The following is a 67,701-nucleotide window of genomic DNA, read 5'->3' as shown; positions in this document are numbered from 1 at the left end:
TCAGAAGAGGGTGTTCATGGCCCCACATTTCGCTGTAATGGTCTCACACGCTCAACCCACTGATTCAGCAGAGAGTGAGGCTGAGATCAGTAACAGAACAAGGATGGAGCCCGGGACACCTTTTGTTCGTTGGGCATCGACCCCTCCACTGGACAAACGTCACTAAACATCTGGAGGGCGAGGGTGGCGGGAAGGGGGGAGAGGAGAGGTGTTGAACCCCAGTGTCAACCAAAATCTGACAAATATCCACAATCTCACAGAGAGAGAGAGAGAGAGAAACGTCTCAATATATTTACACCATTTCCAATACACAATCACACCACCACATGGCAATTATCTGGCTCCAACGTGTTAATTAAACACCCATTAATTAGGCACCTCTCTCTCTCTCTCTCTCTCTCGCTGATCAGCCTCAGTTTGTGGATTCCCCTTTCCTCTGGCTGATGGGAAGCTTTGTGGCGTTGATTGCAAAATTAATGACCGGCTTCACACAAACTTGTGTATCAAACGGCGTCAGAGATAAGCTCCGAGTCCTTTGCCGCGTGGTAATGGGATCACAGAGCCTCACAATCTGACTGCACAGAAGGGGGCCATTCGGCCCATTGTGTCTGCGACGGATATCTGTGTAAAGAGGTCTCCACTGAGCCCCCACTCCCCGTCCCCCCACACAGACACACAGTATCGTGGATTCTGCTCAAACCAGACCTGTCCTGACCTCTCCCAAATCCACTCTCCCAAATCCCCTCCCTTGTTTCTGTTGATAGTAATAACTTGATACAGTGCAAATCACGTCTGAGTGTCTCAAAGCGCTTCACAGGACATACTGTCAAGTGGAGTGACTGTGTATTTTGTGGGCGAAACGCGGCAGCCAATTGCGCACGGCAGCGTAACCCACAAACAATCGCGGATTGAGTGACTAAATTTTTTTCTAACACAGTACAGCCTGCTGAGCGGAGAGAGAGAGAGCGGACACCGCAATGTGGTGTGAGCTGGTCACAGAGGTAGGAAGGAGCAAAGCCGTGGAGGGCTTTGAAGGCGAGGACGAGGATTTGGAACTCAAGTTTAATTGAATCGAGTTTAATCTGAACATTTCAGATGTTTGGATCAGAAAGTCACACTCTGCATTCGATGACTCAATACACGACTGTTTGTGGGGACACTGCTGTGCGCAATCGGCTGCCACAAAATATACGGTCGATTCACTTTGCAGTCTACTCTGTGAAGCGCTTTGGGATATCTCGACGACGTGATAACACAAATAATATAAGGCACTATAACAAATGCAAGGCTTATTATTATTATTATTATAAGGAACAGCGCGATGCGGTGAGGGGAGTACGGTCGAGTGGAGAATCTGTCAAAGTTGGGATCCGATGGGCCGAAGGGTTTCCTTCACCTCGAACGAACCTCTAGTGTCAGCGAAAAGCTGGTAAAACAAACACTCCCCAGAATAGCTTATAAAGTGACGGTGCTAAATTTTTCGCAGGTAAATAAATGATTTGCTGAATCGGACACTGTTTGCGTTGTGGAAGGTCCCATTCGAACCCCATTGTGTTTGTGGGCATTGTTTGAAAGAATAGGGCCGTCTTTACTTTTTAACCCAGAACAATTCTCAAACCATTAACATTTAACTTCGGGGCATGACACAATAACATAGGGACAAGGAGGAGGCCATTCAGCCCCTCGAGCCTGTTCCGCCATTCTATGAGCTCAAGGTTGACCTGTACCTCATCTCCAATTACCCGCCTTTGCCCCCATAATCCCTTGATCCCCTGACCAAACAAACATGTGTCCACCTCAGTCTGGACTATGCGAATACCTGTATTAACTGTGAAGAGAAACCTCTCCAAAGAGACCACACGACACGTTTGCTCTTATTATAATAATAATAATAATCCTTGCGGTTGACTCAGCGCCTGATCACGTCTTCGAGACGTCTCAAAGCGCTTCACAGGATACGCTGTAAAGTGAATTAACTGTGTATCTTGTTGGACGAAATCACGGCAGCCAATTGCGCACAGCGACGTCCACACAAACAGCCGTGGATTGAAGCGACCAAATGATTCATTTATGTTCTTTTGAAGGGATTATTACTCCCAGAAACGTGACTTTTCCAACAGTGTCACAGAACAATCACCTGATCAGTCAGACAGACAGACAGACAGACAGATAGACAGACAGGACATCTGTGTGACTTCAACGCATCCCTTTCCCACCCACCCGCCCCCCCACCCCACCCCATAACCCCCAGCGTCAGCCCGGACTAACCCTAAGCTTATAAAATCCCCAGAAAAGTGAGGGCTTGAGCCCATGACTTTCTGACCTGGGGGTGAGGACACTTTCTTTTGTCGACCTGATCAATCTGTCGCCAACGACAGGAAATCCTGAGAGTGCAGAAGCCCAAAGCCCAGCCAAGGACCCTCAGCCAACAGGGACCAGCCCCGGGTCAAGGTATCGGCCCAAACCCCACGGAAGCCAACGATGGAATGAATCCGGATGGTTTGTCTGACGCCTGACTGACCTGAAACCCAACCCACTCACACCGGTCACTGGCTCTGAAATCACACTGACGCCTGCTTCAAGATAATAATAATAATAATAATATTATAATAATCCTTACGTTTGATACAGGGCCTCGAGACGTCTCAAAGCGCTTCGCAGGATACACTGTAAAGTGGAGTGACTGTGTGATGGGTGGGCAAAAAGCCACCTTCCTACCCCTACCCTTACATCCACCCCCACCGCCCTCCCTGCCATCCACCCCCTCCTGATCACAACCCCCAGTTCGGGGCCAAACCGCTGACTGTCCAGCCCAGTGCCTTGGGCGCTGCGTAAATGTCAATTGTTGTTGTTGTTGTTGTTGCTGTTGCTGTTGCTGTTGGTGATGACAGTCGTGGCCAACACACCCCCCCCTTCCCCCTCCCCCCCGCCCACCACCAACTCCTCTCAGTCCACCTGTGCCGTGAGCGCCCCCTGTCGGCCGGCCGTTAGGACTCGCTCTGGTAGAGAGCTTCCACCGCCCGGCTCGGACCCTGTGCCACTCCGCCCAGGACCACCAGCCGGTTGGCGAAGACGAGGCTGGAGCAGGTGCAGCGGGCGGTGGGCATCGCAGGGAGCGACTCCCACTTCTTCTTCACCGGGTGAAAGGCCTCGACCGAGCCCAGCACTGCCGGCTGGTTCCCTACCAACGAGGAGACATCGGCAGCATTAGTGTTGGTGTCAGTGTTACAGTCAGTGTTAGTGTTACTGTCAGTGTTAGTGTTAGTGATAGTGTTACAGTTAGTGTTAGTGTTACAGTCAGTGTTAGTGTTAGTGTTACAGTTAATGTTAGTGATAGTGTTACAGTTAGTGTTAGTGTTACAGTCAGTGTTAGTGTTACAGATAGAGTTAGTGTTAGTGTTACAGTCAGTGTTAGTGTTAGTGATAGTGTTACAGTTAGTTAGTGTTACAGTCAGTGTTAGTGTTACAGTTAGTGTTAATGTTAGTGTTACAGTTAATGTTAGTGATAGTGTTACAGTTAGTGTTAGAGTCAGTGTTAGTGTTACAGTTAGTGTTAGTGTTACAGTTAGTGTTACAGTTAATGTTAGTGTTAGTGTTAGAGTTAGTGTTAGTGTTAGAGGCCATGAGCTTTAACACAGGTTTACAGTACACACAGCGCCTTTAATACAGTAAAGTTCTGGGTTTCATTCTTCTGAAGGTCAGTTAAGTGAGCGCCGTTTCTGAGACAATCCCATAATAACCAAAGTAATAATTCTCGCACTTGACACAGCGCCTCATCCCGTCTTCGAGACGTCTCAAAGCGCTTCACAGGATACGCTGTAAAGTGAATCGACTGAGTATTTTGTGGGCCAAACGCGGCGGCCAATTGCGCACAGCGGCGCCCCCACAAACAGCCGTGGGGGTTGAGCGACCGAAGTTATCATTATTTATTTTTTGAGCTGATTGTTATAACACCCCCGGAAAAACGATCCGTCAATTGACTCATTTGCTGCGAGGTAAGCAGAGGCGTGTGGAGTGCGGAAACTTGGCCAATGTTTCAGGAATCGAACCCGGGTCCTCTCGCTTGCGAGGCGAGTGCTCTAACCACTGAGCTACCGGACTGGACTGAGTGTCTCACTCACAGACTGAGGGTGGGGGGTGGGTGGGGGCGGTGGGGGTCGAGACATTGAGAGTCACTGACCTAAGCCTCCAGCCACGATCACTCGCCCCCTCAGATTCGCGGCCACAAAATCAGCTCTTCTCTTCCTCATGTTTAAGCAGCGTTCGTTTTTCATCCAACCTCCTGGTCAGCGCAGGACAGCGAGAGAGAGAAAGGGCGAGAGACAGAGAGAGTGAGGGAGTGAGGGAGTGAGTGGGTGAGGGAGGGAGGGAGTGAGGGAGTGGGTGAGGGAGCAAAAGCGAGAGAGTGAGTGAGAGAAAGAGAGAGAGAGAGAGAGAGAGAGAAACACCATGAGAAAATGTGAGACAAACAGATAACAATAATAATTTGGGGTAAAAATAAATAAATAATCAATCCACCACCGGTTTAATCCAACTCCATATATCGTTCCCCCCCACAAGGACCACTCTGTCGCTGTCCAATTCTCTACAGTACATCACCACAGGGCAGGAGCCCTCTGTCTCCCTCTCTCTCTCTCTCTGTGTCCCTCTCCCATTCTATCTCGCTGCGTCTCACTCTCTCCATGTCTCACATGCTCTCTCTCTCTCTCTCTCTCCATCTCATCCTCTCACACAATTTCTCTTGAAATATTACTCTCTCCGTCCGTCCGTCCATCCGTCCGTCTCTCTCACACACAGTCTCTCTCACACAGTCTCTCTGTACCCAGTGCCCAAGCCCCCCAGGTGTAACCTCCGGCTGAAGTGCTCTGAGCGGTTACCCCTGCGCGAGGGGTGCAATATAAAGGCAAAGTGTGGCTGTGGCTGTGGTGGTTGCCCGCCTACCCTGCTCAATGTCAAACACCTCCACGGTCCTGACAAACTTTGGCCGTCTGTAGGCGTGGGTTTGCTGCAGGCCGCCCAGGCTGAGGAAACTCGTGTCTGTCATCACGTAGCTGGAGAAGGTGCGCTTGCCGGGGATGCTGGGGAACTTAGTCCAAGATCTCGTCTCCGTGTCGTAGACCTCGTAGGCAGCGACCGGGCATTTTGCCTGCCTCCCCCCTGCCGAGGGCGAAGGATAGCACAAAGCCATTTCCCAATCATCATCATCATCATCATCATAATAATCCTTGCATTTGATACAGCGCCTTATCACCTCATTGAGACGCCTCAAAGCGCTCGCCGGGTTAGCGTGTATAAAGTGTAGTGACTGCGTATTTTATAGGGGAGAAACGCGGCAGCCAATTGCGCCCGGCGACGACCCCACGAACAGCCGCGGCCACGTTACTCTTTTATGTACACAGACGTGTCCGCGGATGTGGTTGGGCTTCACTGCGTTGAGAGGTGTTTTGCGAGGTTTGGCCCTGGGTTGAGAAGGTGGGAGGTGGGCAAGTACCGTCCGCTGGTCAGTAGGGGGCCGCCTCGGTCTGCTCAGGGCACGTCAGCGGAGGAGAAGGAAATCCTAAACCACTGATCCCGTCTGACATTGTGTCATCGCGTCGCCAAACCCCCCCCCCCCCCCCAAAAAAAACATAGGGGTTCACCCCCAGAAAAGCCATCCGCCAATCGACCAACAAGCGGGTTCCTAATTACTGCTGGTAAACAGCGGGCATGTGCGCGCGCGTGCGCGTGTGTTTGTGTATGTGTGAGTGTTTGTGTGCGTGTACGTGTGTGTGTGTGTGTGTGTGTGTGTGTACGTGTGTGTGCGTGTTTGTGTACGTGTGCTTGTGTGTGTGTGTTTGTGAAAGTGTGTGTGTGATTGTGTACGTGTGCGTACGTGTGGAGTAAGGAAACTTGCCTCGGATTTTGTCCCGCCCGCCGGGAATGGCAGCCCCCGGGCGCTCTGGCGCGCGAGGCGAGGGCTCTAACCACTCGAGCTACAAAATAAACACGGACTCACCAAACACGTGGATCTTGGAGCCTCGGAGGAAGGTGCTGGCGCCGTACCTCGGGGTGGGCATCGCGGGCAACGGCAACCACACGTCCTTCAGCGTGTCGTACTGCTGCAGGAGGCCTTGGGGGAACATGGTGGTGCCCATCCCCCCCGCAGCATACACCCGGCAGTCTGCAACACCACAGTCACACAGTCACTTCATCATCATCATCATCATCATCATCATCATCGTCGTCGTCAGCCTCGCATTTGACACAGCGCCTTATCACGTCTTTAGAGACGTCTCAAAGCGCTTCCCGGGTTATGCTGTACAGTGGAGTGACTGTGTACTTTGTGGGCAAAATGCAACTGCGTTCGAAGCAATTGAGTGGCTGTATTTCCCGCTCCGGAGCTCAGCTGTTAACCTCCCAATATGTTTCACCCACAAAAACATAGAGTCGATACACTTCACAATATATATATATATATATATATAGATATATCAAATCTGTGTAGTGACTGTATGTATGTTGTGTGGAGGGAAACGCGGCAGCCAATTGCTCGCAGCGACGTCCCAGGAACGGTGCGGGATTGAGTGACCGACTTTATTGGGGTGTGGGGGGGGTTTGGGGTGGGATTGTCGGCCAGGACACCGAGACCGAGAGAGAGAGAGAGAGAGACAGTGAGGATAGATAGGGCTGTGGCCAAGTTGCACGCTGGCTGCCAGCGTTCTGAAAAGGACACAGTCACTACACTTTACAGCGTGTTCTGCGAAGCGCTTTGCGACGCCTCGAAGACGTGACGAGTCGCTGGGTCAGACGCCAGGATTATTATTATTATTATTATTATTATTACGTCGTGATTTACCTTTGACGGTGATGGACACCCCCATGGCTGCCTCTCGGAGCGAGGGTCTTCTCTCCCACCTGCCCTCCTCCACGCTGTACATCTCCACGGTGGACAGGGGTCTCTGGTGGAGCCCGACCCCCCCGATCACCAGCAGCCGCTTGCCGAGGGCGGCTACGGCCACCCCAGCCCGGGCCGTGGGCATCGGGGGCAGCGAGGTCCACTGGTCAGCCTCGGGGCAGTAAACCTCGCAGGAGCTCGTGGGGGTCCCGGTCTGGTCGCAGCCCCCGATCAGGTACAGCTGCCCTCCGCTCTCCACCGGGGCACAGTACACCCGGCCCGTCGGCAAGGGAGCCAGAGACTGCCATTGGAAGGTCTTGGCGCTGGCCACGGCCATGGTGATGGCACTGCCCGCACCCTTGCTCTCTCCCGTTCTCTCTCTCTCTCTCCCTCTCTCTCTCACCACCGCCCCCGACAGCCCTCGTCCATCACAGCAACGGCTCTTCACACTCCTTTTCTCGCGTTCCTTTTCGCCCTTTCTTTCTCTCCTCGAGTTCTCTTTCTTTCCCGCTTTCTCTTCTCGAGCTCTCGCTCTCCTCCTCTGCTCTGCTGTGGGCTCACGTCAGGCGAGGAGTCGGGTGGAGGTGCGGAGTCTGGGAGGAGGGACAGGTAACGCAGGAGACAAAACGAAACGCGGAGGTCAGTGGATTTCGCGGGAGTGATTTCGTGCTTCTTAACGACTGTAATTTTAATCGCATTTTTGAATTACTGCACCCACGGGTGGGGGGGGGGTGGGGGGGGGCGCGTGTGCGGGGGTTGGGGAAGTGGGGGGGGGGGGGGGGGAGGCGGGGGAGTGGGGGGAGGGGAGGAGCTCTTTCCCCTTGGGAAACTGGGAAACAACACTTGAAAGAACCACGGAGATCCGAATTATTCCCCGGGGGGGGGGGGGAGGGAGGAGGGAACCCTGGCCTGAGGGGGGGGTTTATCAACTTAGTCATGAAAGCATCTCGAGGTCACTTTAACTGTGTGTGTCTGTGTCTCTCCACCGTCTTTCTCTCGTCTGTCTGTCTGTCTGTCTGTCTGTCTCTCTCTCCCCGTCTCTCCCTCCTCTCTCTGTCTCGTGTTATCCTCAGACTGAGGTGAACGTCAGTCTCCGTCTCCTCCTGTTTAGTTATTCCAGTATCTTGGCAACAGCTGATATCTCCTCACCACCGTCAGTCACTAGGTAACGGGCTCTGTATCCCTGCCGACATGACACATCCCCCCCCCCCCACCCACGTGTGTCGGAGCGTGTTCTCCATGTGGCAGAGCGCGTCCTACGTGTCGACCACACGTCCTACTGCCCGGCACAACCACAGAGACAGCGGCGACAATAACAACGAGACGACAGCAACAATGACAGCAACAGCGACAACAACAGCAGCAACGACGACGACAACAGCAACAACGGCGACAACAACGACAATAACAGCGACAGCAACAACGACAATAACAGCAACAACGACAGTAGCAGCATCAGCGGCGACGACAACAATGACAACAACGACGACGACAACGGGCAATTGCCTTTATACAGCGCTCTGAGTGCTCAGCGCTGGACGGGTTTCTCAACCCGGTGAAGGCTTCATCTCCACAGCGTTGACACAGGGTCAGTCTGTCACAGTCTCCACATTGACAAACCACCAACCCAACCCAGTCACCGCTTTGGGAGAGACCAACAAGGGTTGCACGAGGCTCGGACGACACACGTTGAGACGTCCTCTCGGGGCGCGAGAGGCGCTACAACAACAACAACAACAACAAGATTCCATTTATAGAGTGCCTTTCACGTCAGGAGGACGTCCCAAGGCGCTGCACAGTTGGGTCATGACCCGAGCAGGGGGGAAATGGTCAGGGTGAGGGGGGAAGGGAGGGAGCGAGGAGGGGGGAAATGGTCAGGGTGAGGGGAGGGAAGGGAGGGAGAGAGGAGGGGGGAAATGGTCAAACGCAAGTTGATGCTGTTGTTGTTTGTTGTTGTTGTTGTTGGGAGAGGATTATCATCCCTGGCTCTAAAGAGGCTCCTTCCCTCAAGGGGTTGGCTAATCTCTCCCGTCAAGATTGACCTGCTCGCTGAAGGCGATCCGAGCGCCCTCTCCGCGGGGAACGCAGCACAAAGAATGTCCCGGGATTCCGCAGGAGACAAAGACGCGCTCTGATCAGCCCCCGACGGCCTCACAGACCAACTCCTCAGCCAAACCAAACCTGCTTCCTGTCTTGGCTTGCTCTCAGCAATTCTGCACTGAAACATCAAGCCCAGCTTGTGGGGAATGCGATTAACAAGCAGAGGGCAGAGAGAGAGAGCGAGAGAGCGAGAGAGAAAACACTGTAGTGGCTTCCTGTCATTGCTCTCATATTAATTATATTTTGCCGAGGTGCTCTCTCTCTCTCTCAGTCCATCTCCTCAGCCCTCCAAAGCCAATGGCCCACAGGAGACCTTTATCCAGGATTGAGAGAGTAAACCAGAGACCATTCTTTCTGAGACCCCCCAAGGCAGCAGGACAAGAGAACCCGGGTACAGAGTAGGGAAGGGCAGCTTTAGGACAGACATTGCAGAGGGAGCTTTACTGTGTCTCTAACCCCGACCTGGGAGTGTGGACGCACAGTGTAGACGGAGCTTTACTGTGTCTCTAACCCCGACCTGGGAGTGTGGACGGACGCAGAGTGGAGAGGGAGCTTTACTGTGTCTTTGTCTCTAACTCGTGCTGCCGTTGCTCTGGGAGTGTGGACATGAAAGGCACTGTGTAAATGTAAATGTGCAATGAATTATACTGTATCTCAAAGGAGCTGACAGTTAGTGTATCAGGGCTGGGGCTGAGCAGATGTGGCTGTGTATCAGCCTGGCGTCAGTCAGCACACTTAATTACTTGCTGAGGTTCCGGTGCTGTTGCTAACATAAATCTAGCTCCGTCCTTCAACAGTAAAACAGGGACGGATAAATTATAATAATAATAATCCTTGCATTTGATATAGAGCCTTATCGCGTCTTCGAGACGTCTCAAAGCGCTTCACAGGATACACTGCAGGAGAGGGGACTTGTTCGGGGATTGCTGCGCACGTGTTGGCTGTGGCGATCGGCGATAGAAAACACGCAGTCACTACACTTCACAGTTAAAAACAACCCTGCAAAGCGCTTTGAGACAATAACGTGCGTTTATATGGAACCTTTCAGGAGGAAGGGCGGCATCTCGGAGACCTTAAAGTCCTCCCGACATGAAAGGCGCAATAATAGTGTAAGAAGAATATAATAATACTTGCATTTGACATAGCGCCTTATCGCCCACAAAATAAACAGTCAATCCACTTTGCAGTATATCCTGCGAAGCGCTTTGAGACGTCTCGATGCTGTGACAGGACATTTGTTATATCAAATGCAAGGATTATTATTGATAATAAAGGAAAGGCTAAAGCTAGACATGAGGTACTGGCAGTCAGTCAGTCAGTCAGTCAGTAATAATTGCTCAGAGACCTCACAACCAATACACTGTGGAACAAGTTGTTTACTCAAGGATCAAGGGTGAGGTGATGGTATTGACTTACCCACATTTTGAGGCGAGCTGTTTAATGGGTGGTGATCGACACACACGGTTTAGTTGCCCCAAATCGTTGACACCCTTGTGTTCTTTTCCTTTCGAAGGATAATCCATTCGTCCATTCGCAATGAAGCCCCTTTCTCTCCTCTCTTCTCTCTCCCTCTCCCTCTCTGACTGTGTGTCTGTGAGAGATGTTAGAAATAAACTGCCTGACACACAGATGTACACAAACCGTCTCCCCGTCTAAACAATCTGGAGTCTGTTTCAATCCGAGGAGAGGAGAGGAGTTTCCCTGGCTGTCCTAAACCGACACGGCAAAAAAAAACATAAAGGCAGCAAAATTTGCCATTTGCAACTTCAATTCCAAGCAATTTAATAATCCTGGGATTCAGGGTTATTTATAGAGCGAGCACATTTCTTTTGCTGTTCTTCCCTTTCATGTGTGTGACTCCGAGAGAGAGGGGGACAGACAGAGAGAGAGAGAGAGATGTATGTGCATCAAATTCACTACAAAAATACAGAAACGTCTTTAATGCTTTATGAAGGAACTCTCTCTGACGCTGTCACACACACCCACTCTCCCTCTCTCTCTCTCTCTCTCTCTCTGTGAGCGTCTCTATCCACGCTCCTGAGGGATCTTAGAGTCTGGGCTTCCCACGCTGCGAGCAGAAGTGACGGACAGGAGAGGGAACAAATCATAACATATTCTTTTTATATCGGGAAAATCATTGCAAGGCAAAACCACAGAGGCACCCAGAATTCAAGGAGAATTCAAGGAGACAACAACAATAAATGACATTTACACCGCGTCTTTCACGTCGGGAGGATTTTGGTGGGGGGGTGGGGGGGCAGCCAGTGGGGAAGCAATAATTTGTATTGCTATTGCAGTCACCGCTGGCTTTTAGGTTATGTCAATCTGAATGAGCACAGGGCTTGTGAAGTCTGGCGTTTGTGACCCTGAGAGGGGGAGAACAGCGGCAGCCCAGTGCTTGCTCATCGCTCGACTCCAAACCACTAACCACATCAATAATAATACTTACATTTGATACGGTGCCTGATCACGTCTTCGAGCGCTTCACAGGATACGCTGTAAAGTGAATTCGGTATATTTTGTGGACAAAATTTTTGGAAGGATTATTACCCACGGAAAGCAATCCGCCAATCGACTAAACAACTGGGTTCCTACTTACTGCTGGATAAACAGAGTCCCGTGTGTGTGCGTGCGTGTGCGTGGAGTAAGGAAACTTGTCTACGGTTTCGCCCCAGCCCGGGAATCGAAGGCAGGTCCTCTCGCTTGTGAGGCGAGGGCTCTAACCACTGAGCTACAGGGCTCTGCGTACTCTAGTACAGGAGCGTGAAAGGCCAAACGCCAGAAACAGAATAACTGACTCGCTCTTCGATCTTCCATCGTTCCTTTATGTTCAATGACACAGCTGACACCGTGGCTTCCTATTGCCACAGCTCAGTGCTGTGATCACAGCCACTCTATCCAGCCAGCAAAACATTTGGAGATAGAGACATAAAAGCTAACGAATAGCTATAATCTACTTTTGTCCCCACTCCACCACCCTCCCCCCCCCCCAGCCCCCCACTCCACCCCACCCCAATTTGGCCCCCCTCTCTGGTCTTTAGCCAATTCCCTCTGAATTCATTGAATACTTTCCGTTCTAGCATATTTGTGTTATGATATCACTGTTTTAGGAGCACATTTCTCTTCCCTAATTTGGAGATAGCCACTGTGGGTCTGAGCACACAGCCAACCCAACCCCAACCCCTCGTCTCTGTGACATGCCAGTCAATCCCAGGCACCCACAGGAACTTGCGCCTGGGTTAAGCTTAGGTTGAGAGAGAGAAGACAGAGAGAGCTCTTATCATTACCTGAGTTGACTTTTGACGGTGATAAATAATAATCTTTACGCTTGATTTTAACACCTGTTATATCGACATGTCTCAAAATGCCTGACAGTCAATTGGCAAATGTTGGCAATCCATTGTTGTACACACAGCAACAGCCATCCATCAGGTGAACATCCAGTTTATACCTGAAGGATTGTTGACCAGGACAGCGGGAGAAACTGGTTTCTCTTTTGCGTTAGCGTCGTAGGATATTTAACATCTACCTGAACAGCCGGGCGGGACCTCAGTTTAACGTCTCATCTAAGAATGACAACTCCAGCAATGCTCAATGTTACATCAGGAGAATCTTTATATACAACACACTTTATATTGAACGGAAGAATTTGCTGTGAGGCGAAAGAAGACCAAGGTGTACCTAGTTCACCTTCCACCATCCTGGCAGTCGCTTGACATGCCGTGTCCCAAACTATATATTGTATGGTATCCCCAGATATTATTTTCTAATGGAAATCTATTGAATTTTTTCTTGAAACATACGTCAATTTCTGCTTCTAACCTCTCCCTATAAAGCGCCTTTCAAGCTGGGAGGACGTCTCGAAGGTGAGAGCAAATACCTTGCCAGGGAGAGGAGAATAAATCTTACACAGGATGAGATGACATAAGTGGTGCGCATTAAAAATGATTTAAAAAAAATATATAGCAGGAGTTTTCAGTCTCTAGAGAAAAGGGAAGGAAATGAGAGCCAGACACCATGTAATTAAGACCTGTCTGCCTTTGGCCCAACAGCGCCAAAAAGAATGTTCTAACGCAACAAATCACTGACCTGATTTTGGCTTCAAGCGCATTCGAACAGCGAGAGAGAGAGAGAGAGAGAGTCTGTTGCTGTCTGGCAGTGAGCTACAGAGATTGGAAAATAATAAGACGAATCCTTGCATTTGATGTAACACCTTATCACGTCGTCCAAGATGTCTCAAAGCGTTTCACAGAATATAGTGTAACGTGGATTGACTGCCCACATACAGGCCGTATAAACACTGTGCATGCAAATACTTTCCTTACATTATCCTTGCTTGTCCTTGCATTGCATTTGATATAGCGCTTTTCACGTCGGGAGGACGTCCCAAAGCGCTTCACAGAACACACTGTAAAGTGAATTGACTGTATATATTTGTGGGCGAACGCGGCAGCCAATTGCGCACAGCAATGTCCCACAAACAGTCGTGGATTGAAAATGACCAATTTATTATTGTTTTTTTTTTTTTTTGGAGGGATTATTATTAGGCGTGTGGAGTAAGGAAACTTGCCCAAGGTTTCACCCTCTGCCTGGAATTGAACTCAGGTCTCTCACTTGCAAAGCGAGTGCTCCAACCACTGAGCTACAGTACTGCAACCATTAGATTAATTTTGAAAGATAAAAGCACCAGGAAATACAATACCGACAGAACCAGCCTCGATGGGCCAGAGGGCCTTCTGTTAAGTTGCACAATTTGGCACCTTCTTAGCGACTATGTGAAAGCTGCTCTATTACTCCACACCCCCTCCCCCCCAACACAACCAACCCTATCTTACCCCCTCATTCCCCTCTTTTAGATCACGACCGAAGAGCTTCCTCTTCAAACATACGGTCACCTCCTCCCACCCCCCGCCCCCCAGCTCGGGGCCAGGCTCTCCCAGCTTCCCCCCCACAACCCACTCACCCCCTCCCCCTAATGTAGGCAGTCATAAAATGAAGCACTTGTCAAATATACAAACTTTATTTTCAATTTGGATTAGGAAAGTTTGCAGTTCGAAATAAATAAGGCATATTCCTGGCAGATGAAGCCAGCAAGGTAAAGCATTCTCGAAAGAAAGAGCACACTTGATAAGATCATCATCACCCTCCTCTTCACCCCCCCCCCCCCCGCCCCCCCACCCACCACCACATAAAACGAGTAATGTAACACATCCCGAGGATTCAGGATGCAAAGAATTGTGAGGTGCGCAGAACAGCTGTTACGCTGGGAGAATATTGGGAGCGTTAACAGGACATTTCCGGGGCGAGACATACAGCCACTAAAGCTGCTTCTAGGGCAGCCGACCTGACCCGGGAGCGCGCTGGTGACGAGCGCAGCGCGAACTCACAACACGTTTAAATCTGCCCAGGTTTATTTTTCACCATTGCCTGTCGTAAATATACCAGAGTGTGGTTCTGGTAGCCAACAAGAAACACAAGGCAACAGGGCACGGGATACAGAGGGTGCAATCACGCCCAGACAAGGCTGCCCTAAGCACACCAACCAGAAAGTCACCACACCGCCGTGCGGCCCCCGCTACAGGGAAGGCATTAAACTCAAGACAGTTCCTTCTTGTTATGGTTTTATTTATTTTTTTTAAAAATGAAACCCAAGTTTATAACTGGAAAAGAAAAACAGATGCCGGTTAAGTTCACCTTTCCCGCGAAACTACCTGCGGATTATTTTGCTTTGGTCGTTTCAAATCGAGTAATCAGCTTTGTTAGCAAATGGAGACTTTCTAATTATTACGCGCAATGTAAAGGGGAAACGAGAGGAGCTTAGATGCTGATAATAGTCCTTGCATTCGATACAGCGCCTTATCACGTCTTCGAGACGTCTCAAAGCGCTTCACGGGATACACTGTGAAGTGTAGTGACCGTGCATTTAGTGGGCGAAACAAATGATGTGGCTTAAGAGCTGGCTGGTCAATAATTTGTGCAGCGCAAACGGTTTTAATCTCTCAATGCTTAGAGGGTTTATCTGATGCAGCAAAGCAAGCGGACTCGAAACGCTTTGAGACGTAAACAACATCAGGAAGTTTGCATCTCACGAACGTAGGTTGAAAGCAGAGCTGTGCAAGTCTGCAGCTGAGACTCCAGCTCGGTCTCTGGGGATTTACCCCTTGAACACACAAGCAGAAGCAAGCGGAGATCCGAATGCACACTGGGTGTTGCTCTGCAGAACTGATCGGGTACGGATTTGACGAGCTCAAAACTCAAAGACGGAAGCAACGTCTCTGGCTGGGATCCAACTCAAAGTTCGACAGTGAAGACTACAGGTTTCTAGCAGAAGAAAATCTAAGAATTGCTGCCAAGGTTTAACTAGACAATGATAAAAAGCAAATGGTCTGTGAACCTTATTTGCAAGTGGTCCATTAATTATCCTCCTCTTTACATCAGCTAAAATATAATTGCACAGCCAGTAGCATATATATATATATATATATATATATATTATTCCTGTTCCAACCTCTAGGCTCCTAACTGGAACTGGATTAAGCAGAACAAACCAAAGGGTATCCCAAAAAAGACGGATTCTAATAGATCTAATAAAATAAAATAATCCTTGCATTTGATATAGCGCCTGATCACGTCTTCGAGACGTCTCAAAGTGCTTCACTGGATCTAGTCAGGATGAACAGTCACAACACAAAGATAAAAGAACATATCGGGCAAAGCGAGATGGCTGTGTTCGTCAGCTTGAAAGACAGCGCGCACTAAAGCTGACTGGTTGTAATACAGTGTCCCTGTCATACGATTAGCAAGAAGTATTCAGAGCACTATAAATAGCCACCGGAAAGCCTCCAGCTTACAGCAAAATGACAATGATCCTTGTGTTTGGTATAGTGCCTTTCAAGACAGGAGCACAACTCAAGGCTCTTCAAAGGATTAACTGTGAAGTGTAGTGACTGTGTATTTTTTTTGGGGGGGAAAATCGAACGCAGCAGCCAATTTGTACACAGCAATGTTCCACAATCAATCATTAAGTGAACTATCTCATTTTAATAGCTGGGACACTGGGAGAAATCTATATATTTTTGATTAGTGCCACAGGATCTTTAATGTCGACTTGCACAGGTGCAGATGGAACCTTGGTTGAAGGTCTCATCCGAACGAGAGCGCCTTCAACCACACAGAGCAACCCCAGCGGTTTTGGGGTGTAAAGTCTAGATTGAGTTCAAAGTCTTGATGTGGGGCTTGAACCCACAAACCGTTTGGACTCAGAAGCAAGAGCGTAGGCAGGCTGACAGCGAATCAGGATCGCTAGCTTTAGCGGAGGATACTAAAACCCCAGAAATCTCTGTGCAGTGACATTTATAAACAGCTCCCAGGACAGGCGTGGAGCTGTGCGTGTGCCACGTAACCTCACAAAGGATGTCTCGTGGCGATTATGGGGACCAGTTTCCCATTGTGACCGTTTCTGAAGGAGTTTGTAACCTCACCGTAAGAAGCGCATGTTAATTGGACTGTGGGAAGTGTGGGCGAGGTCCAGTCAACGACAAGCTAAAAAGGCCCGTCATGTTGGCTGATTTACCCACAAGGTTTCAGAACCGAGGGCTGCACTGAACAGCCGAGTTTCGAGCATCAGTAGCGACTGTTAATTACAATATAGTTATCTGAATAATTGCACCATTTAGAGAAGGGTGCGTGTGTACGTCCGTGTTTGTGTGTGTGTAAGCGTGGAAGGAGGAGATTTTAAAAAAAATGTTTTTAATGAAGGACACAAAATATAAATTCCCCAAATACAAGGGGATTTAGGGTTTGGGTTTAAGTCCTCCTGAAATCATGTATGTACACGGTACATTTGCGGTATCTTTCTACCTTGGCCTGTTATCAAAGTTGTATGTTAAGAGGTGATAGAGGGAAGAATGAGCACTTGATTCGGATTCCTCGGTTACGTTACATTGGCCGGAAGATAATAATAATAATCCTTGCATTTCATATAGCGCCTTATCACGTCTTCGAGATTTAAGTGACCATCACATTACCTGACTGGGATATCTTTTGCTTTGCTCTCACTGCCTTCAAACTGCCTGCACACCAGCTAAACTGGAACACTATAAACTGTTGGTGCTTTTTATTTTGTTTCTCTCTCAAAAAAAAATGAAAGACTAGTGAGTAATAAAAGTCTGGATTTAAAAAACACTCTTACATACAATGCCCTAAATATAAAGAACACAAGGAAAAGGCATTTATAAGGCGATGAACACACATGAAATTTTACGCTAAGTAACTGTACTCACAACAACAAATTTCAAATTGTAAAAAAGTTTTTTATATATATACCCCAGTGTCTGTCACTGAAGAAATGATCAAAAGAAAATTAATAATAATAATCCCTCGATATGATACTGAACCTCATCACATCTCAAAGCGCTACACAGGATATGCTGTAAAGTGAATTGACTGTATATTTTCGTGGGCGAAACGTGGCAGTCATTTGCGCACAGCAGTGTCCCACAAACAGTGGTGGATTGAGCGACCAAATTATTTTTTTTAATGAAGTGTTGAAGGGATTATTACCCCCGGAAAAGCGACCCGCCCATCGACTAACAACCGGGTTCCTACTCACTGCTAGGTAAACAGAGGCGTGTGTGTGGAGTAAGGAAACATGCCTAAGGTTTCGCCCTGCCCGGGAATCGAACCCGGGTCCTCTCGCTTGCGAGGCGAGAGCTCTAACCACAGGACTCCACAAATGACCAGTGTGTACCATGTCGGAGATTTGGAGTGCCTCGTGCGATGCAAACGCGCTGTAAAAGTTTGTAACATCTGATTTGGGATCTGGGTAGGTCAAGGAGGAGAGGGATGTTAGGGGGGAAGGAGCGAAATCACGATACCAAACAGACAACACGAGAAAACGTCACTATCCTGCTAACCCACCACATTCCCACATCCCCTTCCACACAACTTCTTAACCTAACTAGATAACAGTGTTCCTCACCACAATGGCTTGAGATGGGGGTGGGAGGAAGCAAAAAAGGGAAGAAACATGGGGGGGGGGGGGGGAAGAAAAAAAGTTATTTCAACATATCAAGGCATTTTTCAATAGAGATGTAACTGGCTGACATAAGGTCATAGATACCCAATGTATAAAACAAGTGAAAGCTCAAAGGGCATTTTAATATTTAAAACATTACTTGAAAAAAAAATCAGGGACTGACTGACAGACAGACAGACAGACTGACAGACAGGCGTCTGTTTGGGTGAACTGATCTACTCTTGAGCTGCCTGGGGATTGAGGTCGGGAGATGCCTGTGATTCCAACTGGTCTGGCTGAGATGCCACCTGGTTCCGAGAGTCCTCAATGAAGTAGGCAAAGGGGCTCTCTTGATTGCTCTCCATGGCCTGATAGACCAGGAAGAGGAAGAAAACCACCATGATGAACAGCAGGAGCTGCAGCCACACGGGCACGAGGCGCGGGGCTGGGCTGGCGTCTCTCTTGGCTGTGGCCGAGCTCCTCTCCTTCGCCTGGGTCAGCAGATCATCGTATCTGTACTGGACTGGTCGGCCTGCCGCTCCCTTGATAGGTCTTCGACGTGTTGCACTGCGGAGAATGATAATCACATTAATCCTCTGCATTTGATATAATCGTCTTATTGTGTCGTTGAGACGTCTCAAAGCGTTCTATAGTGAATCGACTGTGTTTGTGGGCGAAACGCGGCAGCCAATTGCACACAGCAGTGTCCCCACAAACAGCCATGGATTGAAGTGACCAATTTTTTTTATTTTTTTTTGAAGGAATTATTATCCCTGGAAAAACTCCCGCCAATCGACTAACAACCGGGTTCCTACTTACTACTTGGTAAACAGAGGCGTGCACAGTAAGGAAACTTGCCTAAGGTTTTTGCCGCATCTGGGAATGGAAGCTGGGTCCTCTCGCTTGCGAGTCGAGCGCTCTAACCACTACTCTACAGGACTCCGAGGAGGCAGGTTGATAGTATGTTGAGTACTGTACTCAAAGTCCTTGCTGGCTGAGCAAGACAGCTGGTACTGTATAATTGTTCCATAATAATTACATGAATCTTTCTGCAGCTTTTTACCTGATTCCCAATGGAGAATCTACTTCAGATGTAAGCGTCTTGCTCAGCACATCCTTTCCCCCATCCACCTGCAAACAGTTGTTTAAGAAAAGTTTTAACACTTGCAGTGGATCAACACACTGTGTACATAGCTGTTTTACAAATATAACCATTCTTGCTCCTAAGCACCACTCCCAATGCTGTCAGAACTTAACGTGTAACGTGTAACTGGCTTTGTAAAGGCCACAACATTCACCTTTAGTGCAGTCACTGGCACGTGAATGGAACAATATTTGCATATCAATCATTTTCATTCACCGACACAAACATGGTTGCCAGGAAATGAGAGTAGATTACATACCCTGGTTACCTGCCTTTCTGCCGAACCTTACAAAGTGGTTCAGAGGTTGGCTTGTTCCAACTCCAGTGCTGACCCAATTTAAATGGGATGAAAGTGAAACATTAACGCGCCATCATTTCACAGCAGTGTAAGGCTGCTGCTCTCCGGAACTCGCTTCCCAAACCTCTCCACTCTGCTCCCTAGCCTCCTGGACCTCAAACCTTCCTCTAAAAAAGAACAAGCTGCCTCTTCGACAGTGCCTTGTGACCCCCCCCCCGCCCCCACCCCACCACGCCCCCATTCATTCCACTTTGATGGATTTCCTCACGTGTCAGACAGCTGGCCAGCCGAAAAATTCACCTGGTGGATTCGCCTATACGGACAGCGCTGTATGGTGGATATATGTGGATCAGTTACTTGGTTGCACAGAGGTTGTCCTTACCTGAACTTGACCTGACCTGTTCACCGTGGCCCCCTTTTGAGTTATGGTTTGTCTCAGGTACGAGGATTCTGACACTTAAAAAAGAGAAGGTTCAGAGATTACAGCGAAAACCATTGCTTCACGTTGATCACAAACAACCAGAGATGTGTCTACATAAAGAGCGCTACAAATGTCTTCCTATTTTAGGACAATTGACATCAAAATGGAAGTTTCACCTCACCAGTAACTCTTGCTGCAGCACCCTCAGGAGGGAAGTCTGTAAAATAAAGTTTAACATTGATTAATTGTGTTTCAAACTTTTTTTTCCCTAAGAGGCACGCAAACATGAGCTAGACGCACCGCAAAAACTGGGATAGGCCCTTTCAAAAAAAAAAATAATTTGGTCACTCAATCCACGACTGTTTGTGGGACACTGCTGTGCACATTTGGAGGCCATGTTACGCCCACAATATATACAGTCAATTCCCTTTACGGTATATGCGGTGAAGCGCTTTGAGACGTCTTGAAGATGTGATAAGGCAAGTATTATTATTATTATTATTATTATTATGTGTAGCTGATGCCATTGCAGACAGGCTGAGAGAGAGGGGAGTTTAAATTTGAACCCGGCCTCGCTGAGACAAAGAGGGAAAATCAAAAAGGCGTCGTTTTACCATCTTCCTCTTCGCTGTCCGAGTACTGGTCGAGATCTCCAGTGCCGTTCTGCTTCAGCGGAGGCACGGATGGACCCTGGCCCATCAACTTCAACAGCTTCTTCTCATAAACCATCCTGGTGCTGGCTGGAAGTGGGAGGTTACGCAGGAAGTTATACAGGACCTCAGCGCGGAAAACGCATTCAAAAATTGCTCAGAGAAGGCATTCGGAACTCCATCCCACGGTCCCTTTCTCAAGACCCTGATAAACTCTGATCGATAAAATTTAACAAGTGGATGGAAATGAAATCCCCCGTCAATTTAATACCATGGAAAGTTTCAACACGTGCAGTTGAAAGGTGACTGGGAGATTTTCTCCCCGAGACACATGATTAATAGCACAGATTTCACCCGTTTGCAGGACGTCGCTGTGCGCAATTGGCTGCCGCGTTTCGCCCAACAAAATAAACAGTCAATTGACTTTACAGCGCGTACCATGAAGAGCTTTGAGACGTCTCGATGACGTGATGAGGCGCTATATCAAATACAAGGATTACTACTGTTGTTATTACTTCAGACTGGAAGCTTGGTGCACAATATACTGAGAGCACGAGCGTTTTCCTGGCTAGAGGTAAATGGGATTGCCACTCCGATGCACGAGCTCGTCTTTCGCAGCGAGTGGGAGTGGGGAGATCGCAGGGATCGGGGCTGCCAGACACTGGCATCAACGTTTGCCCACAAAATACACAGTCAATTCACTTTACAGTATATTCTGTGAAGCACTTTGAAGACGCGATAAGGCGCTATGTCAAATGCAAGGATTATTATTATTATATCAAATGCAAGATTCATTTATATTATTAAGTGAAAAGGACTCTCTGTGGGACGGTACGACAGTTTTTGCTACCTACCCACAATAGGACCTGGGGTGATTCCATATTTCATCAGATGTTCCTTCAATTCTTCATCTGTCAGTGCCTTGGTATCCATTGCATTAGCATTGATGTCTTAACGTCTTTAAGTACTGAAAAGCTCCTTAATTTAGAAAAGAAATACAGGACGATTAACGCAATGAACCTGCAACAAAGGCTGTGCTAACACCAGAAATGTGCACAGCAGAAATTCCCTTCGATTTCCAACCCTATAGAAACCAGTTGGGAAATGAGATCATCACTAAGGACTTAAAAACAAAAAACGGACCAAAAGCAATTATGTAATTCGTTTTAAAGTCACGAGCGAAGGAAGCACAGAGATGAGGCAAATGGTGCAGTAACCCTTCAGATTGCTTAAATTATCGTCAGCTCTCTAAGACTGCATGTTTTGTGGGCAAAATGCAGTAGCCAATTGCGCACAGCAGTGTCCCACAAACAATTGTGGATCGAGCGACCAAATTATTATTGTTTTGCTCTTTTAAAGGGATTATTACCCCCGGAAAAGTAATCCACTAATCGGCTAACGACCAGGTTCCTGCTTCCTGCTAGATAAACAGAGGCGTGTGGAGTAAGGAAGCTTGCCCAACCTTTCGCCTTGCCGGGAAACAAACCGAGGTCCTTTCACTTTGCGAGTCAAGTGCTCTAACCACTAAGCTACAGGACTCTTGTGTTTACCGCCTCTCATTTCCCTCAGGCATCAGTGATTTTTTTCTACGGTCTAGAAATATTTTCACGTCTTGTGCCTCATGAAAACTACCATAGCAACCTGGTTCACAACATGACGAAACCTGAAGCGCTCAACGTAAATACTCGGTTTGCAGCAACTTTGCCTCGAGCAAGCCTTGGAGCAAGTACGCAATAAAACTACAAATTAATCTTTTTTTGGACAAGTAGGAACAAGAGCTCCACAGTCTACAAATATATTTCGCCCGCAAAATACACAATCAATCCACTTTCGATTGGATGTTTTGTGAAGCGCTTTGAAACGTCTCGAAGACACGGTAAGGCGCTGTATCAGATGCAAGGATTATTGTTAAAATTATTATCATTATATGATATGGACTTGGGCAACAGAAAGTCAAAACAAGTTAATTGGCTTCACACCCTCCAGGTTTTGATAATGTAATCCTTATTAAATTTGATGCAACGCTTTCCACGTCAGGAAGATGTCTCAAAGCTCTTCAAGCGAAGTGGAGCGACTGTATTTCGTGGGCACACTCGCAGATTGGGCATCACTGGTTTAGACCAAACAAGGTAGTGGGAATCATGAATGAAACAAGATATCACCATGAAATTTAATCAGTGATCTTTGCTGTCAGTTCACTCCTCACTCAAGTATCCAGCCCCAAGTGGAAATACTGTGGACTCTGAGGATTGTGCAACTCAAAGTAAAATATTCTGAGGCTCTACACTGGGAGCGGCAAACATGTGGAAGGGAATACTCAGGGAAGGAGTGGAGGAAGGCTGTGTTAGCACATGCTAAAGGAAATCAGGGAACCATTTAGCGCTTTAAATTTGGAACTGACCAGATGGACAGCAATGGTCTTGCGTAATCCTGTTTGTTCCTATGCATTTCTCATGACGCAGCCTCTTTAGAGTTGTGCAAGACAATCATTTTTTGTATCACTGTGGCTAAACATCTCAACCATAGCAGATCGTAGGAACGTAACATAAGAGCACAAGAAAAAAGACCAGGAACCATCTAGTTTGCCTTCCACCCTCATGGTGGTCGCATGCTGATAACATTTTCCCAGTCTGATGACATTCCCTGTACCACCATCCTTCCGGTCAACCAACTGCATATTCAATGTAATACACCTCCACTGATTCCCATTTGTTTTCCTTTCAGTACCGGCCTTTCAAGGGGAACTGTATCAAAGGCCTTACTGAAATCCAGATATACAACATCCAAAGCCTTACCCTTATTACGTTCCCTTGTCACACCATCAAAACAAACCAGATCATGTCCTCCACAAGCCAGATACACTCACAACCGCTTCTCCACACAGCAGCTCGGATTTGCAAGCAAAGTCGCGTGTGATGTCTGCAAAATCGTCAGCTGCGTGCGGGTAACCAATGGTTAATAGAAATAGTTAACATTCGCCAAATAGCTCTTGAGTTCCTGTTTGCATTTATTTGCATTTATTCTCAGTTTCATTTTGCGAATGCAGCTTTAATATTGAGATCTAACAATCTGATTTAACAATCTGACCACTCAACTACAGCTTGCTTATTGTGTATGTAGTTTTATGACATAAACGCAAAGCCAATTCACTTTACAGTGTATCCTGTGAAGCACTTTGAGATGTCTCAAAGACGTAATAATGTGCTGTATGAAAAGCAAGAATTATTATTATTATATACATATTTTAAGTGTAAGTGTTTAACGACCACTCAGTGGTCATTAAACACTTAAGCATAAAACCACAGACAGAATCACCATCAGAACAAAAACAAATGCATCTCATTTTACTCGGTCGCGTAATAGCCACATAGTAATTTGGGTCTCGCCCTGCAGCCTCCAGAAAATAAAGCATTTACACACACACAAACACTGGTTCTGTAGTTAATATGAGAAACATTATCATTTCCATTGAGGTTTTAAACTACTACTCACTTCCTTTTTTGTACAGCCTGAAAGAGACACTAAAGAGGGTGCAATTATTTTTAAAATGTGGTGAGGGTGAGAGATGAGAGGTTGTTTAATTAGCATTTTCCCTCATTCTTCTCAGGGCCAGGGGGCAGATGAACAAGTTATGCCCAAGTCTTTGTCATGGCCGGAAGAGATCGTTTTTGTTTTTACTCGCTGTGGGAAAGTACCTGGTGTCTGCTCTGTATTTCTCCTGCAGCAAAAGACATCAGGAAAGCTAATTTCTTAAAACAAAGAGCGCTGACGGGATTAGCAGTGGAAATGGCTGGATTGACACTGAGCAACAGAAATAAGTTATCAGCATTTGATACAGTTGAGATAAATACCCAAAGATAACCCATTTTGAATCATCTCAGTTAATTCAGTGTTTTGAAGAACAAATCCAAAAACAAGATTTAATCTTTTTTTTGAACGCAGTGTAGCACATTGATATAGTGCAAGTCAATTCAGTCTTTTACTGCCCTCCCTATTACACCCACCTGCAAAATTCAAGCACTAAAATCTAGCTTCTAGATCGTAATCAGAATAATAGTCCTCACGCCTTATCACTCCGTTGAGACATCTTAAAGCGCTGCACAGGATATACTGTAAAGTGGAGTGACTGTGTATTCTGTGGGCGACGCTCGTACTCAATCTTACTCATCGATTGTACTACTCAGGAAAAAAAACATATAGGCCGGGGGTTTTCTTCTGACAGGTGATTCCAGAGATGACTCGAGCCATGACCTGGGCCCCAGGTTCAAGACTGTACAGCCACCTTAGGGACCTTTTTAAGCCGGCAGATCGGTTCAATCCTCAATGAGAAGTGCTGTACATCCTGTATGGTGTAACACTAGCGCAACTCACGCGCACAAGTAAATCTGAGGAAATAATGTTCGAGCTACACAAAGATGGGGAAGCGTCCAGGAGAAGGCCAACTACCCATAAGTATCAAACAATGTTTCATAGGCTCCAACTCTCTCCCGCGACGTACCCCAGCTCACCTCACCCCCCCCCCCCCATCATACATCCCACTCGAAAAAGCCACCCCCCACCCCACCGCTGAGAGGTAATTGCGATCCTGTCGGTGAGCAGAGCGGAGCGATCGAGATGCAGTGAATCAGGCAAATCTTTCGCTGCACCAATCCCCGAGTACATTGCAACGTGAATCGCATCACTTACCAGTAAGGCTCAACGACTAGAGCAGAATATGCAAAGCGTGCGTGGCAGGGCGAAACCTTGGGCAAGTTTCCTTACTCCACACAGAGCCTAATAACAATCCCTCCAAAACCAAAAACAATAATAAATTGGTCATTTTCAATCTACGACTGTTTGTGGGACATTGCTGTGCGCAATCGGCTGCCGCGTTCGCCCACAAATATACAGTCAATTCACTTTACAGTGTGTTCTGTGAAGCGCTTTGGGACGTCCTCCCGACATGAAAAGCGCTATATCAAATGCAAGAATTATCATTATTGTTAATGAATAACCGATCCTTTCACTTTAGGTTAAATCACCTCCGACGGGGTCAGTACTCTAACGCGAAAACGAGGCAGCGAGAACAACCTGCCTCTGATACAGCGCCCTTCAGGTGGGGGGGGGGGAGGAGGGGGAGACACCGGTCAAGCAAATCGTGGCTTGAGAGCCCCATCGAGGGAGGTTTCATGTTCCACAATAGCCGGTGTTTATCCAGAGCCCAAATAGAGGTTCTATACAGGAGGGAGGGGGGGGGGGGGTCGATCGCGGGCACTAACGAGAGGGGCGGGGGGGTTGGGGGGGGGTGTTGGGGGGGGGTGTTGGGGGGGTGGTGTTGGGGGCAGGCGGAGGGACTGTCAGTTGTACCTCAATCTAAAACAAAGCAAGTTCAATACTGCTTTCAATCCAAGCTCAGAACACGACAGCCACAGATGCCATCAGGTACACGGACAGCAACTCGGGGCTTATTGTCGCGCTTTTCACTCCGGATGAACTGAGGATAGATAACCCCAACAGGACACACAGTCACTACGCTTTACGGCAAAACACGCGCTCGCTACGCCTTTACAGCAAAACACGCAGTCGCTACGCTTTACGGCAAAACACGCAGTCACTACGCTTTACGGCAAAACACGCAGTCGCTACGCTTTACGGCAAAACACGCAGTCACTACGCTTTACGGCAAAACTCACAGTCACTACGCTTTACTGCAAAACACGCAGTCACTACGCTTTACGGCAAAACACGCAGTCACTACGCTTTACGGCAAAACACGCAGTCACTACGCTTTACGGCAAAACACGCAGTCGCTACGCTTTACGGCAAAACTCACAGTCACTACACTTTACAGTATTATCCTGAGAAGCGCTTTGAGACGTCTCGAAGATGTAATCGGGGCTCTGAGTCAAACGCCAGGAATGTTATTATTATTAATCTCCCCCCGCGGGGCCTGTCACCCCCCACACCCCCCCCGCGGGGCCTGTCACCCCCCCCCCCCGCGGGGGCCTGTCACACCCCCCCCCCCCCCGCGGGGCCTACCACACCCCTCCCTCCCCCTCACACACATACACCCCAAGCCTCTCCCCTCGGGCCTCTCCCCTCGGGCCTCTCCCCTCCCGCCCACCCACAGGCCTCCTATCCCCCACCACCCCCGAGACCTCTACTACCCCCTGACACACACCCCCACACCCCCACGGGGTCTCGCCCCCCTCCCTCTCCCTCTCTCTCTCCCCTCCTCACCCCCCGGGGGAGTCTGTCACCTGAAGCTCGAGCCGCCGCCGTTACTCCACTCCCAACGGTTGGCGCTAACTGCGCACTGCGCATGCCCAGCTCTCTCCGTCTGTCTGTCTGCTGCGAGCTCTGCGCATGCTCCGCGCTGTCCCCGCCCCCTCCCCCGCGGGCTCTGCGCATGCTCCGCGCTCTCCCCGCCCCCTCCCCCGCGGGCTCTGCGCATGCCCGGGTCTCCCTTCTCCCCCCCACCACCACTCAAGCACTGCGCATGCTCCGCGCTCCCCCCGCCCCACGGGCACTGCGCATGCTCCGCGCTGTCTCCCTCCCTGCCCAGCACTGCGCATGCCCAGCACCCCCACCCTGCCCACGTGTGCCCCTCCGGCTCTGCCACACACTCACCCACACACCAGTGAGCACTGTGTGGTGGGCATCAGTGGGCACTGCTGGGAGCAGCGGGCGGCCGTGCGTGTGTGTGTCCCCCCCCACCCTGCGGCCCCCGGGCTGAGGGCAGGACGGGCCGAGACCGGCTGTATAACCCCCCCCCCACCCCCCCCCCCCCCCCCACCTGGGCACGACGACAACAACGACGACGACGACGACGACAACGACGACGACGACAACGACGACAACGACGACGACAACGACGACAACAACGACGACAACGACGACGACGACAACGACGACGACGGCGACGACGGCGACAACGACGACAACGACGGCGACGACGACGACGATGACGGCGGCAACGACGGCAACGACGACGACAACGACGGCAACGACGACCGACGGCAACGACGACGACAACGACGACGGCAATGACGGCGACGACAACAACGTCGTAGAGTCATAGAATCACACGGCACAGAAGGAGGCCGTTCGGCCGGTCCCGCCTGTGCCCCCCCCCCCCCCCTCCTTCGGAAAGAGCTTCTCCAAATCACTCTCCCCTCCCCACCCCCGCTCTCTCCCCGTCGCCCCCCCCCCCACCCCGCAAACTTGTCCTCCCCCCGCCCCCCACCACCACCCTAATAATTATCTGCTTCTTTCTTAAACGTTGTTATGATAATAATGTATAATATGATTATAATACCGATATCATAATTATACAATAATCATAATAATTGCAATGTAAGAATTATAATAATCCCTTAAAAAAAAGTCCTCCCCAACAACAGCAGCAGCAGCAGCAGCAGCAGCAGCGAGTTGTTGGGATCTCGAATGCATTGCCTGATAGGGTAGTGGAAGCCGATTTGATGATAGTAATAATAATAAATAATCCTTGCGTTCGATACAGCGCCTTATCATCTCGTCGAGACGTCGCAAAGCGCTTCACAGGATACACCCTAAAGTGTAGTGTTTTTGTGGGCGAAACGCGGCAGCCAATTGTGTACAGCAGTGTCCCACAAACAGACGTGGACTGGGCGATCACATTTTTTGGGGCTAATCCTTAAAGCACGATGGGTGATGGATTTCCGCAGCTGTCCATCACCCGGCTGAGCAAAAGCTATCAGCAATAAGAAGAAGTTGCATTTATGTAGCGCCCCTCACGCAGGATAGCGTCCCAGAGCGCTCCTGTGCTGTCCTGATCTCCGTCCCACTCCGATTAGCTCAGAGCAAAATGCGCCGGGATTGCTGCTCCTGAATGCTCTCTTTATCAACAGATATATTGTTCCAATTGAAGTTTTTTTTTTAAAAAAGGAATACTCAGCTTTTAGACGAGTGAAACAGGTGCGGAGTCCGGACAATGTCTGTCTTAACCACAAGAGGGTGAGACAGTCAAGGAAAAGGTTCCGGAGACACAAACCCAAATTGTTGGCTGGAGATCTCACCTCAACGACGATCACATCGCGGGAATATCCCAGCGCCTTCCTCACTGCTGGGCGCAATCGGCTGCCGGGTTTCATCCACGAAACACACAGTCGCTGCACGTTGCAGTGTATCCTGTGAAGGGCTTTGAGACGTCTTAACGACGTGATAAGACGCTGTGTCAAATGCAAGGATTATTATATTATTATAATATCAACAACCACTTTCATTTATACAGCGCCCCCTCACGCACAGCAGTGCCCCCAGAGCGCTTGACAGTGGCGAATGAGGGAGGAGGTGACTGGAGGCACGGTCGAAGAAGAACAACAACAACAACAAGATTCCATTTATAAAGCGCCTTTCACGTCAGGAGGACGTCCCAAGGCGCTGCACAGTTGGGTCATGACCCGAGCATTGGGGGGAAATGGTCAGGGTGAGGGGAGGGGAGGGAGCGAGGAGGGGGAAATGGTCAGGGTGAGGGGAGGGAAGGGAGGGAGCGAGGAGGGGGGAAATGGTCAGGGTGAGGGGAGGGATGGGAGGGAGCGAGAAGGGGGAAGAGAGTCGAGAGGGGAGCTGAAGGCTTCAGGTGCGATCTGAAGATGGGGAAGGAAGAGGCGAGGCGGAGGGCTGGAGGGAGAGAGTTCCAGAGTTAATATTGTAGTTATAATATAGCTCTCACTCTTCTATCAGAGACTGACTGACTGACTGACTGAGCCAGGCTGTCAGTCTTAAATTAGGCAGCTTGATGGGGTGGGGGAGGGCTGTGACCATTCCCCCAGCGATTGGCTTTATCTGACTTTAACAGAACGGTGAAAGTAAGTAACACACAGACGGACGAGGCACAGACTGTGGTTCGTTGGCACATAGATTTATTGGACAAAGCTGCAAGTTTGACAAAAGGTGCTTATTCACACTGCATAGAAACTGCCTTAAAGTACATTACACAATAAATCATCATTTGCACCCGAGAGGCATATATTTAGTTGGTTATATATTTAGTGCGTCTCACGCAGCTGACTATGAAAATATTTAATATCTGCCAAACACACATTAAGACAACTCAATAAAGCTCGGGCTAGTTGAAAAGAGAATTCCCCCTCCCCCCATCCCTTCCTTCGTACTATATCAATTGCAAAGGTCGCTGGTAAATATTCTTCTCAATGTAATTTGCCAACGCACACTCTGGTACCCACACCCAAGCCTTGACTCTTGCCAACCAGCGGCCTATTCCTCTCCAGAACTAGGTAAGCGGGATACGTCCCTCCAGCGAGAAAGAGGGAGACGAGAGAGAGAGGGAGAGAGTGCGTATCCCATTCCAAAACACTGGAATTTTTATGGGATGCACGGAATTCTCAGGTTGGTTCTCTCTCGCCTCTTAAGCACGGCGACGGGTCTCCGCACGTGTCAGACACCAGCCCAGCCGACACCCCCACCCCACCCGCAAAAAAAAAAGTAAACTTGTGAACGTTTTCTAAATCTAAACGACAACCGTTAACAACAACACCACCAACAACAACAACAACTTGTGTTCCTCGGGCAGGACGGCGTTCCACAGCGCTTAATAGTGAGTAAGACGCAGAAAGTAAATAGGTCGACTCGAACAAACTAAAATAGGTCTCACTCCCTTATAAGGCTCTAGTGGCTGTCTCTCTTTACATACCCCACTCTTCCCCCACCCCACCAGCCCCCACCCCCACCCGCCCCCACCCACCCCCACCCCCACCAGCCCCCACCCGCATTATAAAGTGCTCAGTAATATCCAACATCTGTTACATACACATACACCCACCCGCTCCCATTGTAAGGCTCTGTGATACATTTTCCCTTACATAATCCCACTGTAAAGTGCTCAGTTATATATATATATATATATAATATGGGGTGAAAAATGCGTTATATGTGGAGTGGTATTATCGCATCGCACAGTGCTATATGTTTTTTTTTACTCCGATCTCTGTCCCAACTCTCAGTTTAAGTCTCTCAAGTTTACAACACAGTCTCTGGGACATCACCCACCCACCCAACCACCCCAACCCACAACCCCCCACCCCCACTCCCCCCCCATTATAAAGTGCTGTCATAACAACACTCACTTTTATTTACATATAAAAATACTTCTGTTACACCAACTTCATTATAAAGCTCTCAGATGTAGCACTCTCACTATTACACATCCCACCCACATGTCTAATGCTCCGTTACAAAATAAATCTCTGGCATTAACCCACTCCCCAGCACAAAGCTCTGGCTAGTAACACTAACTTTGCCTCTTGTTGGGCAGTTAGACTGGGGGGTGAGGAGGAGGTGGTGGTCTGAGTGGGGGGGGGGAGAATTGTTTCTTTCCCTCCCAACCCCGTCCCAAAAATAAAGCATATTTTTAAAAAAAAACAAGTAACGCCCTTATTATAACAATAATAATAATCCTTGCATTGGATACAGCACCTTATCACGTCTTCGCGACGTCTCAAGGGGCATCACAGGATATATTGTAAGGTGAATTGACTATATTTTGTGGGCGAAACACAGCAGCCAATTGCGCACAGCAGCGGTGGGTTGAGTGACCAAATCAAATTATTATTATTATTTTTCAAAGGGACTATTACCCTCCAGAAACCTATCCACCATAGACAGACATATACTTATACACCACTTATATACTCCAGGGAGCGAGTAGTAAACTTGTGGAACGGACTCCCTTGGGAGACAAGACGGTGGAAGCAGAAAATGTTGTTCGTTTCCACAGCAAAATTAAATAGATTTCTGCTGGAAAATAATATCTGGGGAGACAGACAGCATATAGTTTGGGACACGAAATGTCAAGCGACCCCCAGGATGGTGGAAGGCGAACTAGATGGACCTCGGTCTTCTTTCGCCTTATAGCCAATTCTTACGTTCGTATATGTACAGTGATTCCTGTATTATGGACAAACACAGATGGCAAAGGAGCGGAAATCGTTCCGAGTCGCAAGTACTGCGTATAAGCGTCGTGTACGTAAGTGCACGTTAAGCAGTGAACTGTCACGCGGATGGAGGGAGAGAGGTTAGTGCTCACTCACTCCCAATATCACCAGCCCAGTGAGTGCACAATGCCGTGTCTCACACACTCTCCGAGCTCCAGGTTTGCTCAGTGATTTGGGGGGATTTTCACGTCGGGGTCCACGAGACACCCTCGCCCCCCGGTGTGCCGGACCACCGGCTGGGAGCCACCATCGTCCTCCTCTCCGCCTCACACCGAGGTCTCCTGCTCTGAGCAACGTTCCTCTTTCTTCTTCTTGTTGCATAAGCCATGGAGCCCACAGAAACAGGCAAAGGTGAACTGGGGCATCACCTGCTCGGGGAGAGCAGCCGACCCAACTCCGTCTGCGAGGAGAGAGAGAGAGAGAGAGAGAGAGAGAGAGCGTGAGAGAGGGAGACGGAATGGGAGAGAAAGAGAGGGAGGGAAGGAGAGAGAGGTGTGAGAGAGGGTGAGGGGAGAGGTTGTGAGAAGGAGAGGGAGTGAGAGCGCGAGAGCGTGTGAGAGAGTCCCCCACACGCCCCACGATCCCGATCCCTAGCTCGGGTCCGAAACACTGAGTGTCCAGCACTTTGGGACGTCCTCCCGACCTGAAAGGCGCTACACAAATATAATATGATTGCCGTGCGATAGAGAGTGAGAGAGTGAGCAAGAATGTGAGAGAGAGAGAGAGAGAGAGAGAGAATGACACATTTTACTATGAGACACTGATCAGGAGTCAACCACACTGGGTTAAATCTCACAGCGAGCAGTGCAGGCAGCGAGCCAGAGAGCGAGCGAGCGAGCGAAGGAGAAAAGAAAAGAAAAGGCTAAGAAAAGCTGACCATGTCTGTAGCTCTCGGTGTGACCCACTGGCAGGGAGCGGGGATCTCAGTAACAAAAGGCCGGGCTGGTTACACACACCAAACAGACCCAACTGTCAGCCAGGAAAGGAGAGCGATTGAACCTGCTCCAAGTCTAATGAAAGATGTGGCTACAGTCCGACGAGGAACAAACAAGGAGTGGAGTCCCTGGAGCTCAGCGGTTAAGAGCGTTCGCCTCGCGAGCGAGAGGACCTGGGTCCGATTCCCGGGCGGGTCAGGGCGAAATCTTGGGCAAGTTTCTTTGCTCCACACACACACACACACACACTCGCCTCTGTTTACCCAACAGTAGTAGGAACCCGGTTGTTAGTCGATTGGCGGATCGCTTTTCTAGGTTAACAATCCCTTCAATAAATAGTAATAATAATAATAATAATCCTTGCATTTGATATAGCGCTTTTCATGTCAGGAGGACATCCCAAAGCGCTTCACAGAACACACTGTAAAGTGAATTGACTGTATATTTGTGGGCGAACGCGGCCGCCAATTGCGCACAGCAATGTCCCACAAACAGTCGTAGATGAAAATGACCAATTTATTATTGTTTTTTTTTTTGGAGGGATTATTATTAGGCTCTGTGTGGAGTAAGGAAACTTGCCCGAGGTTTCGCCCTCTGCCTGGGATTGAACTCAGGTCTCTCACTTGCAAAGCGAGTGCTCTAACCACTGAGCTACAGGACTCCAAATAAATAATAATAATGTGGTCACTCGACCCACTACTGTTTGTGGGGACGCTGCTGTGCGCAATTGGCTGCCGCGTTTCGCCCACAAAACATACAGTCACTACACTTTACAGTGTATCCTGTGAAGCGCTTTGAGACGTCTCGGAGACAGGATAAGGCGCTGTATCAAACGCAAGGCATATTTATGTTATTATTATATATTATTATAATTACTAATCAAGAATTTGGTTTGTTTTGGACTCTGTTGGTCCAGCTCAGGCCTCTGATCTCTCTCTCTCTCTCTCTCTCGCTCAGTCGTTCCCTCTATAAGCCTCTGATTGCACATGTAGCTGCCATCTGCTGTCTGTAAAAATTGCTGCTTTTTCTAGTCGCCAATTGAGCAGGAGCAACAGCAGTTAGTGAATAGCAAATTAGCGAAAACAAGCCGCGAATTCTCCTCCCGCTCCGGCTGTAATTAGAAGCCGTTCTTGTCATCATTAAAACCTCATGCTTTCCCGCTCAGAGCCTCGCACGGACATTTCACATCTCACGTCTATTTCAGGAGCGGCTTCTGTTAAAATATCAATCTCGTTCACCGGCCAACCCACACAGAGCATTGTGCTTGTGTCTCTGTGTGTGTGTCTCTGTGTGTGTGCATAATAATAATAATCCTAACATTTGATATCGCGCCTCATCACGGCTTCCAGACGACTCAAAGCGCTTCACGGAATATACCGTAAAAAAGTGTAGTGGCTGCGTATTTTGTGGGCGAAAAGCGGCAGCCAATTGCGCGCAGCAGCGTCCCACAGACAGTCGTAGCTTCAGTGACCAAATTATTTTTTAAAAAAGGGATTATTAGCCCCAGACGGAAAGCGATCCACCAATCAACTAACAACTTACTGTGGGTGCGCGCGGGTGTGTGTGTCTCTGTGTTTGTGGACGTGCGAGTGTGTCTGTGTGTGTGTGTGTGTGTGGAGTAAGGAAACTTGCCCAACATTTCGCCCTGACCCGCCAGGGAATCGAACCCGGGTGTCCTCTCGCTCGCGAGGCGAGGGCTCTGACCCCTGAGCTACAGGGACTCACGCAGGGTAGCGTTCCAGAGCAGTCGGGATGTCACGTCGACGCGATACGGCGCTGTACGTCAACCGCCAGGACGGTTATTGCACGACACAGAGCGCAGCGAGCTGGAGATGGATGGAGACGGTTGATTCACTGAGTTATCCCATGGCTTTCACCCCTAGGCGAGACACACACACACCATCACATAGGAATAAAAAGCCATAGAGCACATCAGCGAGTCCGGTCCTCGGGCAGGCCAGGGGGCCGAGCTCCCACACACACCGTGCCTTCACTCCGACTCCCTCCTCCAGGTAACCAGCCAAACCCCATCCGGGCTAACCCCTGCGTCAACTCACTCAGGGTCGAGCGGTTTCCTCCAGGTAAAAGATTAACTAACATTCCAGACTCGCTCGCAGGGTCACAGGCAACAAAGCGCTGGAATATTTACTCCCCAACCCATCGTCGGCCGAAACCGCCCTCTTTAGCCAGAGACATAAATCACCTGCTTGTCAGCAACCAAACGGTTTTAGTTCTATTACTCTATTACTTCCCACCATTTTTACCATTTTGTTACCATTCTTACTCTATTGTTATTACTATTACACTATCGTCATTACTATTACTCTACTGTTACCACTATTACTCTATTGTTACCACCATTGCTCTATGATGTTTCGCCCAGAAAGCGTACAGTCAACTCACTTTCACAGTGTATCCCGTGAAGGGCTTTGAGACGTCTCGAAGATGTGATGAGGCGCTGTATCCAATGCCGGGATTATTATTGTTGTTATTATTATGATTATTATTAGTCTGCCGGGTTTTGCCGCACGTACGCAACTAAGTTACTGCACCTCAGCTCCACGGAAGTCAGAGTGAATTATTAATGGAATGTGTTGGCCACAACTTTTGGTTCAGCCAAAATTTGCATCTCAACACACTCTGTATTATTCTGCTGCCTCGTCGGGGTGGGGGCGGCGGTGGGGGGAGGGCGGCTGTGAAGGTGCTCCGAGAAACGTCACTCGTTAACTCATTGTTGAGACTCGCTCCTTCGCTCCCTCATTTGTTCAATCACGCACTCGTTCGTTCGTTCGTTCATTCCTTCATTCAATCAATCACTCGCTCGCTCGCTCACTCCAGTCCTCACTCCCTTCCTCACTCACTCATTCAATTATTCCCTCCCTCCGTTTCCCCTCCCTCTCTCCCTCACTGACTCAGCAACGCACAGAGCGAAAAAACAGATTCCAAATTAAGCCTTTTCCACCCCCAGTTCTCAGCGAAAGTAAATTTTAACGGCAAAACTGGTGCCACAGGCCTGGAGAGTGAGTGTGTGTGTGTGTGTGTGTGTGTGTGTGTCAGCCAGGACACGAGGAGAGAGAGAAACTCTCTTCGCCTTTTTCACCGACAGCCTCCTGCGAGATCTTTAACGTTCACCAAACAGCACAGACGGGACCTCGGGTTGACGACTCATCTGACAATTCAGGGCTCCCCCCCACCCCACCCCCCCACAGCACTGCGGGACAGACTGCGCCAAGTTTTGCCATCGAACCCCCAGATTGTCCAGGTCTCCAGTTACAGCTTTGGTCTCCTCACATGAATCCCACCTGACGCAGCCGTCAATCAAACACGAACGCAGGCGGTGTTTCCGATTAGAATTTAATGCCCTGTCTGCCTCGCTGCCTCGTTCGTTACCCCTGTAGCCAGTTGCCCATGAAACAGGTGCGTCCAATTGCGCACCGCAGCGTCTCTCCCACAAACAGTCGTGGCATGGAGTGACCGCATTTTTTGGGGGAGGGATTACTGCATCCGAAAAGCGATCGGACGATCAACAAACACTGGGTTCCTACTCACTAGGTAAACAGAGGGGTGTGTGTGTGTGTCCGTGTGTGTCCGTGTGTGTGTGTGGAGTAAGGAAACTTGCCTGAGGTTTCGGCCTGTCCCGGGCTGGGAATCAAACCCGGGTCCTCTGGTTTGCGAGGCGAGGGCTCTAACCCCTGAGCTACAGGGCTCCACAATGCGTGACTTGGCGGATTGTGCCCAGTTGATGTCGATGGCTGTGGCTGTGGCTATGGTTCTGTCTGGACTTTGCTGATCAGAATTGCGAGCACGCGAACACCTTGTGCAAACTACGAGACGCAGACAATCCTCTGCACCTGCTGCTCCCGCTCACACACACACACACACACACCGACTGCATCAGCATTGCCAACACTCACCATCAACACTTCCTACCTGCAGCTATCACTAACCCCAAACTTTCACAGTTACCAGCACTGGGGGGTGGGGTGGGGTGGGGTGGAGAATCCTCTGTTTACCAGCAGTAAGTAGGAACCCGGTTGTTCTCGTCCATTTGGTGGATCGCTTTTCCGTGGGCAATCAACCCTTCAAACAAAAATAACAATTCGGTCACTCAAACCACGACTGTGTGTGTGGGGACCCTAAGGCTGTGCACAATCGGCTGCCGGGTTTCACCCGCAAAATGCACAGACACCTCACTTTTCAGTGTATTCTGCGAAGCGCTTTGAGACGTCTCGACGATGTGATCGGGCACTGTGTCAAATGCAACAATTATGAGTGGGTGAGGAAACAGAGAGACAGACAAGTGCTGGTCTCCTCCCTTCCTGTACACAATCCCAGTCGAAATCACAAAGGAACAAGTTGACCCAAACTTCAAAGGATCCCAAATTGGACAAAACTCAGGCATTCACCGATGAATCCCAGGGGTTTGGCCAGAGCCACACACAGACCGGCCCAGGGAGACTCCGTCTGAGGTGCCCTCAGAGAGAGAGAGAGAGAGAGAGAGAAGTCAATGATCATTTCTAAAGGGAAACAACATCCACACTCGCTCTTCGATTCCCGGGCGGGACAGGGCGAAACCGTGGGCAAGTTTCCTTACTCTCCACACACACGCACACACACACACACTCCTGTGTTTACCAGCAGTTAGTAGGAACCCGGTTGTTAGTTGATTGGGGGTTCGCTTTCTGTCCGGGGGTGACAATCCCTTCGAAAACAAATTGGGTCACTCGATCCACGGCTGTTTGTGGGGACGCTGCTGTGCGCAATTGGCTGCCGGTGTTTCGCCCCCAAAATACGCAGTCAAGTCACTTTACAGCTTTAGCCCGTGAAGCGCTTTGAGACGTCTCGACGACATGATAAGGGCTCTGTACCAAATGCCAGGATTAATATTATCATTACTTGCGTACAGCGACGGACCTCAAACAGCCCGTGAAGCGAATGACCAAATGTGAGGATTATTACTATTGCTATATATTATTGTTGTTATGATGATGATATTATTATTAAAACAATGTGAACGAATGTCAGACACTGTCACAAAGCTATAAGTTGCAGAAATGAGCTGCTGAAGAGGGAAACACACGCGTTTCTCTCCCAAGTTTCCCCAGAGAGGTGTGTGTGAGTGTTTGTTTGTGGAGAGACAGATGTTCTGCTTCGATTTCCCCACTATTTAAAAGCAGAATTAATAGATAGAGAGAGAGAGGGAAGGAGGGGAGGAGAGAAGAGGAAAGGAGAGAGAGAGAGAGAGAGAGAAAGGGTTGAGCACCAGATATCGCATCGCATCCTTATTTTATCCCTAAAAATGCGCTGCATTTCGATGACCAGCGAAATGGACAATGTTAATAACATGGACAATGCCCATTTCAGGCTGACGTCAGTCTCAGTCACCCTCTGGGCTCCTTCTCGCCTCAAAAATACCATAAAGTCTGTGTTTTCTGGATTATACAGAGAGGTTTCTTACACAGAGCTCTGTCTGTCTGTCTCTGTCACTCTCTCTGTGTCTCTCTCTGTCTCTGTCACTCTCTCTGCCTCTCTCTCTGTGTCTCTGTCTCTCTCTCTGTCTCTCTCTCTCTGTGTCTCTCTCTGTCTCTGTCACTCTCTGTGTGTCTCTCTCTGTGTCTCTGTCTCACTCTCTCTCTCCTCCCTCCCCTCTCGTTCTCTCTGTCTCTCTCCTCCTTCCCCAATAGTCTCAAGGTGCCAAGGTCTCAAGGTCTCTCTCTCTCTCCTTCCCTCCCCATTTTCTCTCTCTCGCTCTCTCCCTCTCCTCCTTCCCCAATAGTCCCAAAGTCTTTCTCCCACCCATACCCCCTCCCTCCCCCTCTCTTTCTCCCTCTCTATCCTTTCTTTCTCTGTCTCTCTCCTCCTTCCCCAATAGTCTCAAGATGCCCAGGTCTCAAGGTCTCTCTCTCTCTCCTTCCCTCTCCCCACTCTCTCTCTCTCTCTCTCTCTCCCCTCCACACACACAACACAACACCACACACACCATCTCCAGGTTAACAAACGACAAACTCACCGTTTTCTCTGCAGATGTTCTCCAGTGTTGCAAAAGAAAAAAATCCACCAAATCGAACCTGGACTGAGAGGGGAGGGATGGGGATGGGGGGGATGGGGGGGATGGGGATGGTGTTGGGGGGGATGGGGGGTAGAGGGTAATGAGACGCCCTCAAATGTCTAGGAAAACCCAAATCTATTCCCCACCCCCCAAAATAAAACACACACAGAATATTTCCTTCCCCTTCTCTCTCTGTGTCTCTCTCTCAGTCTCTATCTGTGTCTCTCTCTCTCTCTCTCCAGTCAATAATGCCTCACAGAGAGGTAACTAGTAGCTCACATAAAAAAAGACTATGTGTGTGAGAGAGAGAGAAAGAAAAAGAGATACCTCTCTCTCTGTCTCTCTCTGGAAGTGAAGTCGAAGCAGCGATTGGGGAATTATATTACAAATTGGATTCAATAGAAAATCTGTGTGTGTCTCTGTCTCTGTGTCTCCCTCTCTCTGTGTGTGTCTCTGTCTCTGTGTCTCCCTCTCTCTGTGTGTGTCTCTGTCTCTGTGTCTCCCTCTCTGGGTGTGTGTCTCTGTGTCTCCCTCTCTGTGTGTGTGTGTGTGTCTCTGTGTGTGTGTCTCTCTCTGTATCTCCCTCTCTCTGTGTGTGTCTCTGTCTCTGTGTGTGTGTCTCTCTCTGTATCTCCCTCTCTCTGTGTGTGTCTCTGTCTCTCCCTCTCTGTGTGTGTGTCTCTGTCTCTGTGTGTCTCTGTGTCTTCCTCTCTCTGTGTGTGTCTCTGTCTCTGTGTGTGTGTGTCTCTCTCTGTATCTCCCTCTCTCTGTGTGTGTCTCTGTCTCTCTCTGTGTGTGTCTCTCTCTCTGTGTGTGTCTCTGTACGTGTCTCTCTCTCTCTGTGTGTCTCTGTGCAGCAGCAAATTGAGGGGTTTGAGCTCAAATTTTACAATAATACAATTTATAATAATTTTTGCATTTGAAGACCTCTCAAAGCGCTTCACAGGATACGCTGTAAAGTGAATTGACTGTATATTTTGTGGACGAAACGCGGCAGCCAATTTGTGCGCAGCAGCGTCCCCACATTACCAAATTATTATTATTTATTTATTTATTTATTGGGGGGATTATCACCCCCCCCACCCCCAAGTTTCCTTACCCACACACCCACACACGCGCCTCTGTTTACTAAGAGTTGGCTGTTCGTCGATTGACAGATCGCTTTCCGGGGGTAATAATAATCCCTTCAAAAAAAATTGGTCACTGACTCCCACGACTGTGTGTGGGGACACTGCCGTTCCGCCCACAAATTACAGTGCATCCCGTGAAGCGCTTTGAGACGTTCCGATGACGTGATGAGGCGCTGTATCAAATGCCGGGATTATTATTATTCTAATTATTATTATCATCATTGTCATCACCGAGTGGCTCCGCCACTGTCAAGCGCTCTGGGACGCTAACCTGCCTGAGAGGCGCTGCGTAAAGTGCAAGTTGGCGTCGGCGTCGAGGCTGTGGCTTCCACAGCGATTTAACCGCAATCTCTCCCTCCCTCTCTCTCTCTCTCTTTCTCTCTTTCTCTCTCTCTTTCTCTCCAATTTGGGAGTCAAGTACCATATTTGGTCCCCTTGCTCGAGTTGCCATGGAAACGCTCGGGGATGGCTCGCTCCTGTTTTCTTTTTTTTAAAAAAAAATAAAAAGCAGGGAAATTACAGCAGCCGCCTCTCCCCGGCGACGGGCGCCGTTCTTTTTTTTTTCCTCCTTCCACCTCCATAAATACGAGGCGGGAAATCGTTTCGTAATATTTTGCAGCGCAGGACTGCGACCGGACTGCATTGCTGCATTGCAGTTCCTGCATCGCTGCGTCACCGAGGGCAACCGTGCCGTGGGGGGGCCGGGGTGGGGGGGAGGGGGCCCCGTGGGGGGGCCGGGGTGGGTGGGGGGGGTGGTCCCGTGGGGGGCCGGGGAGAGAGGGGTGGGGTTGAAAAATATAACACAGGAACGATCTGTGAATTATTTAACAGCGAGTTGCTGAGTTACCGTGTGAGTCGTGTGTAACACTCGCAGCTCACGTTAATCATTTTAGAAACATGTTTTTTGTATGTATATAATATGATATGTGTGTGCGTGTGTGTGTGTGAGTGTGTGTGTGGGTGTGTGTGTACACTGGTCAGGAGAGGAATCTCCGTCAATTTCACATGTCGTGTTACATTTCGGGGCGAAACCTGAGACAAGTTTTCTCATTCTACACACACGCCCACACACGCGCACACACACACACACACGCGCGCACACGCGCGCGCACACACGCCTGTTTACCAGCTGTAAGTAGGAACCCGGTTTGTTAGTCGATTGGCGGATGGCTTTCCCGGGGGTGATAATCCCTTCAAAATTTCTTTTTTTTCAAAATAATCTCTATTTGGTCACTCAACCCACGACCATTTGTGGGGACGTCGCTGAGCGCAATCGGCTGCCGGGTTTTCGCCCACCAAACACACACACAGTCACCGCGCTTCACAGTGTATCCCGTGAAGCGCTTTGAGACGTCGCGGGGGACGCGAGAAGGCCGGCGCTGTGTCAAATGCAAGGATTGTTATTATACCTTTAAGTCCCGAATTACTGGCGTACAGTAAAGTATCACTGCCTCAAAAGAAATCTATCTCATTTGCATTTGAAAGGAATCAACACTTTCTGCTTCCACCGACTCCCTGGTGAGAGCTGCAGTGCCCACAGACCGAGAGCGTCGGAGCCCTCGCTCAACATCAAGCTGCCATTTCGATTAACCCCCATCGCCCATCTTAACCCCTTCTCTCAAGGGCTCCGTGTCACGGGCCGGACACCCCCTGACGCTCGCAGGGAGTTTCACGGGGGAATTGCTGTCAAGCGCGGCAGCCAATTCGCACACAGGAACATCATCCCGCAAACTGCTGTGAGGCGAAGGGCTCGTTTTACCCAGAGGAGTGCTGGCCAGGACCCTGGGGGAGAGGGGGAGCGAGAGAGAGCGAGAGCGAGAGAGAGAGAGAGAGAGAGAAACTCCCTTCTCGAAATCTGGAATTCTCTCCCCCCAAAAGGCCGTGGACGTTGGATCCATCCGCACCTTCAAGAGTGAGGTTGATAGATTGTTGGGGATCGAGGGATATGGGGAGGAAGCAGGAGCTTGGAATTGAAAGGATTAGTTGAGGTACAGATCAGCCGTGATCTGATTAAATGGCGGAACAGGCTCGAAGGGCTGAATGGCCTCCTCCTGTTCCTATGTTCCTACGAATGGCGGAACAGGCTGGAGGGGGCTGAATGGCCTCCTCCTGTTCCGATGAAAGCCCTCCCTTCAATCCGGCGTCCGGCCTGTCTGGCGGACATCCCGCCGAGACCAATTAGGCTCCGTAACTCGGGAACGAATCCGAATCCCGCGGGGACCGGCAGTTATTTTGGGAGCGGTTTGCCCGTGGCTCACGGAGCCTTCTTTCTGCTAACAGCGCAGTGAGGATCAGTGGGACACTGGAGCTGAGCCCCATCACAGTGTGTGTCCGCTGTTGGCTCTCTATGTGGGTTTCTCAGGGTGTGTGTGCGAGTGTGGGGGCGCGGGGTGGGGGGGGGTCCGGGGATCGGGGGGGGGCGCAGGGCGTGGGTATAGGGGGGAATGGGCTTCACTTGGATCCTGTGCGATTGGATTCTAACACAACGAGGCTCGGGGTGGGTGGGGGGGGGGGGTTCTGGGGGAAATCCCACTCCCTTCTTGCTTCGCGTGTCTTCACCCCCTGCCCCCCCCACCCCCGCTCCCTCCCCCCCCCCCCACACCACCACCGCCCGGTATCTGCAGGGAAGCTGCAGAACTAATAGATGCTTCTCATCGCCATCTCCCACAGCCACGAGTGGCAGAGTTACCATAGCATCCCTGCGCTCGCTCCCCCCCACCCCCCCACCCCCCCACCCCACTCTCGGTCGCTATGCTCTGCAGTGAGGCTCTCGGGGAAGCAACGCAGCTTAAGGGGGCAGCAACAACAACTTGCACTTACACAGCGCCCTCCTCGCAGGGTAGCGCCTCAGAGCGCTTAGAGGGAGGGGTGTGGTGGGGAGGGGGGGGGGGGTCAGACCCCATGCAGGAGAGAACGAGGAGGGAGAGCGGTGGGTGGGGGGCGGGGGGCGGGGGGAGGTGCGAGGGGGGTGACCACGGGTCTGGCCGATCGAAGAGGAATGCCTTCAGGTGAGATTTAAAGAGGGGTAAAGAAGGGTGGGGGGTGAGGTGGGGGGTGCACTACAAAATGTGAGTTGTTGTCGTCGTGGCTCCAGCCTGCGCCGTGACCCGCTTTGTCCACTAGAGAGCGCCAGAGCGTTGCCAGGAGGCAGATTTCCCATCGGAAGAATCCGGGGAAAGGGTTAAGACGGGAGAAGGTTCCAGAACGACACGGATTCCGAGATCAAACGTTCGGAGCCAAACATCGCCTTCCAATACAATATAAAATCAAACCTTCCCATTGCCCTCATTTTCCGAACCCAAACACGTGCGGAATACCGAATGACGTTTGTAAAGAGACTTTTCCCCTCAGGGACGACACCCCCCAAACCGTCTCTATATCAATCTATCAAAATCGCCCCCAAAACAAGAGACGGAAGCAACTCTTAGCGCATAATGTGGTCACTCGCTCCTCGGCTGTTTGTGGGGGCGCAATTGGCTGCCGCCTTTCGCACGCAAAGTACAGTCACTACACTTTGCCGCAAATTCTGTGAAGCGCTTTGAGACGTCTCGAAGACGCGATGAGGCGCTGTTCCCTTATCAAATGCAACGATTATTATTATTATTATTATTATTATTATTATGTAACATCTCCATCGCTGTACCAGGATGGTAGAAGCCGATCCAGGTGGACCTTGGTCTTTTTTCTGGTCCAGGGTTCCCCGGGTCTGTCCCAACACAGACATGAGTTGGATTTAAACATCTGATTCGAAGGACGGCATCTCCCACAACGTGGTGTTCCCCCCGGAACCGCACCGGGGAGAAAGCGTCAGCCGAGATCGTGAGCTCAACTCCTCCGTGCGAGCCTCCGACTCACAACCTCCTGACCCCACAGGCGGGTGTGAGTCTCCGAGCCAGGCTGACACCGGCTGCTCAGGAAGTAGGGAATCTACAATAACAAAGGGTTAGGGGGCAATGGGGTTAGAGTAGAGAGCTCCAATGGGGGAGCGAGCACCAGCACGGACACGATGGGGGAGAGAGAGAGAGAGAGAGCGAGAGAGCAGGGGAACGGGAGTGTGTGCGTGTGTGAGGGAGAGAGAGAGAGAGAGAGAGAGGGGAGAGTGACAAATGTGCGAATAAGAGGCGAGAGACGGGGATAGAGAGAAGCAGAGAGAGAGGAGAGAAAGAGGAGAGAGAGAGAAAGAGAGCGCGAGAGAGAGAGAGAGAGAGAGAGAGAGGGGGGGGAGGAGGAGCCTGGACTCCAAACCAGCGCTCGCTCCGGCTGATGTGAGATGTGCTTCCATTAGACCGTGGAGTATGTGTGTATGTGACTGTGTCTTCCCCACACGCAGCCTCACAGCTACTGAGAACAGGAGCCGGTAGATCAGAAGAGCATCAGAGAGCAGCGTGAAGTGTAAGCCTGTGTATGTGCGTGTCTGTGTATAATGTCCGTGTCTTGTGTGTGTGTGTGTGTGTGTGTAGTGCATGCGTGTGTCTGATATGCATGTAGGATGTCTATACACGTATGCGTCTCTGTAAGGTTGGGTGTGTTTTAAGTGCGAGGCTGTGTGTGTGTGTGTGTGCGCGCGTGTGTGTGCGTAATGTGTCCGTCTGTCTCTGTGTATGTGTGTAATGTGTATGTGTGTGCGTTTGAGGGTGTGTATGGATGTTCGCTCCTCTGTAAGGTTGTGAGGACAGGGATCTGAAGCAGTATATGGACAGCTGTGGGAACATTATGAGCATGTGCAACGTGAAGGTGCGAGGGTTTCTGCTTATAACAGGGGGAAACATTCTGCCCTTCCAAACAACCAGAAGATCTGCCCGACATCCGGGTTATTGGACATAAGTTACCAGCTCCCACAAGATGAGGAAAGCCCTTCAGCCCGTCTGATCTCCTTGTTCCATAACTCACACCATCCATTCCCCCCATCACGCCATCAAGGTGGTGTCTTGAACGAGTCCAAATCCAAGTGTTTCGGCCAAAATCATCCTCCCCGCTGTTGCTGTGCGAAATAGCACCACCGAGTGGTATAGACACTGTTTTTTGAGGTGGGTGGGAGGGTTGGAGGGGAGGGAGAGGTTGTCGAGCTCAGGCACTATCCAGTGATCCCATAGAAACACAAGGAGGCCATTTCAGCCCCTCGAGCCTGTTCCGCCATTTCTATAAGACTTCCTCTTTCCCAGCTTGGAAAGGGGGCACTCACGGAGGTCAAGCGAAGATTGGGGAGGTAATGAGGGGGTGTCTCGTGTTGGTGGTGTCCTATCCCCGGGCGGGGGTGGGCGGGGAGGGGGAGTGGGGGTGCAGGAGAGGGAGGGGGTGAGTATAAGTGCAAGTCGTTATTGATGGTGTTGTTGATGTTGATGTTGACTGTCGTCCCCGGTGCAGATCTTCATGTTCCAGCTTCTCCGAGGACTTTCCTACTGCCACAAGCGAAAGGTGCTGCACCGAGACCTGAAGCCACAGAACCTGCTGATTAACGAGCGAGGAGAGCTGAAGTTGGCCGATTTTGGTAACTTTTTTGTCTTTTTTTCCCTTTGGAGAAAAATCGTGATTGTATCTGCTCGGAAGCCTTGCGCGAACTCGGGCTTAAAGTGGTGCGTTTCCTCCGGCACTGTCCCGTGTCTCGTGCGGTTTCCCAGAGCACTTCAGCACAGTCACAGGGAAAAGAAACGCCCTTCTCTTTACCAAAAATACACAGTTAATTCACTTTACAGTGTGTCCTGTGAAGCGCTTTGAGACGTCTCGAAGACGTGATGAGGCTCTGTGTCAAATGTAAAGATTATTATTATTATTATTATTATTATTATAACAGTGTTGCAGGAGCTTTAACATCCACCTGAACAGGGACAGACGGGACCTCGGTTTAACGTCTGGTCCAAAGGACGGCACATTGTCATTTTTTTTGGTGTAACACATGCTGTTAACCCTCTGTTGTCCAGGTCTGGCTCGGGCGAAGTCGGTGCCCACCAAAACCTACTCCAACGAGGTGGTAACCCTGTGGTACAGGCCTCCTGATGTCCTGGTGGGCAGCACAGAATATTCCACCCAGATTGACATGTGGTATGTGCTACACTCCGGTCTCTCCCACACACGCAGGGATTCAGAGAAACGTCTGATCTACTGTGATGTCCTGTAGTTCAGCGCTTAGAGCCCTCACCTGACAAGCGAGAGGACCCGGGTTCGAATCCCGAGCGGGTCAGGGCCAAACCTTAGGCAAGTTTCCTTACTCCACACACACACACGCACACGCACACACGCCTCTGTTTACCAGCAGTCAGTAGGAACCCGGTTGTTAGTCGATTGGCGGATCACTTTTCTGGGGGTAATAATCCCTTCAAAAAAAATGATAATTTGGTCACTCAATCCACGGCTGTTTGTGGGGACGCTGCTGTGCGCCATTGGCTGCCGCGTTTTGTCCACAAAGTATACAGTCACTTCACTTTACAATGTAACCTGTGAAGCGCATTATTATTATGTAATGAGTGAGTTACACGGCGAGTTACAGGGCGGGTTACACAGCGAGTTACTGAGCTGTTCTAGACTGAGTGGGGTGTGGAGTCTGGCTGTGTAGTGACCTGACTCTCTCCTTTGCTCCCAGGGGTGTTGGGTGTATCCTGTATGAGATGGCAGCTGGGAGACCGCTCTTCCCTGGCTCCACCGTCAAAGAGGAATTGCACTTAATCTTCCGGCTGTTAGGTGAGTGAAGTTCGGATTATGTGTGATGCGGAGGGAAAGATAGAGGAGAGAGAGTGAGGGAGGGAAAGAGAGAAGGGAGAGAGAGAGAGTGGGGGGTAGAAGATAGAGAGGGGGGGGAGAGAAAGAGAGAGGGAAAGAGAGAGCCATCTTGTCCATCTCACAACCAAGACTAGGTTCAACGACAACAACATTACATTTACACAGATCCTTCAGGGTGGGAGGACATCCCAAGGGTTCGCACCTGAGCTGGGGGTTGGAATCAAGAGGGTTGGAGGGTAGGGGGGGTGGGGGAGGGGTGTGGAGGGTGGCCGAAGGCTCTGGTTCTGATCTGAATGTGACTGTGTTTCTATGGCTCTTGGTTTCAGGAACTCCGACAGAGGACACGTGGTCTGGGATCACATTCAACGAGGAGTTTAAGGCCAACAGCTTCCCTTACTACAGACCTCAGGCCATCATAAACCACGCTCCCAGGTACAGCTCTAACTGTGTCACAGGGGTGGGGGAGAGGGGGGGGTTTGGTGCGGAGCAGAGACATGGAAAAGAAACCTGAGAGAAGTGGCTTGAATCCTGTGTCTTTCTCCAGGTTGGACGCAGACGGACTCGATCTCTTCACTAACCTTTTGCTGGTGAGCAGGAACGGTCAGTGGGGAACGTCTTAAGCCGAGGTCAATTCTTCATCCAATTCTTCGTCCAATTCCCTCGTCAATCTGCTGTCGGTCTCACGGTGTCCCTGTGGGGTAGTGGCGATCCCGCTCACCTTGCGAGCGAGAGGACCCGGGTTCGATTCCTGGATGGGGCGGAAACCTGTTGTGGGCGAAACGCGGCAGCCAATTGCGCACAGCAGCGTCTCCACAAACTGTCGTGGATTGAGTGACCAAATTATTATTATTATTATGTAACTAATGTGTGTTTAACCCTCTCCCCCCCTGTGTGGGGGTGGGGAGGGGGGATCTCCTCTCTTATTCACAGTACGAGGCGAAGCAGAGGATATCGGCTGAGGCAGCCCTCCTGCACCCCTATTTTATGAGCTTGGGCGAAGGAATTCACGTCTTACCCGACAGTGAGTACATTTCCCATCGAGAACCCCATTTCTCCCACAAAACACACGGTCACTACACTTTACAGTGAAGTGCTCTGAGGCGTCTCGACGACGTATCAAACGCAAGTATTATTATTACTAATATTATTATTATAAAACAGAATTGAGGGATTTTCCGCAATAGGATGCCTGATCCCTATACTCCATAGGACTGTCCCAACAATAATATGTATTTAATTCATGCTGTGAGACGTCATCCGGTGTGAAGTTGTCGTCCTTGTCGTCGTTGTCGTTGTTTCCCCGTCACAGCTGTTAGCGTCTTCACTTTGAAAGAGATTCAGCTACAGAAAGACCCCGGCTTCCGAAACTCATCCTATCAACAGTCAGGTACGTGTCAATCACTCGTCTCTTAGCAAACACCTGAGAAACAGAATCATTCGTTAAATACATCCAATCTATCTCCAAACCAGACGCCCCATTGCACACGCGGCTCCGTGTTTACAGTGCGTGATGTATTCAGAGAGAGGTTTAAATAATAAAAATAAAAAATAATAATAATTCGGCCTCTCAATCCACGGACTGTTTGTGGGGGACGCTGCTGTGCGCAAGTAGCTGCCGCGTTTCGCCCGCAAAATACACAGTCACTACACTTTACAGTGTATCCCGTGAAGCGCTTTGAGACGTCTCGACGACGTATGAGGAGCTGTATCAATGCAAGGATTATTATTATTATGAAATCTGGATATAGAGAGAGATTATACATAATGTCACATTTGTTTGGGATATTTGGATGTTTGTAATGTGAGGGGAACGGGTCAAAACGGGTGAAATTCTGAAGGACGAAATTCCGAAATTCTCAAATGGGTCGAATTCCTCTTTGACAGCGCGAGGGAAGAGCAGAAGACAGAGCGTCTTGTTCTAGATCACGTTTGACCTCACGTGTTGCCTCCTCATCCTCCTCCATCACAAGCGATCAGCCAATCTGAGAGCTCATCAAAGGGAGACTCACTCGTCAACACAACACAACATCAACACAACACAACCAACACAACATCAACACAGCCCAACACAACACAGCCCAACACAACACAGCCTAACACAACACAGCCCAACACAACACAAAACACAACACAGCCCAACACAGCCCAACACAACACAACACAGCCCAACACAACACAAAACACAACACAGCCCAACACAACACAACATCAACACAGCCCAACACAACACAGCCCAACACAGCCCAACACAACACAACATCAACACAGCCCAACACAACACAACATCAACACAACACAACACAACCAACACAGCCCAACGCAACACAACATCAACACAGCCCAACGCAACACATCAACACAACACAACCAACACAGTCCAACCAACACACCATCAAGACAACGCAATCCAATTCAACACAGCACAGCCCAAAACAACACACACCACAATGCAATCCAACACAACAACAACAATAAATTACTTTTGTATAGTACCTTTACTTCAGAAGGAACATCCCAAGGCACTGGACAGTTAAGGGTTATCACCCAATACAATACAGTACAATACAACCCAACACAACACAATCAGATGGAGGACAACAGACCTGCCAGATCCAACCGCCCAAAGCCTCCCAACCTTCAGATGAGATGTTAAACAGTCTGTGTCCGTCTGTCTGTCTGGATAGACAGTAAAGATCTCCCAACACTATTGGAAAAGGTAAGGGAGAAGGGAATGAGAAGTTTCTCCCTGGTGTCCGGGGCGACCATCCTCTCCCGATAAAAAAAACAAATTGGTTGTTCACCTCAAGACTATTTGCGAGGCCTGTGCTGTGTTGCCTTGTTTTGCCGACAAAACACATGCCTGACCCACTCGACAGCAAAACCCTGCGAAGGCTGTGAGAGGTTACACTGTTGTGTAGCGCTGTGTAAAACATGAGAATTATTAATTATTATGATGATGAGTCTCACACAGTTAATGTACAACTGCTGTGTGGGGTTCACCCCCCCAGTATGCCAGGAGTAAACTAGCAATGACAATCAGAATCCTTACCTCCCTCTCCACCCCTATCTCTGGCTGACAGCCCCCCGACCCCACCACCCCACACACACACGTACACTCACTCAAACAAAGGTCTTCTTGTCAATCAGTAACAGTGAGACTCCACAATAAAATACTCCGTTTAAATCCAGGTCTAAAATTGCGGCGTTCCTGACCACATTCCTCACCTTGTCTCAGGAACAAGGTTACAGTGTGGGGTTTGAAGTCCACACCCTCCCCCCCCCCTCCTCCCCCCCCCACCCCCCCCCCCCACCACCCCTGACTGAAGGGCAAGGCATGAGCACGGAGTGTTTGCCAGTCTTGTTCCCAATGTCCGGGCTCCCAAACGGTGGCCGGGTTGAAGAATTTCACTCGGTCCTTAGATATTTGAAGGAAAAGTGGGACGAGAGAAAGGCTGAGACTAAGCGGAATTCCGTGTTGCGGGAAAAATGAGAAAGTGGGAGGCGACGAGGGAAGTAACTAAGGAACCTTCTCTGAACAAAATCCCCATCAAACAGGCTGCAGTGTTTATTGTTTGGGGAGTGTTCGGCTGTAAATGTGCCTCAGTAACATAGAGCCTAGAAAATACAGGCGTGTTTGCGTGTGTCTGTGTGCGTGCGTGGTGTGTCTGCGCGTGTGTGTGTGTGTGTGGGCGTGAAGTGTACGTGTGTCTGCATGTGTGTCTGTGTGCGCGTCTGCGTGCGTGTCTGAGTGCGTGTCTGAGTGCGTGTCTGAGTGCGTGTGTGTGTGTGTGTGTGGGTGGTGTGTCTGCCTGTGTGGGAGAGCGGCCAAAGGCTCGATCGAAAAGGAAGGTCTTCAGATGGGAAATGAAGGAGGCGAGAGAGTGGGTGAGGCGGAGGAGGGATTGTGGGAGGGTGGGGGCAGAGATGCTGAATGCCCGCCCGCATGTACGGGTGTCCGTGTGTCTCGGAGACCCAGCCCTCCTCCCCCACCCCACACCCCCTTCCCCCAACCCCCACCACCGTGACTCTCACTGCTATTGTTGACATACAAGATTTGCTCCACATCCGCACGTTCGATGTGACATTAACTGCTCCAGTAATAATAATAATTTGGTCGCTCAATCCACGACTATTTGTGGGACGTCGCTGTGCATTACGCCCACAAAATATACAGTCATTTCACTTTACAGTATATCCTGTGAAGCGCATGGAGACGTCTTGAAGACATGATAAGGCACTATATAAAAATGCAAGGATTATTATTATTATTATTATTATTATTACTACAAGTGTCACTTTCAAGGAAAGCTCCAGACTCCAGTCAGGTTTCTGTTAACGTTACCACACGTCCCCAAACATCCAATTCCCATTAAACCAGAAAACAAATAACTTTGGAAAAGTACATCCCTCACTTATTAACTGGACTGAGGAACGTGCTGTGTGTGTTAAACAGAAGCTGTGGGAGTCTAGTTTCCCCTTTAGTTTATGTTAAGTGCAATATTGGTAAATGTTTGACAGCGGACACTGTACTGTAAAAGTCTAGAAAGAATGTACAATTGTTTCACGTCCTATAAAATCTATTGAATGTCCTATTAAAGTTGCTTTAAAGAGGACTTGAAGATCTGTTCATGTCAACCGAGCCTCTGTTGTTTATCGCTGTAATACAACAACAACATTGCACTTGTACATCGCCCTTCACATTGGAAAGACAACCCAGAGCGCTGGACAATCAGGGTAATACCTGGGTGCTGGTTGGCACTTCAATGCAGTGATTGAGGTGTGTGGGTGGGTGGCTGGGGGGGAGGTGTGTGTGTTGGGTGGGGTGGGGGGGGGAGGGGGGAAGAGTGTGTAGGGAGACGGTGGTAGCAGAAAATGTTGATTCTTTCAAGAGCAAATGAGATGGATTTCTGTAATGAAATAATATCTCGCGATACAATATCATACAATCTATAGCTTGGGACACGACATGTCAAGCGACTGCCGAGGTGTTGGAAGACAAACTGGATTGAGCTTGGCCTTGTGTGTGTCTAGCAAATGCGTACGTGCTCAATATCGATGGGGGTCACCCTACAGATGGGACGTTAAACTGAGGTCCAGTCTCCTTCCCCATTCAGGGGGATGTTAAAGATCCATTGAAGATATTGAAAAAGAGAAGGCAGTTTCTCTCCCCCCCTCTCTCTCTCTCTCTGTTTCCCAGTGTCCTGTCCAACAAGGTAAAATTATATTAATTCCATGGCTGTTTGCGGGATGTTGCCGTGTGTAGATTGGTTGTCGGGTTCACCAATAAAATACACAATCACTACACTTTACAGTACTTATTTGCGAAGAGCTTTGAGGTGCGACACAGTCTGTTAGTCCTGGAAAGCGACATTTATGTGTAAACCATTTTCCAGTTGGATTCCCACAAAATGCCAGGTCAGCAAACTGCTGTGATCAGTTCCTCTGAGTAATGGTTTGTTGTGAAAGACATTCCAGTGTTACAGACTCTGATCACTTGATCTTCACTGATCATTGTGAGAGAGGTTAGCACTCTGTCATACACTGGAAAGGTACATGCCTCAACCATACTCATACACCATACGCACACACACACACACACAAACACACACAAACATACACACACATACACATACACACACAAACACAAACATACACAAACACACACACACGCAAACACACACCCCCATACACACAATCATCATATACACACACACACATACACAGAAATGGGGAGTGTATTACACACACAGGGAGTGTTACGCACACACACGCTCGTGCGCGCGCGAGGGGAGGGTGCACTGTATCAAACACGGGGAGAGTTATTGCGGTTAATCCTGGCGGCCGGAATTGAGCGGCGTTTGGTAAGGGGTAAAGTGTAGTGACTGTGTAGTTCTTGGTGGGCAAAACGTGGCAGCACAATCGCGCACAGCAACGTCCCACAAAGCCGTGTCACAGGCGACCAATTTTATTTGGGGGATTGTTGGCCAGGACACCGGGAGAGAGAGAAACTCCCTTCTCCTATCGAATAGCGCCGCGGGATCTTTAACGTCCACCTGAACAGACAGACGGGGAGTGAGATTTAACATCGCGTCCAAAGGACTGCGTCTCTGACAAAGTCCTGATGTGTGGGCTTGAACCCACAACCTTCTGACTCCGAGATGAAAGAGAGAGAGGGAGAGAGAGGGCTAGTACCGACTGAGCCAGGCTGACACTGTGATGAGAGCTGAGAGGGGCGCGAGAGGGTGGTGGGGTTGAAGGTGGGGTTGTCGTGGAAGATCATAGGAGTCAAAGGGATCTTGTGACCCGGTGAATACTTTGCTTTCTGACGAGCTGCTGGCTTCCGGGGGGTGAAGATTGCAATCACTTCTTTAAACAATTACCCGACTCAGGCTTAATACCGAGCCGAGCGCTTGCCTGTCCAGTCAAACATTAACCCCCGTAGCTTGCCATCAAACCGTCCCCGTGAGGGTATCTCTGAGCTCAGCTCAGCCGCTCTCCAGATCACCGTCAAATGAATGAATAAACCAGCTTGTGACTTATTACCGTCAGTGCTGCCGTGTGACTCAACGGTGGTCTCTGAGGAGCCGAGTTGAATCATCCCTCCCGGAGCGTCTGGCGACGTTCCCCAGGTTCGCTGTTAATGGTGTGGAGTCCCCGTAGCTCAGTGGTTAAAGTGCTCGCCTCGCAAGCGAGAGGACCCGAGTTCGATTCCCGGCCGGGCAGGGCAAAATCTTTCCTTATCCCACACACTCTCTCCTCTGTTTACCAGCAGTCAGTAGGAACCCACTCGTTAGTCGATTGGCGGATCATTTTTCCGGGGTTAATAATCCCTTCAAAAAAAAAAAATTTGGTCACTTCAATCCACCACTGTTTGTGGGGACACTGCTGTGTGCAATTGACTGCCGCGCTTTGCCCATGAAATACACAGTCACTATACTTTACAGTGCATACTGTGAAGCGCTTTGAGACGTCTCGATGACGTGATGAGGCGCCGTATCAAATGCAAAGACTATTATTATTATTTATTATTGCTGTTATCATTATTGGCCCAAATTCAAGTCAATCCTATGAAGCGCTTTGAGATGTTCTCGGGTGACGTGGATAAACCAAGGCTCGGTAACAAACGCAGGTAACTATTATTAGCAGAAACCATGAAGGGTTTGACTCCAAAGTCATCAGTCGGTCAGTGGCCTGACAGAGTTGGAAGCATCGTTGAGAGGAGAGGAGATGAAAGTTTTTGGCAGGAGCCAGGTTTGAGGAATGCCAAAGGCAACTGGATTTGTGTCAGAAGAATTCAGGTGATCAGAGTTAGTGCCACATCTACACATCAGCTAACTCCAGCTTTAGGCCTGAGAAAGCAAGGGACAAAGTGACAGGTGTTGGGCTCACAGATCCTTTGCCCTGTGATTTTCATTTCCAGCGCCTTGAGACGTCCTCCTGACGTGAAAGGCGCTCTATAAGTGTAATGCTGTTGTGGTGGTTGTCCATTTGCTCTGGTAACCGTCCACACCCAGGGGCCAATCTGATATCTGCCACTTTGCCTAAACTCTTCCCAGAACCTGTTTCTTTCAACATAACTAACTGCCTGCATTTCAATCACCTCCTACTGTGTTCTCACTGGGCCCTTGTTGTGGTATCGAGCTGTGTGGACCCCCAGATGGTCTGAAACCCCCCTCCATCCACTCCCCTCCCCTCCACTGGAGCCGGGTCCAGAGCCGGTGAGATGTGGGGACGGAGTTTGGTTCAGGTCAGTATGTGGGCGGTAGAGTCTGAATGAGCTGATCTTGTGAATGGTGGAGCTGGGGAGACCGGCGAGGAGGGGGTTGGAGTAATCCGGGGGGGAGGTGACAAACGCACGCACTGGGGTTTGGGCTGCATTTGGGGTCAGGTACGGTCGGAGGCGGGCAATGTGGCGGAGGGGGAAGAAGGCGGTTCCTGGTCAGGGAGCAGATGTGGGGGAGGAAGGACAGCCGGGGGTCAAATTGGACGCCTAAGTTGCGCACAGAGACACGCTCACACACACATGGACACACACACACACGCACACACACATATGCACGCACACAACGACAATTTGCATTCATATAATGCCTCTCATGCAAGGTAGCGTCCCCGAGAGCTTACCCCCCACCCCCCCCCACCCCACCTCACCCACCCACACACACACACACGCACATGCACACACTGACCCGGCACCTTAAACGTCAGAGCTGTTCCTATCAGCAGTGTTTGTGTATCACCCTGTGCTGTGTTGCGTTATGTTGTGGAAACACAGAGCGACTGGGACCAGCTCACAGACACACAGACCAGCCGCTGCTCTCTGGCTCCAGTTCACTTTGAATCCCCGGGAACACAGCTTGTTTTTCACACCAGAAAGTTCTGGGTTTCATTCTTCTGAAGGTCAATAAAGTGAGCCAGGTCCGAACCAATCCTGTAATAATAATAATAATACTACAAATAATAATAATAATCCTTGCATTCGATACAGTGCCTTATCATATCTTTGAGACGTCTCAAAGCACTTCACAGAATGTACTGTAAAGTGTAGTGACTGTATATTTTGTGGGCAAAATTATATTTGTGGACTGTAGAGTGTCCCACAAACAGTCATGGATTGAGTGACCAAATTATTACTTTCTTTCGGAAGGAATTATTACTCCTGAAAGCGATCCAACAATCGACTAACAACTAGGTTCCTGCTTACTGCTGGTAAACAGAGGCGTGTGTGTGGAGCGAGGAAACTTGCCCAACGTCTCTCCCTGCCCGGGAATCGAACCCAGGTATCTCACTTGCGAGGCAAGAGCTCTAACCACTGAGCTACAGGACCCCACTCCATGGTTCAACTCAAAAAAAAGAAGAGAATTTCTCTCTCTCTCTCTCTCTCTCTTTCCCCCACCCAGTGTCTTGGCCGACAATCCCCCCCAGATAATATCACTCGCTCATTTCATGGCTGTTTGCGGGACACGGATGTGTGCAAATTGGCTGCCGCGTTTCACTCACAGAGTCACTACACATTCAGTAAAATCCCATGAAACGCTTTGAGACATCCTCACGGCGTGAAAGGTGCTGCATCGAATAAATGTAAGGATAATGCCTCCATCTCCGTCCTCCCCACACACTCCCCCCCACCCATTCCACTGGACCATGACACCTGTTGTTGTGAGCACAAACACAGGCGAAGAGAAATGTCTGGGGTGGGGGGTGCGGGGGGTGGGTGTTGTTATTAGAGGTGAAGGGGGAATGGGATGAGGTGAGGCAGAGAGGAAATTTTCATTGCGTTTCACAGAATCTGAAATAAAACACATATACAAAAGGTTTGCCTCTTTGTAAATTATAAACCACAGGTGCTCAGCCCCTCCCTCACTCACTAAACCTTTAACTCCTCAGTGAAAATCTTAACCGACCGAGTAACTAGCTAACCACACTAACTAACTACGTTAACCGGACAGGCAAATGGAGCACAGCGGAGGTGTTCTTGCGTAAGGGAAGGCGCAAAGGTTAACTGAGCCGGGAGGGTGGTGGGGAGGGGGGGGGAGAGGGAAGAGTTAAACACCCGGTTGGCGAGAATGAGAGTGAGAGAGAGTGTGCGCGTGTATGTGTGGTGTGTGTATATAAAGCCACTAGGAAGGCAGGTAGCTTTATGTTGTCAAAGAGGTGGAGCCCGACAAGTCTTATAGCCGCCACAAAACAGCCTAACTCACTCCTCGTCTCACCAAAACAACCGAGCTCTCTCGCCTGAGCTTCGCAAAGATTAGAGAAATCTGAGAGAGCTGTGTGTGGTGTGTGTGCGCACGAGAGAGAGAGAGAAAGAGAGAGAGAGAGAGGGTTCCTACTCCATTCGCTCTTGACTGTCAGATGTTTGACGACCACCGTTGGAGTCTACTTAAGTGGAACCTGCAGCCCACCCTCACCCTATGGAGTGCCTTCTGTTCCTTCGGGCTGTGCATCGCTGTACTTGGACCCACGCTTCTCGATCTACGCTGTCAGACCCACTCCACACTGCCCCAGATCACCTGGGTGTTCTTCTCCCAAAACCTCTGCATTCTCCTGGGCACCATTTTCGGGGGAGCCTTTAAGAAAACGTGAGAATTTTTTTTTTTACAAATATATATTTTTTATATATATATATGGACAGGAAACAACATTTTTTGTCACACTCTATTTGTTGTTGGTTCGTTGGGTTGGCTTTTTTTTTTAACGTTACCTACTTTATTCCTTTTTTTAATTGTAGAAAAAGTCACCAATTTTAAGGTTTTTGTTTCATTGAATTTTTAAATAAAAAAGTTGCAAATTTGGGTTTTAAGGTTAGCAACTTCTCTGTCTCTCTCTTCTTTATTTCCAAACGATGTCGAAAAAAAAGGGACCCATGTTAGGGTCGTTCATTATTTCGGCAATGATTAAAAATGTTATTTTAAAATTAAAAAAAATGAAACCAACTTGATTTGCTTTCGCTCTCCTTCAACTTCAACCCTCCCCGAAAGTCCAGGACATCGTTTTAACTCCAACTTAAGTCTGTAACGTGGACTGATTAACGTGAGGCTGGGACCCCAGGCTGCACGAGAACTAGATGCACCTCGGTCTTATTTCGCCAAACAAACGCTTATGTTCTTATGACGCTCACCTCGCAGTATGGAAGCCTGTTATTTGCACAGTGAGAGCGAGCGAGACTGACAGTGGGCGTGAGATGACCTGACATGTGTCACTCGGACAGTCCTTGTGCCCAGTGAGAGTGAGCGAGACTGACAGTGGGCGTGAGATGACCTGACATGTGTCACTCGGACAGTCCTTGTGCCCAGTGAGAGTGAGCGAGACTGACAGTGGGCGTGAGATGACCTGACATGTGTCACTCGGACAATCCTCGTGCCCAGTGATGCCAGTCTCACGTTTCACTGGTGCGGAGTCCGGTAGTAAAGGGGTTAGCGTGCCCGCCTCGCAAGGTTCGATTCCTGCTCAGGACGAAACTGTAGGCAAATTTCAGGAACGGTTCCATTTGAACCAGTTTCCGGCAGTGCCTTCTTGGTTAGTGATCTCTCTGTACATCTACAGTACAGTGGAATCCCTGTAGCTCAGTGGTTAGAGCACTCGCCTCGCAAGCGAGAGGATCTGGGTTTGATTCCTAGTCCGGACGAAACACAGAGTAAGTCTCCTTACTCCACGCACACGCCTCTGTTTACTAGCAGTGAGTCACGGCTGTTAGTCGATTGGCGATCGCTTTTCCGAGGGTAATAATCCCTTCAAAAAATAATCATAATAATAATAAATTGGTCACTCAATCCACGACTGTCTGTGGGGACGCTGCTGTGCGCAATTGGCTGCTGCGTTTCGCCCACAAAATATACGGTCATTGCACTTTAAAGTATATTCTGCGAAGCCCTTTGAAACATCTCGAAGTCGTGATAAGGCGCTACATCAAATGTAAGAATTATTATTATTATTATTATTATTATTACGAGTGTGTGAAGGGTCTGACCATCCCACTCTGCATTTACTCCCTCCCTCTCTCTCAGGTTCTTCTACTCACTGGCCGGTCTCTTCGTCTCCACGCTGATGATTTCCATCGTTTTCACCATCATCCCCTTCTGTACTGATGTGATCGTGTTGACACTCGTGGTGGCCATTGGGGGCTTGGCCATGGGCTGCATCGACACCATTGCCAACATCCAGCTGGTCAACATCTACCAAAAAGACTCTGCCATCTTTTTACAGGTGGGCAAACTCCAACAGGACAGGACAGGATAGGAGTGGGGGGGGTTCAAGTCTTTAACTCGTTTCAAAGTCACTGACTCTCACCTCCTCTTAGTCCAAATTGTTGTGGGTTTGAGCCCCACTCACACCCCCCCCACTCCCTCTCCCTCCCTCTCCCCCCACTCCCTCCCCCCCCCCACTCCCTCCCCCCCCCACTCCCTCTCCCTCCCCCTCCCCCCACTCACTCCCCCCCCCCACACTGTAAAGTGGAGTGACTTGATGGACTGTGTGTTTCATGGACGAAAGTTTGTGGGTGTATTTCGCTGCTGGCTGTTGTTATTGTTGAGGCTGTCTTGGTGGGGGCGGGGGGGTTTGTTGGGGGGCGGAGGTTGGTGGTGGGGGGGGCGGGGGGGGCATGTTGGGGGGCGGAGCTTGGTGGTGGGGGGGGCGGGGGGTGTGTTGGGGGGGCGGAGGTTGGTGGTGGGGGGGCGGGGGGGTTTGTTGGGGGGCGGAGGGTGGTGGTGGGGGGTGGCGGCGGTTGGTGGGGGTGTGAAGGAACGATGGCCCTAATGCCCCCTTCTCCCTGTGGCAGGTCCTCCATTTCTGTATGGGTTTCGGAGCCTTCCTCAGCCCTATGATCGCAGACCCTTTCCTGTCGGAAACCAGCTGCATACACACCAACGGCAGCCTCAACACCACGGCCCCGGACCTCAGCCACATGCGGCACTCCCTGGTGGGCTACCCGGCCGTCAACCACACCAGCTTCCACCTCGTCACCAAGGGCGACGCCATCACCAACGTCTCCTATGCCTTCTGGATCATGGCGCTGATCAATGTGAGCGCACGCACAGCGACGATCCGGGCAATAACGTGGTGGGATATAGTATAGGTCATAGCTGGTTCAGGACATACGTGCAGGCGAGACCGCCAGGAAGGTGGGAGGGGAACTTAGATGGACCTCGGCCTTTTCTCCGTCTACCATTTCTTATGATTTCATCCAGTTCTGTCTGATGAAGCCAAAAGTTTATCGTTATTGGGAGTTGGGGAGGGGTGAGGCATGGGGAGGGGAGGGCTGAGGGCTGGGGAGTGGAGGGGTGAGGGGAGGGCTGAGGGCTGGAGGGGTGAGGGGAGGGGAGGGCTGAGGGCAGGGGAGTGGAGGGGTGAGGGGAGGGCTGGGGAGTGGAGGGGTGAGGGGAGGGGAGGGCTGGGGAGTGGAGGGGTGAGGGGAGGGCTGAGGGCAGGGGAGTGGAAGGGGGAGGGGAGGGCTGAGGCAGGGAGTGGAGGGGTGAGGGAGGGGAGGACTGAGGGGCAGGGGAGTGGAGGGGTGAGGGGAGGGCTGAGGGCAGGGGAGTGGAGGGGTGAGGGGAGGGGTGAGGGGAGGATGGAATAAACATGAACTCCAATAATCCTAACCTTTGATCCAGCGCCAGTTCATGTCAGGAGGACGACTCAAAGCACGAGAGATACTGTGAAGTGTAGTGACTGTGAGTTTTGTTCACCAAGCCGATTTGTTCACAGCCCTCACCCTTTCACTTCCCGGGGTCAGGAGGTTGTGGGATCAAAACCCCGACCGCCTTCCCCCACCCCCCACCACCTCGGGTAATTTTGAACTTGTGGTTTCCAGGGTGACGCTCCAGCACAGTGCCGGGGGTGGGGTGGGGGATCTCTGGGCGAGGTCGGGAGGTGGGGGTGGGGGTGAGCGTCGTACTGCCTACATTAAAGATCTCTACTGGAAAGTAAAAGGGAGTTTCTCTCTCTGTCTCTCTCTCTCTCCTGGTAGCTGCTGATTATTGGCTTTGCCTTGCAAATAGACAGGCAGAGAGGTAACTGGATAGAGAGCGAGAGAGGGAGAGGCTTTCAAGACGAGGAGAGAAGGAGCAAGGCGAAGGGACTGTCCCTGAGAGTGAGGTTTAGTGACTGGCAGAGCCCGAGGCAGTGAGTCGATGATGTGATGTGACATGCAAATAGCCCTCACCACAAAGACAAGGAGAGCCATTCTTTACTGTACCTGCAGTACTGTTACCCAACACAACCCTGTGATACCCTGCCAACCCATACCCTACCCATACCCAACACAACCCAACACAACCCAACCCCAACCAACCCCAACCAACCCCAACCCAGTCCAGGCAAAGCAGATGAAAAATAGGGATGGAGTTTCACACTCTTGCTTGACCAGAAACTATTTTTTTCTGCACAATCAGAGTGTCAGGCATTGTATCCGTGTCTTCTACATTTTTTTTCTTCTAAATCAATATTTGTTTTAAAAAAATCTAATTTCCCATCTCCCTCTCTCTCTCTCTCTCTCTCTTTATCTCTCTATCTCTCTCTCTCGGCCACCAATTCCCGAGCTGTTAATCCCTCCCTCCCCATCTGTGCCCTGTTCAGGCGGACGTTAAAGATATCCCGCGGTGCTGTTGGGAAAAAGAAGGGAGTTTCTCTCTCCCGGTGTCTTGGTTGACAATTCCATCCCCAGATAGACAAATCAGTCGTTCCATTCATGGCTGTTTGTGGTGACATTGCTTGATGCAAATTGATTGCTGTCTACACAGTCACTACACCACAATCACCACACTAAACCCAATGAAGCGTTTTGAGACTTCCTCCTGATGGGGAAGGAGCAGTGTCAAAGGCCAGGATGATAATTCCCCAACAATAGGGAATGGTTTTCCCTACTTATCTTGTTGATCGATGTTGGGGGCCAGCTCTCAATCTGAACTCCTGGATTGTACCTGTTCTTTAAACCCTCCTCGTCTCTCTCCCCACCACACCCTCCCACCCCCGCTCCCCCCCAGTTGCCGGTGCCTGTGGCTGTGTTCTTCCTGATGAACAAAGTGAAGTTTGGAGGCTGTTGCGGGAAGAAAAATGTTCCGCTCTTAACAGGAGCAGATCCACCCCAGGCCCTACAGATGGAAGGGATAAGTTCGAGCAGCGAGAAAGAAAAAGATGGGGGTGAGTAGAGTTGCATCGGCAGAAACAACAACACATGACATTTACACAAAGCCTTTCACGTCGTGAGGACGTCCCAAGGTACTGGGTTGTACCGGCAGGGATTCGGATGCGAGCTGGGGGTTGGGATCGGGAGGGGTGGAGGGCAGAGAGGGTGGGGATAGGAGGGTGACCAAAGCTGCGGTCGAAGAGGAAGGTCTCAAGATGTGCCTTGAAGGAGGCGAGGGAGGGGGCGAGGCGAAGGGACTGGTGAGATGGAGATCCAGAGCGTTAAAACAAATAATAATTTTGTCACTTAATCCACGACTGTTTGTGGGACGCTCCTGTGCACAATTGGTCACAGCAGCTTTGCTCACAAAATACACAGTCAATTCACTTTACAGTGTATCCTGTGAAGCGCTTTGAGACGTCTCGAAGATGCGATAAGGCGCTGTATCAAATGCCAGGATTATTATTATTAATTATAATCACACAGCACATGTCTGGTTGGAATCATCTCACGGGTCAGTCCTTTGAGTTGTGGACATTTTGATGAAGTGTCCACATCTCCATTCAGTCTGGGGCCACCGAGAGGCAGTAGAGTGGCCAATGGGTTGGGTTGGCCTGTCATGATCCCAACCCACAACCGTTGGACCTGGTCTAGTTGTCCAAGCTCCCCTCTGAGGCAATCCGATGAAATAGGATAAGCACCTGAGCAGGAGGAACGTTAAGTGATAGACAGCTTAGAACTTTGCAGCTCAGAAGCAGCCCACTCAGCCCATTGTGTCCGTGGGAATACCAGGAATGAGCTGGGAAGTGGGAATAATCTGGCAAATAGGGCACAGATGCGATGGGCCGAATGGCCTCTTTCTGAGGAAGAATGTAAAGGGCAAAGAAGCCACGGTCAAGGCGTGTGTGATGAGCATTATAATAATCCTTTGATACAGCGCCTTATCATGTCGTCGAGCTGTCTCAAACCGCTTCACACAATATATAGTAAAGTATATTTTTGCCAGAGGATCAAATGCAAGGATTATTATTATTTTGTGGGCGAAACGCGGCAGCCAATTGCGCACAGCAGCGTCCCACAAACAGCTGTGGATTGAGTGACCAAGTTACTATTTGATTTATTTTTTGAAGGGATTATTTTCCCTGGAAAGTGATCCGCCAATCAACTAACAGCTGGGTTCCTACTCACTGCTGGGTAAACAGAGGCGTGTGCGTGGAGGAATGAAGCCGGAGACAGACAATGTACTGTTGACCTGCTGAGGCTTGTAAACAGTGGTGTCCGCCCTTATACTGTGAGGATAACCATTGCAACAAGTCCAACCAGCTGAGCCCTGGGTTATGCTGTGTAACGCAGGCCTGAGGGGTGGGGGGGGGGGGGGGTGGGTGGTGGTCTAGTTTGAGAGATAATTAAACAAAATGATGGAAAGGGAATCAGAGAAACATCCGTGTGAGGGGACGTGTGGTGAGAGATGGGACTCGGCCTGCTTTTATACCAAACACCATTGGTTCACACACAAGCTGAGGAGAATCAGAATGCACTGTCCCCTGAAGGCGGTAAAGACTCTCCCTCTATCCCTCCAACTCACCCCCGTCCTTCCCCATCTTCAGATCGCGCCTGAAGACCTTCCTCTTCGACCGTGGCCTACGGTCACCCCTCCCCTCCCCCGGCTTGGTGTTGCGCTCCGCCATTCTCAAGCGCTCTGGGACGCTGCCCTGTCTGAGGGGCGCTATATAAATGCAAGCTGTTGTTGTGTTACTGTACCAGCCTGGCCTGACCGAGTGGCCTCCTGTCTGGGTGACTGTAACAGACTGGATGCAGCTGGATAGAGTTGGCAAGTTGTCTGGGTGAGGTGAGTGAGGACAGGTATGGCTGGGAGAATTCTCTCAGGTGCACAAATGAAGAGCAATAAATGGAGTTGAGAGGTTCGGGGAGAAATTCAACTTGGGTCTGGATTGCCCCCATTATTATTATTATCATGATGATGATTATTGTTTGGTATTAATATTAGGTATGTTTACCCAGCAGTATGTAGGAACCCCCTTGTTAGTCGATTGGTGGATCGCTTTGCTGGGGGGCAATAATCCCTATAACAAAAAATGTGGTCACTCAATCCACGGCTGTTTGTGGGGAACTACTGTGCTCAATAAATGGCTGCCATGTTTTACCCAGAAAATATCTAGTCAGTCCACTTTACAGTCGATTCTGTGAAGCTCTTTGAGACGTCCTGAAGGCCGTGATAAGGCGCTGTATCAAATGCAAGGGTTATTGTTATTATTATTATTATTATTATCATTGTTTTACTAAGGTCAGCGTGTGCGTATGAGAGACACGGCTGCTCACACCTGAGGTGATGGCTGACTGAGTGTTCTCTGAAGCGCTGTGTTCTGTAGAGAAATTCAGGGTGTGTAAACTCAGTCCTTGTTCTCCCTCTGGCTGGCCCCATTTTTTCTCCCCTTTGTTCACATTAAATTATGAATGGGCCACATTGTGAAAGCTCCCTCCCCGACTAGATTGTACTCGTTTCTTATGGTTAAGCGGAATGATGTGTTCCACACCACACGAGATTTACTGGGAGGCCTGGCCTACACAAGCAAAGAGACCGACCAGGTTTCACACACGCACACGCTAATGCTAACGAGAGCTGCTTTCACTCCTACAGACAGAGTTGATTCATCTCAATACACTGACCTTCCTTCCTTCAACCTTTTTCCGTCGTCACTTTCCATGACTTTACGTGGAGCTCTGTAGCGTAGCGGTTGGAGCACTCGCCTCGCAAGCGAGAGGACCTGGGTTAGATTCCCGGGCAGGGCAAAAGTGTTGGTGGGTTAGTTGGGTTTGCTGGTTGAGACCTTGAGTTGACACCTATTCCCTTCCGCCTGTTCTGCAGATCACAGCAGTTTCTTGGACTGTTTCAAGAGCCTTGATCTCCAAGACATCCCATGCACATTCTTCGCTATTCACATTGTATCTGCCACCGTGCTGTTTATGAGCGACGGCATCTTGGTGAGTATTCTCTCCCCATCTCGTCTTCAAAGCTTCAAAGGCCAATTAAAATTAAAAGACCTTAAAACTGTAACATTCAAGGGGTGTGAGATGTCACCAAGGCCTTCGGTGCTGGCTTCGAAACAGACCAACCTTCCCACCGGACCGTCCGCCCATTAGTGCATCAAGCTGTTTATTAAACAGTTCTCATTTTGTTTCTTTTTTTTCCCTTCACCAAATAATAATAATAATCCTTGTATTTTAATACAGCCCCTTATCAACTTGTTGAGACGTCCCAAAGCGCTTCACAGAATATACTGTAAACTGGAGTGACTGTGTATTTTGTGGTGAAATGCGGCAGCCAATTGGGCACAGCAGCGTTCCCACAAACAGTCGCAGATTAAGTGCATATTTTTACCCCCCAGAAAGCGATCCGCCAATCAACTAACAACTGGGTTCGTACTTACTGCTGATAAACAGAGATGTGTGGAGTAAGGAAACTTGCCTAAGGTTTCGTCCTGACCGGGACCTCTCGCTTGTGAGGCGAGTGCTCTAACCACTATGCTCGGGCTGAAGCTGTAATCCCTGTGACGCCTGTCTTGTCTTTCTCAGGGGCTGTACTCTGCCTTTGTGTACTCCTACGCTGTCCGCGAGCCCCTCAACATGGGCTCCAGGCTGGCCGGCTACCTTCCTAGTATCTTCTGGGCTTTCATTACCGTGGGGCGATTGGCTTCCATTCCCGTCTCCGGAAGGTTAAAGCCTTGCACGATGGTCTTCATAAACCTGGTAGGTATTAAACGTCAGAGCTGGTGTGCGCCGTCTGGTTCATAGGGCTTTGGTTGTTGCTTGCCGGTTGTTGTCGTCGTTGTTGTTGAGTTAGGAGGGTTGTCGGTCACCCTCCTAACCTTCACCAACCCTCCCTCCACTCCACCTCCACCCCTCCTGATCCCAACCCCCAGCTCAGGTCCAATTCACCGTTTGTCCAGCGTGTCCAGTGTTGTCCTTCATGTCAGCCCGACATGAAAGGTGCGGTGCAACTGCCATTATTTTTTGTTGTTGTTGTTGTTGTGGTCTCATTCCTTTCCTGTCTTTCAGGGCGGTATCATTGGGACCTTTATTCTGATGTTGTGTTTTGCCACCAATTGGGTCTGTCTGTTTGTGGGCACTGGGCTCTTGGGCTTTTTCCTGAGCAGCACCTTCCCCAGTATGTTGGCTTACACTGAGGACGTTTTAAATTACAAAGGTAATGTTCGTTTATCCTCACTTTCAAAGCCCTCCACGGCCTCGCTCCTCCCTACCTCTGCGACCTGTTGCCTCGCGCAGTTCCCTGGCCCCGATGAATTCTCGCAAAAGGTAGCAAAGGGCAAGGTTCATGTGTAACCTTTGGCTGGATCTTGTGATGCTGTTCACCTTGTGAGTTCCTCCCTGCTTTGATGTCATGTTTACTCTCCATCTTTCATAAATCATCGTTGAATTCTCCCGTTTGTCGAGGATTTTACAGTGTGGTAATAAGTGACTCACTCCCTCCATTTAGTCCCCTCCATGAGCTTCAGCTCTGAGTCTAACCAGTTAAAACTGCATGGCTTGCCATGGATATCGCTGTCCGGCAAACTTTCCTACCACTGGTCCAGCTAGGACCACCCTACCCGTTAGGGGCTTTGGCTTGCAGGGTAACATGAGTGGAATGACTTCCCTGCCCCCAGTGTCCTACTGATGTGTGTAAATGTTATTTGTTGTTGTTGTCATGGTCTGGTCTGAGCTGTCAATCTGACTTTGGTTCCGTCTAAATAGTTCCCTTTCTCTCCTCTCTGTCAAGGTTGCGCTACGACAGTACTGGTAACAGGGGCTTGCATTGGGGAGATGGCATTGCAGACTCTGGTGGGATCTGTGAGTTTACCGTTGATTCAATGGCTTTCCTTATAATAACAATAATAAATAATAAGAATTCCTTCAAAAATATAATAATGAATTGCTCACTCAATCCACGACCGTTTGTGGGGACACTGCTGCGTGTAATCGGCTGCTCCTTTTCGCCAACAAAATAGAGCCACTCCACATTACAGTCCGAATCCCTTGGGACGGCACCGTGTAAATGCCATTTGTTGTTGTTGTTGATGTTAATACCACATCTGGTGCCTTCATTCTCCGCAGGTTATTTACTCTCACCCGAGTAATGTTTTCCTCCTGTGTGGGCTGGTCTTTGGTTGTCTCGCTCTCGTGTTTTATCTACTGCTGTTGCTGGTGCACAGATTACATATTCATTTCAGTCTGACAGGTAATGCACGTCTGTGGGAGGGAGGGAACTCTAGAAGGAATTTCACAACCTGGTACGCAAGCCTGAGGAGCAATGTTTGTACTGTGTGTGTATATATAATATATATATATATAAATATGAGTCTGAATGTTTCTTTTAAAAAAGTATTTTTCCTTTTCCTTTTGTCAAAGCGATTTCGAAACGAGTGCTGATTCCCGAGGTGAGAGCTACGTACCAGAGATGAGGTCCAGAGGGTGACCAGCCAAAGACTCGCACACAGGGAAACATTCAGCCGCAGCCCAGAGTCACTGCCCGCCACGTGGGAGGGGGTGGTGGGGGGAGACCAGCAGCCAACCGACAGGGGGAGGGGAAGGGAACTGTGTGGAGTCCTGTAGCATAGTGGTTAGCACGCCTCTGTTTATTCCACACACACCTCTGTTTACCCAGCAATAAGTACGTATCCGGCTGTTAGTCGATTGGCGGATCACTTTTCCAGGAGCAATAATCCCTTCAAAAAAAAAATAATAATAATTTGGCCACTCAATCCACGACTGTTTGTGGGTGACGTTGTTGGGCGCAATTGGCTGCCACGTTTCGCCCACAAAATATACAGTCACTTTACGGTATGTTCTGTGAAGCGCTTTTGAGACGTCTCATGATAAGGCGCTGTATCAAATGCAAGGATTGTTATTATAGTTATTATTATTAGCACATAGTTGTGTAGGAAGGTCGTACCTGGCTCGTACCCTTGGCGATGTCTGACCCTGCCTCTGTCCAAGATAACAGGGTCCTGTTTGGAGTAGATTCTGCTCCGAAGCCCATACATCACGCAGAAACCTGTGAGTTAACTCTGGAGTGCTCTCCCTCAATCCCTCCCTCATGCCCCCTCCCTCCTTCCCTCCCTCCCTCCTTCCCTCACCACATTCGGATCCCGTCTAAAGACCTTCCTTTCTGATCGTGCTCCCGGTCACCTCCCCCCTCTCTCCCTCTCCCCCCCTGGCTCGGGGTCAGACTTCGCCACTGTCGAGCGCTCCGCGACGCTACCCCACGTGAAGGGCGCCGTGTAAATGCAAGTTGTTGTTGTTGATTCGGTGTTGCTAGCTAGACTGAATATCAGATGCTTCATGCTACGGTTTTGTTATTTAAGAGGAAAATTTCTTGTTTTTAAGAAGCTGTTTTCGATCAGTAGACGATGAGGTGACAGACTGATTAAACTTAAACTCACCAGGAAAATATATTGTACATTAATTGCGAGATAAATTCTATTTAATTTACGCTTGTTGTACTGTGTTTCATGTCCTTTTTTTGTTCCCGTATTAAATATTTTCAAACTATTTTTCATTGTCGGTCTTAAAAACATAACACTCCATGGCTGTGTTGGAGGCGGAGGAGATTAGAAGAGGGTTTTTTTTACCTATAAAGGGTCACTAGGACGTGGAATGCCCTTTTTACTCTCATCCCATTCCCTGCTCTCCCTCCATCGTGTCTGTGCTGGTGCTCGCTCCCCCACTGGAGCTCTCCAGTCTAATCCCATTCCC

General features: G+C 49.7%; 4 protein-coding genes across 9 annotated transcripts; 2 read left to right on the top strand and 2 right to left on the bottom strand.

The window, feature by feature from the left end:
• Positions 1 to 2,953: 2,953 nt before the first annotated feature.
• On the bottom strand, positions 2,954 to 7,371 carry klhdc8a (kelch domain containing 8A). The gene is made up of 5 exons (XM_007899451.2): positions 6,836 to 7,371; positions 5,996 to 6,160; positions 4,942 to 5,157; positions 4,181 to 4,282; positions 2,954 to 3,181 (listed from the first exon to the last, which is right to left on the bottom strand). Exons 1-5 carry the CDS (start codon positions 7,209 to 7,211, stop codon positions 2,988 to 2,990), a joined length of 1,053 nt encoding a protein of 350 aa, XP_007897642.1. The 5' UTR covers positions 7,212 to 7,371; the 3' UTR covers positions 2,954 to 2,987.
• Positions 7,372 to 17,132: 9,761 nt separating this feature from the next.
• lemd1 (LEM domain containing 1) lies at positions 17,133 to 26,863 on the bottom strand. 4 transcript variants are annotated; one of them, XM_042342089.1, is made up of 7 exons: positions 26,743 to 26,863; positions 21,358 to 21,481; positions 20,468 to 20,593; positions 20,035 to 20,070; positions 19,815 to 19,882; positions 19,054 to 19,121; positions 17,133 to 18,557 (listed from the first exon to the last, which is right to left on the bottom strand). In XM_042342089.1, the coding sequence occupies exons 2-7, from the start codon at positions 21,434 to 21,436 to the stop codon at positions 18,227 to 18,229; spliced, it is 708 nt and encodes a 235-aa protein (XP_042198023.1). In that variant the 5' UTR covers positions 21,437 to 21,481; positions 26,743 to 26,863; the 3' UTR covers positions 17,133 to 18,226. The 4 variants fall into 4 exon arrangements, with proteins under 4 accessions (XP_042198023.1, XP_042198022.1, XP_042198021.1 ...); XM_042342088.1 differs by having other exon boundaries at positions 19,815 to 19,888; positions 26,723 to 26,862; XM_042342087.1 differs by having other exon boundaries at positions 19,815 to 19,888; positions 26,743 to 26,861.
• Positions 26,864 to 36,899: 10,036 nt separating this feature from the next.
• Positions 36,900 to 66,685, top strand: mfsd4aa (major facilitator superfamily domain containing 4Aa). Of its 2 annotated transcripts, none has more exons than XM_042342080.1 (11): positions 36,900 to 36,914; positions 56,103 to 56,386; positions 57,812 to 58,010; positions 58,582 to 58,824; positions 60,785 to 60,941; positions 63,815 to 63,930; positions 64,522 to 64,695; positions 65,005 to 65,152; positions 65,726 to 65,796; positions 66,061 to 66,184; positions 66,355 to 66,685. In XM_042342080.1, exons 2-11 carry the CDS (start codon positions 56,160 to 56,162, stop codon positions 66,405 to 66,407), a joined length of 1,512 nt encoding a protein of 503 aa, XP_042198014.1. In that variant the 5' UTR covers positions 36,900 to 36,914; positions 56,103 to 56,159; the 3' UTR covers positions 66,408 to 66,685. The 2 variants fall into 2 exon arrangements, with proteins under 2 accessions (XP_042198014.1, XP_042198015.1); XM_042342081.1 differs by lacking the exon at positions 36,900 to 36,914 and adding an exon at positions 43,781 to 43,806 and having other exon boundaries at positions 56,117 to 56,386; positions 66,355 to 66,529.
• On the top strand, positions 44,260 to 48,368 carry LOC103171761 (cyclin-dependent kinase 18). Of its 2 annotated transcripts, XM_042342084.1 has the most exons (9): positions 44,260 to 44,324; positions 44,955 to 45,078; positions 45,509 to 45,629; positions 46,168 to 46,265; positions 46,631 to 46,736; positions 46,849 to 46,891; positions 47,235 to 47,325; positions 47,614 to 47,691; positions 48,189 to 48,368. In XM_042342084.1, the coding sequence occupies exons 1-9, from the start codon at positions 44,283 to 44,285 to the stop codon at positions 48,224 to 48,226; spliced, it is 741 nt and encodes a 246-aa protein (XP_042198018.1). In that variant the 5' UTR covers positions 44,260 to 44,282; the 3' UTR covers positions 48,227 to 48,368. The 2 variants fall into 2 exon arrangements, with proteins under 2 accessions (XP_042198018.1, XP_042198020.1); XM_042342086.1 differs by lacking the exon at positions 48,189 to 48,368 and having other exon boundaries at positions 47,555 to 47,695.
• Positions 66,686 to 67,701: the final 1,016 nt, after the last annotated feature.

Source organism: Callorhinchus milii, unplaced genomic scaffold (assembly GCF_018977255.1).
Source record: "Callorhinchus milii isolate IMCB2004 unplaced genomic scaffold, IMCB_Cmil_1.0 Scaffold19, whole genome shotgun sequence".
NCBI classification, from domain to species: Eukaryota; Metazoa; Chordata; class Chondrichthyes; order Chimaeriformes; family Callorhinchidae; genus Callorhinchus; species Callorhinchus milii.
Note: the sequence above shows the minus strand (reverse complement) of the source record. Positions and strands in the feature narration are given on the sequence as shown.

What these genes read in the sequence shown, in the direction of transcription:
- mfsd4aa (XM_042342080.1), top strand. Translation starts at nt 56,160, where the DNA reads ATGTTTGACGACCACCGTTGGAGTCTACTTAAGTGGAACCTGCAGCCC. An exon ending in ACTCTGCCATCTTTTTACAG is followed by an intron (nt 58,011 to 58,581) that starts GTGGGCAAACTC and finishes TCCCTGTGGCAG; the next exon opens with GTCCTCCATTTCTGTATGGG. An exon ending in TTATGAGCGACGGCATCTTG is followed by an intron (nt 63,931 to 64,521) that starts GTGAGTATTCTC and finishes TGTCTTTCTCAG; the next exon opens with GGGCTGTACTCTGCCTTTGT.
- klhdc8a (XM_007899451.2), bottom strand. Translation starts at nt 7,211, where the DNA reads ATGGCCGTGGCCAGCGCCAAGACCTTCCAATGGCAGTCTCTGGCTCCC. An exon ending in CTCCAAGATCCACGTGTTTG is followed by an intron (nt 5,158 to 5,995) that starts GTGAGTCCGTGT and finishes CGCCCTCGGCAG; the next exon opens with GGGGGAGGCAGGCAAAATGC. An exon ending in GATCGTGGCTGGAGGCTTAG is followed by an intron (nt 3,182 to 4,180) that starts GTCAGTGACTCT and finishes CCTCGTTGGTAG; the next exon opens with GGAACCAGCCGGCAGTGCTG.
- lemd1 (XM_042342088.1), bottom strand. Translation starts at nt 21,436, where the DNA reads ATGGATACCAAGGCACTGACAGATGAAGAATTGAAGGAACATCTGATG. An exon ending in GGACAGCGAAGAGGAAGATG is followed by an intron (nt 20,071 to 20,467) that starts GTAAAACGACGC and finishes TTTATTTTACAG; the next exon opens with ACTTCCCTCCTGAGGGTGCT. An exon ending in GATTCTCCATTGGGAATCAG is followed by an intron (nt 18,558 to 19,053) that starts GTAAAAAGCTGC and finishes CATTCTCCGCAG; the next exon opens with TGCAACACGTCGAAGACCTA.
- LOC103171761 (XM_042342084.1), top strand. Translation starts at nt 44,283, where the DNA reads ATGGACAGCTGTGGGAACATTATGAGCATGTGCAACGTGAAG. An exon ending in TCCACCCAGATTGACATGTG is followed by an intron (nt 45,630 to 46,167) that starts GTATGTGCTACA and finishes CTTTGCTCCCAG; the next exon opens with GGGTGTTGGGTGTATCCTGT. An exon ending in AATTCACGTCTTACCCGACA is followed by an intron (nt 47,326 to 47,613) that starts GTGAGTACATTT and finishes TCCCCGTCACAG; the next exon opens with CTGTTAGCGTCTTCACTTTG.